The 56,946-nt window shown below is 48.7% G+C and overlaps 1 protein-coding gene and 1 long non-coding RNA gene across 2 annotated transcripts; both read left to right on the forward strand.

The window, feature by feature from the left end:
• The first annotated feature begins 16,592 nt into the window (after positions 1 to 16,592).
• On the forward strand, positions 16,593 to 19,872 carry LOC123489002. Its single transcript, XR_006660381.1, has 3 exons — positions 16,593 to 16,777; positions 16,908 to 16,980; positions 19,803 to 19,872. It is a non-coding gene; the product is annotated as an uncharacterized LOC123489002 (long non-coding RNA).
• A 2,398-nt stretch (positions 19,873 to 22,270) lies between these two features.
• Positions 22,271 to 49,676, forward strand: LOC123489001 (unconventional myosin-XV-like). Its single transcript, XM_045219720.1, has 6 exons — positions 22,271 to 22,327; positions 23,188 to 23,285; positions 23,422 to 23,534; positions 23,659 to 23,753; positions 27,718 to 27,837; positions 49,656 to 49,676. The coding sequence occupies exons 1-6, from the start codon at positions 22,271 to 22,273 to the stop codon at positions 49,674 to 49,676; spliced, it is 504 nt and encodes a 167-aa protein (XP_045075655.1).
• The last annotated feature ends 7,270 nt before the right edge of the window (positions 49,677 to 56,946 follow it).

The following is a 56,946-nucleotide window of genomic DNA, read 5'->3' on the forward strand; positions in this document are numbered from 1 at the left end:
CCATCTCCTCACATCTCTATGTCTAGCTCTGTTCCATCTCCTCACATCTCTATGTCTAGCTCTGTTCCATCTCCTCACATCTCTATGTCTAGCTCTGTTCCATCTCCTCACATCTCTATGTCTAGCTCTGTTCCATCTCCTCACATCTCTATGTCTAGCTCTGGTCCATCTCCTCACATCTCTATGTCTAGCTCTGTTCCATCTCCTCACATCTCTACATTTACATTTACATTTTAGTCATTTAGCAGACGCTCTTATCCAGAGCGACTTACAGGAGCAATTAGGGTTAAGTGCCTTGCTCAAGGGCACATTTACGTCATTTAGCAGACGCTCTTATCCAGAGCGACTCACAAATTGGTGCATTCACCCTATAGCCAGTGGGATAACCACTTTACAATTTTTTTTGGGGGGTAGAAGGATTACTTTATCCTATCCCAGGTATTCCTTAAAGAGGTGGGGTTTCAAATGTCTCCGGAAGGTGGTGAGTGACTCCGCTGTCCTGGCGTCGTGAGGGAGCTTGTTCCACCATTGGGGTGCCAGAGCAGCGAACAGTTTTGACTGGGCTGAGCGGGAACTATGCTTCCGCAGAGGAAGGGGAGCCAGCAGGCCAGAGGTGGATGAACGCAATGCCCTCGATTTGGGTGTAGGGACTGACTAGAGCCCGAAGGTACAGAGGTGCCGTTCCCCTCACTGCTCCATAGGCAAGCACCATGGTCTTGTAACGGATGCGGAGCTTCAACTGGAAGCCAGTGGAGTGTGCGGAGGAGGGGGGTGACGTGAGAGAACTTGGGAAGGTTGAACACCAGACGGGCTGCGGCATTCTGGATGAGTTGTAGGGGTTTAATGGCACAGGCAGGGAGGCCAGCCAACAGCGAGTTGCAGTAATCCAGACGGGAGATGACAAGTGCCTGGATTAGGACCTGTGCCGCTTCCTGTGTAAGGCAGGGTCGTACTCTCCGAATGTTGTAGAGCATGAACCTGCAGGATCGGGTCACCGCCTTGATGTTAGCGGAGAACGACAGGGTGTTGTCCAGGGTCACGCCAAGGCTCTTCGCACTCTGGGAGGAGGACACAACGGAGTTGTCAACCGTGATGGCGAGATCATGGAACGGGCAGTCCTTCCCCGGGAGGAAGAGCAGCTCCGTCTTGCCAGGGTTCAGCTTGAGGTGGTGATCCGTCATCCATACTGATATGTCTGCCAGACATGCAGAGATGCGATTCGCCACCTGGTTATCAGAAGGGGGAAAGGAGAAGATTAGTTGTGTATCGTCAGCGTAGCAATGATAGGAGAGGCCATGTGAGGATATGACAGAGCCAAGTGACTTGGTGTATAGGGAGAAAAGGAGAGGGCCTAGAACTGAGCCCTGGGGACACCAGTGGTGAGAGCACGTGGTGCGGAGACAGCTTCTCGCCACGCCACTTGGTAGGAGCGACCGGTCAGGTAGGACGCAACCAGGAGTGAGCCGCGCCGGAGATGCCCAGCTCGGAGAGGGTGGAGAGGAGGATCTGATGGTTCACAGTATCAAAGGCAGCAGACAGGTCTAGAAGGACAAGAGCAGAGGAGAGAGAGTTAGCTTTAGCAGTGCGGAGAGCCTCCGTGACACAGAGAAGAGCAGTCTCAGTTGAATGACCAGTCCTGAAACCTGACTGGTTTGGATCAAGAAGGTCATTCTGAGAGAGATAGCAAGAGAGTTGGCTAAAGACGGCACGCTCAATAGTTTTGGAAAGAAAAGAAAGAAGGGATACTGGTCTGTAGTTGTTGACATCAGTGGGATCGAGTGTTGGTTTTTTGAGAAGGGGAGCAACTCTCGCTCTCTTGAAGACGGAAGGGACATGGCCAGCGGTCAAGGATGAGTTGATCAGCGAGGTGAGGTAGGGGAGAAGGTCACCGGAGATGGTCTGGAGAAGAGAGGAGGGGATGGGGTCAAGCGGGCAGGTTGTTGGGCGGCCTGCAGTCACAAGTCGCAGGATTTTATCTGGAGAGAGAGGGGAGAAAGAAGTCAAAGCATAGTGTGAGTAGGACCAGCAGTGTCATTAGACTTAACAAACGAGGATCGGATGTCGTCAACCTTCTTTTCAAAGTGGTTGACGAAGTCATCCACAGAGAGAGAGGAGGGGGAGGGGGGGATTCAGCAGGGAGGAAAATGTGGCAAAGAGCTTCCTAGGGTTAGAGGCAGATGCTTGGAATTTAGAGTGGTAGAAAGTGGCCTTAGCAGCAGAAACAGATGAAGAAAATGTAGAGAGGAGGGAGTGAAAAGATGCCAGGTCGGCAGGGAGTTTAGTTTTCTTCCATTTCCGCTCCGCTGCCCGGAGCTCTGTTCTGTGAGCTCGCAATGAGTCATCAAGCCACGGAGCTGGAGGGGAGGACCGAGCCGGCCGGGAGGATAGGGGACACAGAGAGTCAAAGGATGCAGAAAGGGAGGAGAGGAGGGTTGAGGAGGCAGAATGAGGAGATTGGAGGGAGAAGGATTGAGCAGAGGGAAGAGATGATAGGATGGAAGAGGAGAGAGTAGGGGGAGAGAGAGCGAAGGTTGCGGCGGCACATTACCATCTGTGTAGGGGCAGAGTGAGTAGTGTTGGAGGAGAGCGAGAGAGAAAAGGAAACAAAGTAGTGGTCGGAGACATGGAGGGGAGTTGCAGTGAGATTAGTAGAAGAGCAGCATCTAGTAAAGATGAGGTCAAGCGTATTGCCTGCCTTGTGAGTAGGGGGGGACGGTGAGAGGGTGAGGTCAAAAGAGGAGAGGAGTGGAAAGAAGGAGGCAGAGAGAAATTAGTCAAATGTGGACATAGGGAGGTTGAAATCCCCCAAAACTGTGAGGGGTGAGCCATCCTCAGGAAAGGAACTTATCAAGGCGTCAAGCTCATTGATGAACTCTCCAAGGGAACCTGGAGGGCGATAGATGACAAGGATATTAAGCTTAAATGGGCTAGTGACTGTGACAGCATGGAATTCAAATGAGGAGATAGACAGATGGGTTAGGGAAAAATTGAGAATGTCCACTTGGGAGAGATGAGGATTCCTGTGCCACCACCCCTCTGACCAGATGCTCTCGGGGTATGCGAGAACACATGGTCAGACGAGGAGAGAGCAGTAGGAGTAGCAGTGTTTTCAGTGGTAATCCATGTTTCCGTCAGCGCCAGGAAGTCGAGGGACTGGAGGTTAGCATAGGCTGGGATGAAGTCAGCTTTGTTGGCAGCAGAACGGCAGTTCCAGAGGCTGCCTGAGACCTGGAACTCCAGGTGTGGGGGTGCGTGCAGGGACCACCAGGTTAGAGAGGCAGCAGCCACGCGGTGTGAGGCGTTTGTGTAGCCTGTGCAGAGAGGAGAGAACAGGGATAGGCAGAGGCATAGTTGACAGGCTGTAGCAAATGGCTACAATAATGCAGAGGAGATCGGAATGAAATGAACTAAACATCTGGGAGAGGAGAGAGCAGGGCCTCCCTCACCTCACCTCTATGTCTAGCTCTGTTCCATCTCCTCACATCTCTATGTCTAGCTCTGTTCCATCTCCTCACATCTCTATGTCTAGCTCTGTTCCATCTCCTCACATCTCTATGTCTAGCTCTGGTCCATCTCCCCACATCTCTATGTCTAGCTCTGTTCCATCTCCTCACATCTCTATGTCTAGCTCTGGTCCATCTCCTCACATCTCTATGTCTAGCTCTGGTCCATCTCCTCACATCTCTATGTCTAGCTCTGTTCCATCTCCTCACATCTCTCTGTGTGTCTAGGTGGCAGGGAGCTCCACTCTGACTGTCTAGCTCTGGTCCATCTCCTCACATCTCTCTGTGTGTCTAGGTGGCAGGGAGCTCCACTCTGACTGTCTAGCTCTGGTCCATCTCCTCACATCTCTCTGTGTGTCTAGGTGGCAGGGAGCTCCACTCTGACTGTCTAGCTCTGGTCCATCTCCTCACATCTCTCTGTGTGTCTAGGGTGGCAGGGAGCTCCACTCTGAGTGTCTAGCTCTGGTCCATCTCCTCACATCTCTCTGTGTGTCTAGGTGGCAGGGAGCTCCACTCTGAGTGTCTAGCTCTGGTCCATCTCCTCACATCTCTCTGTGTGTCTAGGTGGCAGGGAACTCCACTCTGAGTGTCTAGCTCTGGTCCATCTCCTCACATCTCTCTGTGTGTCTAGGTGGCAGGGAGCTCCACTCTGACTGTCTAGCTCTGGTCCATCTCCTCACATCTCTCTGTGTGTCTAGGTGGCAGGGAGCTCCACTCTGACTGTCTAGCTCTGGTCCAGGCACCACACATCCAGGAGGAGAAGCAGCTGACTCTGCCTCTGGACATCAACAACTTCCCCTTCAGCCGCTACGTCCGGCTCTACTTCAGGGTAACACGCCCGGTTGGGGTTCATTCCACTAATTCAGCCGCCACGTCCGGCTCTACTTCAGGGGTAACACGCCCCGGTTGGGGTTCATTCCACTAATTCAGCCGCTACGTCCGGCTCTACTTCAGGGTAACACGCCCGGTTGGGGTTCATTCCACTAATTCAGCCGCTACGTCCGGCTCTACTTAGGGTAACATGCCCCGGTTGGGGTTCATTCCACTAATTCCATTCTCATTCAATTCCTCTCTCCTGGAAATTCCATTTCATTCAATTAAAATTCCAGTTCAGTCTTTCAATTCAGAGTTAATTCTTCCTCTCAATTCCAATGTTAGGTAAATTCCAAGAATTCAATTCCCAATTCAGTATTATCCCCGACAATTCCACACATTCCAATTCCAATTCCCAATTCAGTATTATCCCCAACAATTCCACACATTCCAATTCCAATTCCCAATTCAGTATTATCCCCAACAATTCCACACATTCCAATTCCAATTCCCAATTCAGTATTATCCCCGACAATTCCACACATTCCAATTCCAATTCCCAATTCAGTATTATCCCCAACAATTCCACACATTCCAATTCCAATTCCCAATTCAGTATTATCCCCAACAATTCCACACATTCCAATTCCATTCTCTCAGGCTTTCAGACAGCCTAGCTATATTTGAAATATAGAAATACAAGTTGAACTGATTAAAACGAATCCTTCAGTCAACGTTTAATACTATCTGCATTAATTCCATTAACTGGGAAATGTTAAAATACTAAATTCCAATTCAATTCCAAAGATTAAATGTTTTGCCATTTCAATTAAATTCCAATTCAGAAAGTCCAAACAGTCTAATTCCAATTAAATTCAAATTCCATAACTTGAAGATGGTTGAAATTAAAATGTAATTCCACATACATTCTCCTCTTCATGAGTGATTTCAAGAATTTAATTGGAATTTCAAATGATATTGGAATTGGCACCAACCCTGACACACACATTTATAATCTGGAGGGTCTAACCCCTGACCTCTGAACCTCTCTCTGTAGGAGCCTAAGTTTGGGATGCTAACGGTTCCCTTGGAGATGACCCTGACGCGTACGGACGACGCCCTCCAACAGGAAGCTCTGGAGCTGTTCATTATGGTGACTCCTGCTTCAGTCTCCAGGGATACACCCCTCTGTGTGTTCTAGTGGGTTCTAGGATACACCTCTCTGTGTGTTCTAGTGGGTTCTAGGATACACCTCTCTGTGTGTTGTATTGGGTTCTAGGATACACCTCTCTGTGTGTTCTAGTGGGTTCTAGGATACACCTCTCTGTGTGTTCTAGTGGGTTCTAGGATACACCTCTCTGTGTGTTGTAGTGGGTTCTAGGATACACCTCTCTGTGTGTTCTAGTGGGTTCTAGGATACACCTCCCTGTGTGTTCTAGTGGGTTCTAGGATACACCTCCCTGTGGGTTTTAGGTCTCCAGGGATACACCTCCCTGTGTGTTGTATTGGGTTCTAGGATACACCTCTCTGTGTGTTCTAGTGGGTTCTAGGATACACCTCTCTGTGTGTTGTAGTGGGTTCTAGGATACACCTCTCTGTGTGTTCTATTGGGTTCTAGGTCTCCAGGGATACACCTCCCTGTGGGTTTTAGGTCTCCAGGGATACACCTCTCTGTGGGTTTTAGGTCTCCAGGGATACACCTCCCTGTGGGTTTTAGGTCTCCAGGGATACACCTCTCTGTGGGTTCTAGGTCTCCAGGGATACACCTCCCTGTGGGTTTTAGGTCTCCAGGGATACACCTCCCTGTGGGTTTTAGGTCTCCAGGGATACACCTCCCTGTGGGTTTTAGGTCTCCAGGGATACACCTCCCTGTGGGTTTTAGGTCTCCAGGGATACACCTCTCTGTGGGTTTTAGGTCTCCAGGGATACACCTCCCTGTGGGTTTTAGGTCTCCAGGGATACACCTCCCTGTGGGTTTTAGGTCTCCAGGGATACACCTCCCTGTGGGTTTTAGGTCTCCAGGGATACACCTCCTGTGGGTTTTAGGTCTCCAGGGATACACCTCTCTGTGGGTTTTAGGTCTCCAGGGATACACCTCTCTGTGGGTTTTAGGTCTCCAGGGATACACCTCTCTGTGGGTTTTAGGTCTCCAGGGATACACCTCTCTGTGCTCTAGTGGGTTTAAGGTGTTCTAGATGTTAGGGTTCTGAATATCTCTCTGTTCTTGGTGTTAGGGTTCTGAATATCTCGCTGTTCTAGGTGTTAGGGTTCTGAATATCTCTCTGTTCTAGGTGTTAGGGTTCTGTTCATCTTAGGGCTGGGCGATATGGCCTAAAAATCATATCTTGATATTTTTTCAAGACTTATGGGCAATTCATGATATATATCTACATTTGTTTTCTCTAAATAAGCTTTGTTGTACAATTTAAAGGTCAAATACTCTGCATTTCAAACAGTCAGCAATAAGCTAATGAATTCAAGACTTGTGAAGTTATACCCAGGCTAAATATAAGCTTTCCACAACCATAAGACACACTAATAATTGAAGTATTTTATCAAAATAGTTTAACCAGCTTTTTTTTTGTTGTTGCAAAAATCTCTGATTTGTCTTTCAAGTCTGTCTATGAAAAGGTCCTCTTTTGTTACAAATGTAACTAGAACCATGAATAAACACATTCAGTAATAATGACTAACGTCTTGTAGCAGGCATTAGGCTGTAGAACATTAACATAGGCCTCATCAACAATCTCTCCAGCCCACGTGCTAGTGATTAGCCAGCTAGTCCTCATATTTCAAGTTTAGCCAACGTGGATCTATTTGCTAGCTAACAAGGTAGAACAGTTAAATTGTTATGAACACACCCTCCTGTCTGTCTCCAGCTGTTTGAACAGCATGTTAGCCTGTCCTTCTGTCTGTCTCCAGCTGTTAGCCTGTCCTTCTGTCTGTCTCCAGCTGTTTGAACAGCGTGTTAGCCTGTCCTTCTGTCTGTCTCCAGCTGTTTGGACAGCGTGTTAGCCTGTCCTTCTGTCTGTCTCCAGCTGTTTGAACAGCATGTTAGCCTGTCCTTCTGTCTGTCTCCAGCTGTTTGGACAGCGTGTTAGCCTGTCCTTCTGTCTGTCTCCAGCTGTTTGGACAGCGTGTTAGCCTGTCCTTCTGTCTGTCTCCAGCTGTTTGAACAGCGTGTTAGCCTGTCCTTCTGTCTGTCTCCAGCTGTTTGAACAGCGTGTTAGCCTGTCCTTCTGTCCGTCTCCAGCTGTTTGAACAGCATGTTAGCCTGTCCTTCTGTCTGTCTCCAGCTGTTTGAACAGCGTGTTAGCCTGTCCTTCTGTCTGTCTCCAGCTGTTTGAACAGCGTGTTAGCCTGTCCTTCTGTCTGTCTCCAGCTGTTTGAACAGCATGTTAGCCTGTCCTTCTGTCCTTCTCCAGCTGTTTGAACAGCATGTTAGCCTGTCCTTCTGTCCTTCTCCAGCTGTTTGAACAGCGTGTTAGCCTGTCCTTCTGTCCGTCTCCAGCTGTTTGAAAGCATGTTAGCCTGTCCACTTTGTTCAGATGTTGAAATCAAGTGGCCTACCTTATTTCTCAGAATGAGAACGACTTGCCAATTCTTTATATAATTGTGTTTTATGCTAACTGCACCTTTATAAAACACAGTCTAGACAGCTAGTATAACCGTCTGTGGCTAAAATGCTGCTAGCGGTACCTGGTACCACAATGCCGCGCGCGACAAACTGAGCATTCAGTTTCCAGAATCAATGGTCATTGATGCTCTCGTTTTAGTAGTGTCTGCTCTGCGCGCAATTTGACAAGTTGAGACACAAAAAGTTAACTTCTCCTCTATTACGGAAAGATAATGTGTTTTGGTGTCATTACGACCGATTCTGTTGGACCAAACCTCAAATGCAAATAGCGAGTTCAAACCGCTTGTCAGAGAGGAAGATGTGATCTGTCAACTTTGTTGGCGTGAGAGGCAGGGGGAGGGGGCTTGTTGTGTGTGTAAACCATAGAGGAAGAGGCGAAGCAAGAGGTTTCACTCCCGCTAAAATCTGTCCAAAATAAGGCCGATGCGTTTCAATGGGCTTATTTTGGACCTAAGCTTGTGGCCTCCCTTCCGGCCTTTGGGACAACGACTCCCATTGTTAGGGCGGAGACATGCATCTTGTCATTATATAGAGATCTCCGGTGTAAATGGGAAGGAGACGAGACCAAAAATACAACAGGAAAATAAGAGGACGTAAACACTCATAAAACCCAGAAATAACAACACCTCCATTCAACAGGCATTTGGAATATCGCACAAAAACAGACATTTGAATTCATCAAATGAATTCGATATATCGCCCAGCCCTAGTTTATCTCTCTGTTCTAGGTGTTAGGGTTCTGAATATCTCTCTGTTCTAGGGGTTAGGGTTCTGAATATCTCTCTGTTCTAGGTGTTAGGGTTCTGAATATCTCTCTGTTCTAGGTGTTAGGGTTCTGAATATCTCTCTGTTCTAGGTGTTAGGGTTCTGTATGTATCTCTGTTCTAGGTGTTAGGGTTCTGTATGTATCTCTGTTCTAGGGGTTAGGGTTCTGTATGTATCTCTGTTCTAGGGGTTAGGGTTCTGAATATCTCTCTGTTCTAGGTGTTAGGGTTCTGAATATCTCTCTGTTCTAGGTGTTAGGGTTCTGAATATCTCTCTGTTCTAGGTGTTAGGGTTCTGAATATCTCTCTGTTCTAGGTGTTAGGGTTCTGTATGTATCTCTGTTCTAGGGGTTAGGGTTCTGAATATCTCTCTGTTCTAGGTGTTAGGGTTCTGAATATCTCTCTGTTCTAGGTGTTCGGGTTCTGAATATCTCTCTGTTCTAGGTGTTAGGGTTCTGAATATCTCTCTGTTCTAGGTTTTAGGGTTCTGTATGTATCTCTGTTCTAGGTGTTAGGGTTCTGAATATCTCTCTGTTCTAGGTGTTACGGTTCTGAATATCTCTCTGTTCTAGGGGTTAGGGTTCTGAATATCTCTCTGTTCTAGGGGTTAGGGTTCTGAATATCTCTCTGTTCTAGGTGTTAGGGTTCTGAATATCTCTCTGTTCTAGGTGTTAGGGTTCTGAATATCTCTCTGTTCTAGGTGTTAGGGTTCTGAATATCTCTCTGTTCTAGGTGTTAGGGTTCTGTATGTATCTCTGTTCTAGGGGTTAGGGTTCTGAATATCTCTCTGTTCTAGGTGTTAGGGTTCTGAATATCTCTCTGTTCTAGGTGTTCGGGTTCTGAATATCTCTCTGTTCTAGGTGTTAGGGTTCTGAATATCTCTCTGTTCTAGGTTTTAGGGTTCTGTATGTATCTCTGTTCTAGGTGTTAGGGTTCTGAATATCTCTCTGTTCTAGGTGTTACGGTTCTGAATATCTCTCTGTTCTAGGGGTTAGGGTTCTGAATATCTCTCTGTTCTAGGGGTTAGGGTTCTGAATATCTCTCTGTTCTAGGTGTTAGGGTTCTGAATATCTCTCTGTTCTAGGGGTTAGGGTTCTGAATATCTCTCTGTTCTAGGTGTTAGGGTTCTGAATATCTCTCTGTTCTAGGTGTTCGGGTTCTGAATATCTCTCTGTTCTAGGTGTTAGGGTTCTGAATATCTCTCTGTTCTAGGTTTTAGGGTTCTGTATGTATCTCTGTTCTAGGTGTTAGGGTTCTTTATGTATCTCTGTTCTAGGTGTTAGGGTTCTGAATATCTCTCTGTTCTAGGTGTTAGGGTTCTGAATATCTCTCTGTTCTAGGTGTTAGGGTTCTGAATATCTCTCTGTTCTAGGTTTTAGGGTTCTGAATATCTCTCTGTTCTAGGTGTTAGGGTTCTGAATATCTCTCTGTTCTAGGTGTTAGGGTTCTGAATATCTCTCTGTTCTAGGTGTTAGGGTTCTGAATATCTCTCTGTTCTAGGTGTTGAGGTTCTGGAATATCTCTCTGTTCTAGGTGTTAGGTTCTGTATGTATCTCTGTTCTAGGGTGTTAGGTTCTGAATATCTCTCTGTTCTAGGTGTTAGGGTTCTGAATATCTCTCTGTTCTAGGTGTTAGGGTTCTGAATATCTCTCTGTTCTAGGTGTTAGGGTTCTGAATATATCTCTGTTCTAGGTGTTAGGGTTCTGAATATCTCTCTGTTCTAGGTGTTAGGGTTCTGAATATCTCTCTGTTCTAGGTGTTAGGGTTCTGAATATCTCTCTGTTCTAGGTGTTAGGGTTCTGAATATCTCTCTGTTCTAGGTGTTAGGGTTCTGTATATCTCTCTGTTCTAGATCCAGAGGTTAATGGGCGACCCCCACCTGAACAGGGCTGATTGTGCTTTCTAGTGGGTTCTAGGTGTTTAAAGGATAGTTAGCATTTTTTCCGCGTTATGTCCAAATCATCTATAATTTGAGCTACCAAATCAATTTAAGATACATTTGGTTGCTAATAAGTACCATGACTTGCGTTGGATTTGTGGCACAAATTCTAAAACGGTAGCATTTGGAAACAGTGCCAGTGTTAGGGTTCTGTCTATCTGTGTGTTCTAGGTGTTTAAGTGTTAGGGTTCTGTCTATCTGTGTGTTCTAGGTGTTTAAGTGTTAGGGTTCTGTCTATCTGTGTGTTCTAGGTGTTTAAGTGTTAGGGTTCTGTCTATCTGTGTGTTCTAGGTGTTTAAGTGTTAGGGTTCTGTCTATCTCTGTGTTCTAGGTGTTTAAGTGTTAGGGTTCTGTCTATCTCTGTGTTCTAGGTGTTTAAGTGTTAGGGGTTCTGTCTGTGTTCTAAGTATTAAGGGATGTGGTTCTATGTTCTAGATCCTGGAGGTTCATGGCGACGCCCCCACCTGAACGGGCTCAGGAGAACCTGTTTGGGAACTACATCATCCAGAGAGGACTGGCCAATCAGGGCCTGCGAGACGGAGATCCTGGCTCAGCTGGCCAACCAGGTGTGGCGGAACCCTAACCATGACAACGCAGAGAGAGGCTGGCGTTGCTGCTGGGGTGTGTCTGCTGCTTCCCCTCCACCAGCCTGCACACACACCTACTGAAGGACACACACACACCTACTGAAGTAAGAACACACACACACCTACTGAAGGACACACACACACCTACTGAAGTAAGGACACACACACACACCTACTGAAGTAAGGACACACACACCTACTGAAGGACACACACACACCTACTGAAGTAAGAACACACACACACCTACTGAAGTAAGGACACACACACCTACTGAAGTAAGGACACACACACACCTACTGAAGTAAGAACACACACACACCTACTGAAGTAAGGACACACACACACCTACTGAAGGACACACACACCTACTGAAGGACACACACACACCTACTGAAGGACACACACACACCTACTGAAGGACACACACACCTACTGAAGTAAGGACACACACACACCTACTGAAGTAAGGACACACACACACCTACTGAAGGACACACACACCTACTGAAGGACACACACACACCTACTGAAGGACACACAAACCTACTGAAGGACACACACACCTCTGATTGAAGGACACACACACCTACTGGAAGTAAGGACACACACACCTACTGAAGGACACACACACCTACTGAAGTACACACACACACCTACTGAAGTAAGGACACACACACCTACTGAAGGACACACACACACCTACTGAAGGACACACACACCTACTGAAGTAAGGACACACACACCTACTGAAGAACACACACACACCTACTGAAGGACACACACACACCTACTGAAGTAAGGACACACACACCTACTGAAGGACACACACACACCTACTGAAGGACACACACACACCTACTGAAGTAAGGACACACACACCTACTGAAGGACACACACACACCTACTGAAGGACACACACACACCTACTGAAGGACACACACACCTACTGAAGTAAGAACACACACACACCTACTGAAGGACACACACACACCTACTGAAGGACACACACACACCTACTGAAGGACACACACACACCTACTGAAGGACACACACACCTACTGAAGGACACACACACACCTACTGAAGGACACACACACACCTACTGAAGTAAGGACACACACACACCTACTGAAGGACACACACACCTACTGAAGGACACACACACACCTACTGAAGGACACACACACACCTACTGAAGTACACACACACACCTACTGAAGTAAGGACACACACACACCTACTGAAGGACACACACACCTACTGAAGGGACACACACACCTACTGAAGGACACACACACCTACTGAAGGCACACACACACACCTAGCTGAAGGGACACACACACACCTACTGAAGTAAGGACACACACACCTACTGAAGGACACACACACACCTACTGAAGGACACACACACACCTACTGAAGGACACACACACCTACTGAAGTAAGAACACACACACCTACTGAAGGACACACACACACCCTACTGAAGTAAGGAACACACACCTACTGAAGTACACACACACCTACTGAAGGGACACACACCTACTGAAGGACACACACACACCTACTGAAGGACACACACACACCTACTGAAGGGACACACACACACCTATTGAAGGACACACACACCTACTGAAGTAAGAACACACACACACCTCCTACTGGAAGGACACACACACCTACTGAAGTAAGGACACACACACCTACTGAAGGACACACACACACCTACTGAAGGACACACACACACCTACTGGGAAGGACACACACACACCTATTGAAGGACACACACACCTACTGAAGGACACACACACACCTACTGAAGTAAGAACACACACACCTACTGAAGGACACACACACCTACTGAAGGACACACACACCTACTGAAGTACACACACACACCTACTGAAGGACACACACACACCTACTGAAGGACACACACACACCTACTGAAGGACACACACACACCTACTGAAGTAAGGACACACACACCTACTGAAGTACACACACACACCTACTGAAGGACACACACACCTACTGAAGTAAGGACACACACACACCTACTGAAGTAAGGACACACACACCTACTGAAGGACACACACACCTACTGAAGGACACACACACCTACTGAAGGACACACACACCTACTGAAGTAAGGACACACACACACCTACTGAAGGACACACACACCTACTGAAGGACACACACACACACCTACTGAAGGCACACACACCTACTGAAGTAAGGACACACACACCTACTGAAGGACACACACACCTACTGAAGGACACACACACATACTGAAGGACACACACACACCTACTGAAGGACACACACCTACTGGGAAGTAAGGACACACACACACCTACTGAAGGACACACACCTACTGAAGGACACACACACACCTACTGAAGGACACACACACACCTACTGAAGGACACACACACACCTACTGAAGGACACACACACCTACTGAAGTAAGGACACACACACCTACTGAAGGACACACACACCTACTGAAGGACACACACACCTACTGAAGGACACACACACCTACTGAAGGACACACACACACCTACTGAAGGACACACACACCTACTGGAAGGACACACACACACCTACTGAAGGACACACACACCTACTGGAGAAGGACACACACCTACTGAAGGACACACACACACCTACTGAAGGAACACACACACCTACTGGGACACACACACCTACTGAAGTAAACACACACACCTACTGAAGGACACACACACACCTACTGAAGGACACACACACACCTACTGAAGGACACACACACACCTACTGAAGGACACACACACACCTACTGAAGGACACACACACACCTACTGAAGGACACACACACACCTACTGAAGGACACACACACACCTACTGAAGTAAGGACACACACACCTACTGAAGGACACACACACCTACTGAAGGACACACACACACCTACTGAAGGACACACACACCTACTGAAGGACACACACACACCTACTGAAGTAAGGACACACACACCTACTGAAGGACACACACACCTACTGAAGGACACACACACCTACTGAAGGACACACACACACCTACTGAAGGACACACACACCTACTGAAGTAAGAACACACACACCTACTGAAGGACACACACACACCTACTGAAGGACACACACACACCTACTGAAGGACACACACACACCTACTAAGGACACAACACCTACTGAAGGGCACACACACACCTACTGAAGTAAGGACACACACACCTACTGAAGGGACACACACACCTACTGAGGAAGGACACACACACCTACTGAAGGCACACACACACCTACTGAAGGACACACACACACCTACTGAAGAAACACACACCTACTGAAGGACACACACACACCTACTGAAGGACACACACACACCTACTGAAGGGACACACACACCTACTGAAGGACACACACACCTACTGAAGGACACACACACACCTACTGAAGTAAGGACACACACACACCTACGAAGTAAGGACACACACACCTACTGAAGGACACACACACACCTACTGAAGTAAGGACACACACACCTACTGAAAGGACACACACACACCTACTGAAGGACACACACACACACCTACTGAAGAACACACACACACCTACTGAAGGACACACACACACCTACTGAGGACACACACACCTACTGAAGGCACACACACCTACTGAAGGGAACACACACACCTACTGAAGGACACACACACCTACTGAAGGACACACACACACCTACTGAAGGACACACACACACCTACTGAAGGACACACACACACCTACTGAAGGACACACACACACCTACTGAAGGACACACACACACCTACTGAAGTAAGGACACACACACCTACTGAAGGACACACACACACCTACTGAAGGACACACACACACCTACTGAAGAACACACACACCTACTGAAGGACACACACACACCTACTGAAGTAAGGACACACACACCTACTGAAGGACACACACACACCTACTGAAGGACACACACACACCTACTGAAGTAAGGACACACACACCTACTGAAGGACACACACACACCTACTGAAGGACACACACACACCTACTGAAGTAAGAAACACACACACCTACTGAAGGACACACACACACCTACTGAAGTAAGAACACACACACACCTACTGAAGGACACACACACCTACTGAAGGACACACACACACCTACTGAAGGACACACACACACACCTACTGAAGTAAGCGACACACACCTACTGAAGGACACACACCTACTGAAGGCACACACACCTACTGGGAAGTAAGGGCACACACACCTACTGAAGGACACACACACACCTACTGAAGGACACACACACCTACTGAAGGACACACACACCTACTGAAGGACACACACACCTACTGAAGGACACACACACACCTACTGAAGGACACACACACACCTACTGAAGGACACACACACACCTACTGAAGGGACACACACACCTACTGAAGGACACACACACACCTACTGAAGGACACACACACACCTACTGAAGGACACACACACACCTACTGAAGGAACACACACACACCTACTGAAGGACACACACCTACTGGAAGTAAGGACACACACACACCTACTGAAGGACACACACACCTACTGAAGTAAGGACACACACACCTACTGAAGGACACACACACCTACTGAAGGACACACACACACCTACTGAAGGACACACACACCTACTGAAGTAAGGACACACACACCTACTGAAGGACACACACACACCTACTGAAGGCACACACACACCTACTGGAAGGAACACACACCTACTGGAAGGACACACACACCTACTGAAGGCACACACACCTACTGAAGGACACACACACACCTACTGAAGGACACACACACCTACTGAAGTAGGACACACACACCTACTGAAGGACACACACACACCTACTGAAGGACACACACACACCTACTGAAGGACACACACACACCTACTGAAGGACACACACACCTACTGAAGGACACACACACCTACTGAAGTAAGGACACACACACCTACTGAAGGACACACACACCTACTGAAGGACACACACACCTACTGAAGGACACACACACACCTACTGAATTAAGGACACACAACATTTCTAAAAACCTGTTTTTGCTTTGTCATTATGGGTTATTGTGTGTAGGTTGATGAGGAAATACTTTTATTTAATCTATTTTAGAATAAGGCTGTAACGTAACAAAATGTGGAAAAAGTCAAGAGGTCTGAATACTTTCCGAAGGCGCTGTATACAGATACACACAGACCGGGGTTTTACCTGCTCACACCTGTCCCCTCCTAGGTTTGTGTCTGACCACGCCCCTGCTGGTTGCCAGGCGCTGCTCCAGCACCGGCTGATCCAGGCCAATCAGAAGTCCCGGCTGGGATCAGGCTCCGCCCCTGAGGCAGCACGCACCTATCCACTGACTCTGCTGGAGTGGACAGCCAATAGGAAGAGGGCTAACATGGTGCTGCAGGTGACCTGCTTCGACGGTGAGCTGCGCTGCCTGATGACATCAGAGGGCTGTCTGCTAACTGACTACCAACTAACAGACTCAGAAACAAAGAGGAAACAGCTGCTTGACTCCATAACACTCCTCCCCTCCTCTCTCTCTCTCTCTAGGAGGATCCTTCCTGTGTCCCGTCAACTCCTGGACCAGTGGAGAAGACCTGGCGGGAGACATCCTGCTACACAGGTATCCTATCCTACCATCCTGCTACACAGGTATCCTATCCTACCATCCTGCTACACAGGTATCCTATCCTACCACCCTACTACACAGGTATCCTATCCTACCATCCTACTACACAGGGTATCCTATCCTACCATCCTGCACACAGGCATCCTATCCTACCATCCTGCTACACAGGTATCCTATCCTACCATCCTGCTACACAGGTATCCTATCCTACCACCCTACTACACAGGTATCCTATCCTACCACCCTGCTACACAGGTATCCTATCCTACCACCCTGCTACACAGGTATCCTATCCTACTACACAGGTATCCTATCCTACCATCCTGCTACACAGGTATCCTATCCTACCATCCTACTACACAGGTATCCTATCCTACCATCCTGCTACACAGGTATCCTATCCTACCACCCTGCTACACAGGTATCCTATCCTACCACCCTGCTACACAGGTATCCTATCCTACTACACAGGTATCCTATCCTACCATCCTGCTACACAGGTATCCTATCCTACCACCCTGCTACACAGGTATCCTATCCTACCACCCTGCTACACAGGTATCCTATCCTACTACACAGGTATCCTATCCTACCATCCCTACTACACAGGTATCCTATCCTACCATCCTGCTACACAGGGTATCCCTATCCTACCATCCTGCCACAGGTTAGGTATCCTATCCTACCATCCTGCTACACAGGTATCCTATCCTACCACCCTACACACAGGGTATCATCCTACCATCCTACTACACAGGTATCCTACTCTCTACCACCGTACTACACAGGTATCCTATCCTACCATCCTGCTACACAGGTATCCTATCCTACCATCCTGCTACACAGGTATCCTATCCTACCATCCTACTACACAGATATCCTATCCTACCATCCTGCTACACAGGTATCCTATCCTACCACCCTACTACACAGATATCCTATCCTACCATCCTGCTACACAGGTATCCTATCCTACCATCCTGCTACACAGGTATCCTATCCTACCACCCTACTACACAGGTATCCTATCCTACCATCCTACTACACAGGTATCCTATCCTACCACCCTACTACACAGGTATCCTATCCTACCACCCTACTACACAGATATCCTATCCTACCATCCTGCTACACAGGTATCCTATCCTACCATCCTGCTACACAGGTATCCTATCCTACCACCCTACTACACAGGTATCCTATCCTACCACCCTACTACACAGGTATCCTATCCTACCACCCTACTACACAGGTATCCTATCCTACCATCCTGCTACACAGGTATCCTATCCTACCACCCTACTACACAGGTATCCTATCCTACCACCCTGCTACACAGGTATCCTATCCTACCATCTGCTACACAGGTATCCCTATCCTACCATCCTACTACACAGGTATCTCTATCCTACTATCCTGCTACACAGGTATCCTATCCTACCACCCTACTACACAGGTATCCTATCCTACCACCCTACTACACAGGTATCCTATCCTACCACCCTGCTACACAGGTATCCTATCCTACCATCCTGCTACACAGGTATCCTATCCTACCATCCTGCTACACAGGTATCCTATCCTACCATCCTACTACACAGGTATCCTATCCTACCATCCTGCTACACAGGTATCCTATCCTACCACCCTACTACACAGGTATCCTATCCTACCATCCTGCTACACAGGTATCCTATCCTACCACCCTACTACACAGGTATCCTATCCTACCATCCTGCTACACAGGTATCCTATCCTACCACCCTACTACACAGGTATCCTATTCTACCATCCTGCTACACAGGTATCCCATCCTACCACCCTACTACACAGGTATCCTATCCCACCATCCTGCTACACAGGTGTCCCATCCTACCATCCTGCTACACAGGTATCCCTATCTCACCATCCTGCTACACAGGTATCCTATCCTACCACCCTACTACACAGGTATCCTATCCTACCACCCTACTACACATGTACCTATCCTACCATCCTACTACACAGGTATCCTATCCTACCATCCTACTACACAGGTATCCTATCCTACCATCCTACTACACAGGTATCCTATCCTACCATCCTACTACACAGGTATCCTATCCTACCATCCTACTACACAGGTATCCTATCCTACCATCCTACTACACAGGTATCCTATCCTACCATCCTGCTACACAGGTATCCTATCCTACCATCCTACTACACAGGTATCCTCTCCTACCATCCTACTACACAGGTATCCTATCCTACCATCCTACTACACATGTATCCTATCCTACCATCCTACTACACAGGTATCCTATCCTACCATCCTACTACACAGGTATCCTATCCTACCACCCTACTACACATGTATCCTATCCTACCACCCTGCTACACAGGTATCCTATCCTACCACCCTACTACACAGGTATCCTATCCTACCATCCTACTACACAGGTATCCTATCCTACCATCCTGCTACACAGGTATCCTATCCTACCATCCTACTACACAGGTATCCTATCCTACCACCCTACTACACAGGTATCCTATCCTACCACCCTACTACACAGGTATCCTATCCTACCATCCTACTACACAGGTGATATCCTACCATCCTACTACACAGGTATCCTATCCTACTACACAGGTATCCTATCCTACCATCCTGCTACACAGGTATCCTATCCTACCATCCTGCTACACAGGTATCCTATTCTCTGGAAATGCAAATGTTGAAAGCGTGTTGGAAGTACAATAATTACACAATAACACATTTCATTGTTGCACGTTTAAACTTCACTCCATCGTGTCTGTGTGTGTTCCTGTAGGGGGGTGTGTGAGGCGTGGAGGGGCTGGTCTATATTGATGAAGGAGCATGGGCAGTGGGCGGAGCTAGCCTGATTACCGAGGATCTGGTGCGTATAACACACACACACACCACATTGAGCAGCATTGAGCTAACTGGGTTATCAGGCTAACTGAGATCAGCTAACAAGATTGTAAGACCAAGATTAGGCTAACTAAGAGGAAAGATAGGCTAACTAGTTATCAGGCTAAGAGAGCAGGCTAACTGGGTTATTGTAACAGTATCAGGCTAACTGCAGAGTATCTGTAGCTAACTGGAGTTATCAGGCTAACTGAGTTATTAGGGTAATTGTTTATGCAACTGGGTTATCAGGCTAATTAAGCATTAAGAATAGGCTAACTAGGCAACTGAGAGTTATCAGGCTAACTGAGTTATCACTTCAACGGAGAGTTATCAAGGGTGAAGGAAGCGAAAACAGTTTTTTGAAATGTTTGAAAAATGTATTAAAACAAAAAAACAGAAAGACCTTATTTACATAAGTATACTTTGCTATGAGACTCGTAATTGAGTTCAGGTGCATCCTGTTTCCATTGATCATCCTTGAGGTGTTTCTACAACTTGATTGGCCATTATTTGGAAAGGCACACACCTGTCTATATAAGGTCCCACAGTCGGCTGGTCCTCTGTAGCTCAATTGGTAGAGCATGGTGCTTGTAACGCCAGGGTAGTGGGTTCGATCCCCAGGACCACCCATATGTAAAAATGTATGCACACATGACTGTAAGTCGCTTTGGATAAAAGCGTCTGCTAAATGGCATATTATATTATTATTATAATGTCAGAGCAAAAACCAAGTCAGTGTCGAAAGGAATTGTCCGTAGCTCCAAGACAGGATTGTGTCGAGGCACCGATCTGGGGAAGGGTACCAAAAATGTCTGCGCATTGAAGGTCCCCAAGAATACAGTGGCCTCCATCATTCTTAAATGGAAGAAGTTTGGAACCACCAAGGCTCTTCCTAAGAGCTGGCCGCCCGCCAAACTGAGCAATCGGGGAGAAGGGGCCTTGGTCAGGGAGGTGACCAAGAACCCAATGGTCACTCCGAATGAGCTCCAGAGTTCCTCTGTGGAGATGGGAGAACCTTCCAGAAGGACAACCATCTCTGCAGCACTCCACCAATCAGGCCTTTATGGTAGAGTGGCCATTTATGGTAGAGTGGCCAGACGGAAGCCACTCCTCAGTAAAAGGCACATGACAGCCTGCTTGGAGTTTGCCAAAAGGCACCTAAAGGACTCTCAGTGTCACGATCGTCTGACGAATGAACAGACCAAAGCGCAGCGCGTTGAGTGAACATGACTTTATTAACTCAAAGTCTGGAACAAAACAACAAAACAAGAACGATTCGTGAAGTCCTCTGCTAAACTGACAGAACATGGAACAAAAACCCACAACACCCACAGGAAAACATACAGATAAATATGATACCCAATCAGAGATAACGAGCCGACAGCTGACACTCGTTACCTCCGATTGGGAGTCATTGAACCCAACAAAGAAATACAACACATAGAACCACCCAACCAAACAAAACACCACGAAACGAACACACCCTGGCTCAACACACAAAGTCCCGGAGCCAGAGCGTGACACTCAGATCATGAGACACAAGATTCTCTGGTCTGATGAAACCAAGATTGAACTCTTTGGCCTGAATGCCAAGCGTCACGTCTGGAGGAAACCTTGCACCATCCCTACGGTGAAGCATGGTGGTGGCAGCATCATGCTGTGGGGATATTTTTCAGCGGCAGGGACTGGGAGACTAGTCAGGATCGAGGAAAAGGTGAACGGAGCAAAGTAGAGAGAGATGCTTGATGAAAACCTGCTCCAGAGCGCTCAGGACCTCAGACTGGGGCGAAAGTTCACCTTCCAACAGAACAATGACCCTAAGCACACAGCCAAGACAATGCAGGAGTGGCTTCGGGACAAGTCTCTGAATGTCCTTGAGTGGCCCAGCCAGAGGCCGGACTTGAAGCCGATCGAACATCTCTGGAGAGACCTGAAAATAGCTGTGCAGCAACGCTCCCCATCCAACCTGACAGAGCTTGAGAGGATCTGCAGAGAAGCATCTGAGAAACTCCCCAAATACAGGTGTGCCAAACTTGTAGCGTCACCTGTTTTTGCGTTGTCATTATGGGGTATTGTGTGTAGAATGATGAGGGGGAAAAAAACAATTGAATCCGTTTTAGAATAAGGCTGTAATGTAACAAAATGTGGAAAAAGTAAGAGGGTTTGAATACTTTCCAGAATGCACTGTATATGCAAAAGGATGTGGAAACCCCTTCAAATTAGTGGATTTGGCTATTTCAGCCACACCTGTTGCTGACAGGTGTATAAAATCGAGCACACAGCCATGCAATCTCCATAGACAAACACTGGCAGTAGAATGGCCTTACTGAAGAGCTCCAGTGACTTTCAACGTGGCACCGCCATACGATGCCACCTTCAACAAGTCAGTCCAGCCAAATGTCTGCCCTGCCAGAGCTGCCCCCGGTCAACTGTGGGCTGTATTGTGAAGTGGAAACGTCTAGAGCAACAACGGCTCAGTCCCAACTGAGTTCTGTTTTAGATGTCAGACTGTGAAAACGGCTGGCGCTAACTGAGTCCTGTTTTAGATGTCAGACTGTGAAAACGGCGGCGCTAACTGAGTCCTGTTTAGATGTCAGACTTTGAAAACGCGCTAACTGAGTCCTGTTTTAGATGTCAGACTTTGGAAAAGCGTGGCGCTAATTGAGTCCTGTTTTAGATGTAAGACTTTGAAACGACTAGCGCTAACTGAATCCTGTTTTAGATGTCAGACTTTGGAAAAACGGCTACCAGCTAACTGAGTCCTGTTTTAGATGTCAGACTTTGAAAAACGCTGGCGCAACTGAATCCTGGTTTAGATGTCAGACTTTGAAAAGCTGGCGCTAACTGAGTCCTGTTTTTAGATGTCAGACTTTTGAAAACGGTTTGACGCTAATTGAGTCCTGTTTTAGATGTCAGACTTTTGAAAAACGGCTGACGCTAACTGAATCTGTTTTACATGTCAGACTTTTGAAAACGGTTTGACGCTAATTGAGTTCTGTTTTTTAGATGTCAGACTTTGAAAACGCTCTGGCGCTAACTGAATCCTGGTTTAGATGTCAGACTTTGAAATACGGCTGGCGTGACGAGTCCTGTTTTAGATGTCAGACTTTGAAAACGTCTGGCGCTAACTGAATCCTGGTTTAGATGTCAGACTTTGAAAACGGCTGGCGCTAACTGAGTCCTGTTTTAGATGTCAGACTTTGAAAACGGTTTGGCGCTAACTGAATCCTGTTTTAGATGTCAGACTTTGAAAACGGTTTGGCGCTAACTGAGTCCTGTTTTAGATCTCAGACTTGGAGCTGCCGTCTGACTTCCCCAAACAGAAGAGTTACTTCATCATCTCAGCTGAGGATCCTAACACAGTCAGAACCAACACCAGCCTGTGAGTGCACACACACTAACACAGTCCAGGCATTGGCTGGGGAGCTAACACAAGTCTTCAGGTCTGGGGAGCTAACACAAGTCTTCAGGTCTCAGGGAATGGTACTAATCACGCAGGTGTGTGTGTGTGAGACCAGGACTCTGTTTGGCAGTGGTTTTGACAGTGATGAGGAGATGTCCCCGCCCCCCCCACTCAGCACCCCCCAACCTGCATACAGCCTACCAGACTCTGAGGGATACTCCAGCCACGGTACACACACACACACACACACACACACACACACACACACACACACACACACACACACACCACACACACACACACACACACACCACACCCCAGTATAATGATAATGACTGTGTCTCCTCTCCAGTGGAGGCTGATGGGTTCAGCGACGGTCAGACTCAGAGAGGGATGGAGCAATACCTGGACAGCCTCTTCAACCCTGTGTTATCAGACGGCAGCACGGTGAGACTCACACAGCTGGCTACACCTCCTCTTCAACCTGGGCCTGTTTATTCACAATACGTTGTAGGCCATCTGATCCTCTGTGTGTGTGTGTGTGTGTGTGTGTGTACAGGATGAATGGAGCAGACTACAGCGGGGTGATTAAGTTACTAAGCTACCGTATTTCATACAACTGGAGGGCTGCTGGATTCAGACGCCGGGTTCCCTCTCATGCCATTGGGCACAACACATCACAACACAACACATCATAACACATCATAACACAACACAACACATCATAACACAATTCACGGATTCAAAAATTAGAATCTTTCAATTTAAATTACTATATAAAATCCTTGCTACCAATAGAATGTTATTTATATGGGGGATACAATCTTCCCAGCTCTGCAGATTTTGCTGTGAAGAGACGGGAATCATTGGACCATTTGTTTTGGTTCTGTCCATTTGTAGCTTGTTTTTGGACACTGGTCCAGGAATGGCTAAAGGATTGCAATATTTACCTGGAACTAACCTTGCAGATAGCATTACTGGGTGATCTGAAAAGTCATAGTCAATCAATCAATAATATAATAATACTTTTAGCAAAGCTGTTTATTTTTAACTCTCAATCTGTAGAAGCAATGAGAATAGAAAGGTTCAGAATTATTGTAAAACATCACAGCACGGTTGAAATATATATGGCAAATAGAAACCGATATGGATGGTGTTAAGAGATAGATGGGAGAGTGTTGAATAGGAGTTGAAGGATGGGACTAATAACAAATAACAACAAATAATAACAAAGATAGCTAATAATGTAAAGCATACTGTGTCCATAATAAGTATATAGGCTGTATGTTGGGAGCTTTTTGGGGAAAGAGCACAGTTAGAAAGATATGGCATATAGAAGCAAACCGGATGGACATCATGAAAACGATCGAGAGGTTGAGAGAGAAGTAGTTCAGGAGCAAAAATTAATAAATAATAATAATAATAATAATGATATATATATGTATGTATATGTATATATATATGTATATATATAATAGAATTATTGTAAAATTAACTGTGTCCATAAGGTGTAGATAGTAAGTATAGACCGGAAGTAGAGACCTGGGCATTGTTGTTCACTAATTTACTCCAAGTAGGGAAAGGATGGTGGGGTTGAAAAGTAATAAAGGGGAGTATATATATAAAAAAAAAAAAAAAAAAAAATGGGGGGATTGGAAGTGATGCAGACAATTACATTTGATAGAAGATACAATCTATCTGCAATATTAAGCTGATCCATTTCCCCCAAAAAAAAAAAAAAATACAAATAAATAAATAAATAAATAACACAACACATCATAACACATCATAACACAACACATCATAACACAACACATCATAACACAACACATCATAACACATCACATCATAACACAACACATCATAACATAACACATCATAACACAACACATCATAACATAACACATCATAACACATCATAACACAACACAACACATCATAACACATCACATCATAACATAACACATCATAACACATCATAACACAACACAACACATCATAACACATCACATCATAACACATCACATCATAACACAACACATCATAACACATCATAACACAACACAACACATCATAACACAACACATCATAACACATCACATCATAACACAACACATCATAACACATCATAACATAACACAACACATCATAACACAACACATCATAACACATCATAACACAACATAACACATCATAACACAACACAACACATCATAACACATCACATCATAACACAACACATCATAACATAACACATCATAACACATCATAACACAACACATCATAACACATCATAACACAACACATCATAACATAACACATGATAACATAACACATCATAACACATCATAACACAACACATCATAACATAACACATCATAACACAACACATCATAACACATCATAACATAACACATCATAACACATCACATCATAACACAACACATCATAACACATCATAACACAACACATCATAACACAACACATCATAACATAACACATCATAACACAACACATCATAACACATCATAACACAACACATCATAACACAACACATCATAACATAACACATCATAACACAACACATCATAACACAACACATCATAACACATCATAACACAACACATCATAACACAACACATCATAACACAACACATCATAACACAACACATCATAACACAACACATCACAACACAACACATCATAACACATCATAACACAACACATCATAACACAACACATCATAACATAACACATCATAACACATCATAACACAACACATCATAACACAACACATCATAACATAACATAACACATCATAACATAACACATCATAACACATCATAACACATCATAACACACCCCACCTCTTTAAGGAATACCTGGGGATAGGGATAAAGTGTTCCTTCTAACCCCCAAATTGTAAAGTGGTTATCCCACTGGCTATAGGGTGAACGCACCCAATTTGTGAGTCGCTTCTGGCTAAGAGCGTCTACTAAATGACGTTAATGTGCCCTTGAGCAAGGCACTTAACCCTAATTGCTCCTGTAAGTCGCTCTGGATAAGAGCGTCTGCTAAATGACTAAAATGTAAATGTAAATAACACAACACATCATAACACAACACATCATAACACAACACATCATAACACATCATAACACATCATAACACAACACATCATAACACAACACATCATAACACAACACATCATAACACAACACATCATAACACAACACATCATAACACACATCATAACACATCATAACACAACACATCATAACATAACACATCATAACATACCACATCATAACACATCATAACACAACACATCATAACACATCATAACACAACACATCATAACACATCATAACACATCATAACACATCATAACACATCATAACATAACACATCATAACACATTATAACATAACACATCATAACATACCACATCATAACACATCATACCACATTATAACATAACACATCATAACACATCATAACACATCATACCACATCATAACATAACACATCATAACACATTATAACACATTATAACACATTATAACATAACATAACACATGAACACATGAACTCTCCCGATGTGTGCTTGTGTTTGTCTGGGGGATTTCTGGGAGCAGAGCAGAAGGCTGTGTGTGTGTTTGTCTGGGGGATCTCTGGGAGCAGAGCAGAAGGCTGTCTGTCTGGGGGATCTCTGGGAGCAGAGCAGAAGGCTGTGTGTGTGTTTGTCTGGGGGATCTCTGGGAGCAGAGCAGAAGGCTGTGTGTCTGGGGGATCTCTGGGAGCAGAGCAGAAGGCTGTGTGTCTGGGGGATCTCTGGGAGCAGAGCAGAAGGCTGTGTGTGTGTTTGTCTGGGGGATCTCTGGGAGCAGAGCAGAAGGTTGTGTGTGTTTGTCTGGGGGATCTCTGGGAGCAGAGCAGAAGGCTGTGTGTGTGTTTGTCTGGGGGATCTCTGGGAGCAGAGCAGAAGGCTGTGTGTGTGTTTGTCTGGGGGATCTCTGGGAGCAGAGCAGAAGGCTGTGTGTGTGTTTGTCTGGGGATCTCTGGGAGCAGAGCAGAAGGCTGTGTGTGTGTTTGTCTGGGGGATCTCTGGGAGCAGAGCATAAGGCTGTGTGTGTGTTTGTCTGGGGGATCTCTGGGAGCAGAGCAGAAGGCTGTGTGTGTGTCTGTCTGGGGGATCTCTGGGAGCAGAGCAGAAGGCTGTGTGTGCAGCTCTTAGTGTGTGTATGGTACTCCCCATGGAGGATAGAGTTCCCATGACTGGGCCAATTCGGAGACCTCCTCCCTCTCTGTTCCCCTCTGTCCTTCCCTCTGTTCTCTCACTCCGTCCATCTCTCTCCGTCCATCAGGCTGTTTTAGTCTCACCACTGTTCTCTCTCTCCGTCTCTCTCAGGACCTGGACAAGCCAGCCAGTATGACAGGCCGGATGAAGGGAGGAGGAGGGATTGGAGGAGAGGAGGAGAGGGGTCAGGCCCCCGCCAGCAGACCATACCCCCAGGACTACAGCCCGGAGGTCAGTCTGTCTGTCTGCTCCCAATTCATCTCTCTCTCTCTGTCCTCTCTCTCTCTCTCTCTCTCTGTCTCTCTCTCTCTCTGTCTCTCTCTCTCTCTCTCTCTCTCTCTCTCTTCTCTCTCTCTGTCTCTCTCTCTCTCTCTATCTCTCTCTCTCTCTCTCTCAACTCTCTCTCTCTCTCTGTCTCTCTCTCTCTGTCTCGTCTCTCTCTCTCTCTATCTCTCTCTCTCTCTGTCTCTGTCTCTCTCTCTCTGTCTCTCTCTCTCTCTCTCTCTCTCTCTCTCTCTCTCTCTCTCTGTCTCTCTCTCTCCACCTCTCCCTCTCCAACTCTCTCTCTCTCTCTCTCTCTGTCTCTCTCTCTCTCTATCTCTCTCTCTCTCTGTCTCTCTCTCTCTCTATCTCTCTCTCTCTCTCTCTCCACCTCTCTCTCTCTCACCTCTCTCTCTCTCTCTCTCTCTCTCTCTCTCTCGCTCTCTCTCAATTCAATTTCAATTTAAGGGCTTTATTGTCATGGGAAACTTATGTTAACGTTGCCAAAGCAAGTGAAGTAGATAATAAACTAAAGTGAAATAAACAATAAATATTAACAGTAAACATTACACTCAGAAGTTCCAAAATAATAAAGACATTTCAAATGTCATATTATGTCTATATACAGTGTTGTAACAATGTGCAAATAGTTAAAGTACAAATGGGAAAATAAATAAACATAAATATGGGTTATATTTACAATGGTGTTTGTTCTTCACTGGTTGCCCTTTTCTTGTGGCAACAGGTCACAAGTCTTGCAGCTGTGATGGCACACTGTGGTATTTCACCCAGTAGATATGGGAGATAATCAAAATTTGATTGGTTTTCGAATTATTTTTGGGTCGCTGTAATCTGAGGGAAGTATATGTCTCTAATATGGTCATACATTTGGCAGGAGGTTAGAAAGTGCAGCTCAGTTTCCACCTCATTTTGTGGCAGTGGGCACATAGCCTGTGTGATGGGGGATTAGAAGGAGTCAGGCGCAGGAGGGTTAATCACAGAATACAGAATTTATTCCAGAATAAAGAGTTACGTAGAAATGCGTCAAACAGTCCAGTGGCAAAACAGGCACAGTGGAACCAAACAGGCACACTGGAACCAAACAGGCACACGGGGAAAGAATACCCGGTCAATACAAAACACACGGAGATCAACCGAGCTACACTACCGGTCAAACGTTTTAGAACACCTACTCATTCAAGGGTTTTATTTATTTTTTACTATTTTCTACATTGTAGAATAATAGTGAAGACATCAAAACTATGAAATAACACATATGGAATCATGTAGTAACCAAAAAAGTGTTAAACAAGTCTAAATATATTTTATATTTGAGATTCTTCAAAGTAGCCACCCTTTGCCTTGATGACAGCTTTACACACTCTTGGCATTCTCTCAACCAGCTTCACCTGGAATGCTTTTCCAACAGTCTTGGAGTTCCCACATATGCTGAGCACTTGTTGGCTGCTTTTCCTTCACTCTGCGGTCCGACTCATCCCAAACCATCTCAATTTGGTTGAGGTCGGGGGATTGTGGAGGCCATGTCATCTGATGCAGCACTCCATCACTCTCCTTCTTGGTAAAATAGCCCTTACACAGCCTGGAGGTGTGTTGGGTCATTGTCCTGTTGAAAAACAAATGATAGTCCCACTAAGCCCAAACCAGATGGGATGGCGTATCGCTGCAGAATGCTGTGGTAGCCATGCTGGTTAAGTGTGCCTTGAATTCTAAATAAATCACAGACACTGTCACCGGCAAAGCACCCCCACACCCTCACACCTCCTCCTCCATGCTTTACGGTGGGAACCACACATGCGGAGATCATCCGTTCACCTACTCTATGTCTCACAAAGACACGGCGGTTGGAACCAAAAATCTCCAATTTGGACTCCAGACCAAAGGACCGATTTCCACCGGTTAATGTTCATTGCTCGTGTTTCTTGGCCCAAGCAAGTCTCTTCTTCTTATTGGTGTCCTTTAGTAGTGGTTTCTTTGCAGCAATTCGACCATGAAGGCCTGATTCACACCGTCTCAGTTGATGTTGAGATGTGTCTGTTACTTGAACTCTGTGAAGCATTTATTTGGGCTGCAATTTCTGAGGCTGGTAACTCTGATGAACTTATCCTCTGCAGCAGAGGTAACTCTGGGTCTTCCATTCCTGTGACGGTCCTCATGAGAGCCAGTTTCATCATAGCGCTTGATGTTTTTTGCGACTGCACTTAAAGAAACGTTCAAAGTTCTTGAAATGTTCCGCATTGACTGACCTTCATGTCTTAAAGTAATGATGGACTGTCGTTTCTCTTTGCTTATTTGAGCTGTTCTTGCCATAATATGGACTTGGTCTTTTACCAAATAGGGCTATCTTCTGTATACCACCCCTACTGTCACGCCCTGGCTCTGGGGACACTGTTATGTTGAGCCAGGGTGTGTAGATCTATGTGTTTTGTTTCTATGGGTGCTATTTCTATGTTGGCCAGAGTGACTCCCAATCAGAGGCAACAAGTGTCAGCTGTGGCTGGTTGTCTCTGATTGGGAGCCATATTTAAACTGTCTGTTTGCCCTTTGTGTTTTGTGGGATCTTGTTCGAGTTGGTTTGTGTTTGACCGTTGACTGTCACGTCATCGTTTTCTTGTTTTGTTCGTGCTTTCACGTAATAAAGAAGTATGTTCGCAACTAACGCTGCGCATTGGTCTACTCCATACGACGATCGTGACACCTACCTTGTCACAACACAACTGATTGGCTCAAACGCATAAGAAGGAAAGAAATTCCACAAATTAACTTTTAAGAAGGCACACCTGTTAATTGAAGTGCATTCCAGGTGACTACCTCATGAAGCTGGTTGAGAGAACGCCAAGAGTGTGCAAAACTGTCATCAAGGCAAAGGGTGGCTACTATGAAGAATCTCAAATATAAGATATATTTAGACTTGTTTAACACTTTTTTGGTTACTACATGATTCCATATGTGTTATTTCATAGTGTTGATGTCTTCACTATTATTCTACAGTGTAGAAAATAGTAAAAATAAAGAAAAACCCTTGAATGAGTAGGTGTTCTAAAACGTTTGACCATTAGTGTACACTCTCCTCACAATAAACAATCACACACAAGAACAAGGGGGCAGAGGGAACACTTACAGTGCTATGAAAAAGTATTTGCCCCCTTTCTAATTTTCTCTACTTTTGCATATGATATAATGGGACCCATCTCGTCCAAAAAGTTGACTCAAGTTTGCCAAAAATCACCTGGATGATCATCAAGACTCTTGGAAGAACGTTCTATGGACAGATGATTCAAAAGTATAACTTTTTGGACGACATGGTTTCAGTAATGCCTGGCGAAAACCAAACTCTTCATTCCACAGTAAGAACATCATACCAAAGGTCAAGCATGGTGGTGGTGGTGTGATGGTTTGGAGATGCTTTGCTGCCTCAGGACCTGGACGACTTGCCTTAATAGAAGGAACCATGAATTCTGCTCTGTATCAGAGAATTCTACAGGAGAATGTCAGACCATCCGTCTGTGAGCTGAAGCTGAAGCGCAACTGGGTCATGCAGCAAGACAATGATCCAAAACACACAATCAAGTCTACATGAAAATTCTAAAAGCAACGATTTTGAAGTTTTTGGAATGACTAGTCAAAGTCCAGACCTAATCCCAATTGAGATGTTGTGGCAGGACTTGAAACGAGCAGTTCATGCTTGAAAACCCACACGTCACTGAGTTAAAGCAGTTCTGCTTGGGAAGTGGGCCAAAATTCCTCCACAGCGACGTGAGAGACTGATCAACAACTACAGGAAGCATTTGGTTGGAGTCATTGCAGCTAAAGGTGGCACAACCAGTTATTGAGTGTAAGGGGGCAATTACTTTTTCACACAGGGGAATTGGGTGTTGAAATAAATATGTAATTGTTGTGTTATTTGTTCACTTATGTTCCCTTTATCTAATATTAGGTTTTGGTTGAAGATCTGATAACATTCAGTATCACAAATATGCAAAAGTGGAGAAAATTAGAATGGGTGCAAATACTTTTTCATAGCACTGTATACAGGTACTGATGAGGGGATATGAACCAGGTGTGTGTAATAAACAAGACAAAACCAATGGAATGATGAGATGAGGAGCGGCAGTGGCTAGAAGGCCGGTGACGACGAACGCCGAAGCCCGAACCAGGAGAGGAGGCAGCTTCGTGACAGCCTGTCTTCTCTTGAGAGCCAGGTCTGCCTTCGGCGGACTTTCACAATAGCAAGGCTATGCTCACTGAGTCTGTACATAGTCAAAGCTTTCCTTAAGTTTGGGTCAGTCACAGTGGTCAGGTATTCTACCACTATGTACTCTCTGTTTAGGGCCAAATAGCATTGTCACGATCGTTCATTAACGAGAAGGACCAAGGCGCAGCGTGATATGCATTCATCTTTATTTCCGTACTGAACACACGACAAAACAACAAACGAAACGTGACGTCCAAGGTAGACTAATAACATACCTCTACGGAACAAGATCCCACACAGACTGGTGCCAACAGGCTGCCTAAGTATGGTCCCCAATCAGAGACAACGAGCTACAGCTGCCTCTGATTGGGAATCACCCTGGCCAACATTATTAGGCTTGGGTGGGGGACTCAGGTGCAGAGACGGACACACGGACAAAGAGGGTGAATTATGATGTAGTTTATTCAGCGTGTTCTGGTAGAGAGAAGCAGTACAGGGTGGAGTAGCTTCAGGCCGGGGTAGGAGCTGAGTAGGGTGGAGAGCCAGTAGTCCTGAGAGCTGGATGACGAGGATATCAGACAACAGAGCAGGTTGCGGCGTGGGAATGGCAGGCAGGCAGGCAGCAGGAACAGACGAGATCTAATCGAAGGAGAGACAGGTTACAAACGTGGCAGAAACAACTATAATACTGAGAGAGTACAACTAAACTGAGATTTCTGTACGGGGGCAAGTTACCACAGGTAGTGTAGGAACGTAACTGGCGCTGGAGAGGTGTCCAGCCGGGTAGATAACTGCTGGTTGATTGTAGACAATAAGCTGCAGCTGGATGTAACTGATCTTGTGAGAGATGGCCACGCCCCTGACCTAGATCCTCTGACTGGACTGCACAGCAGGGGGAGACAGACACAAACAACACACACAGGGAAAAAGGGAAAGGAAAACCAGCAGGAACAGGACCAACAGTGCCGGACCGTACAGTGCCCCCTCAACGGGGCGCCACCCGGCGACCCACCCGGCTTGTCAGGGTGGTCCCTATGAAGTCGGCCACCAGCTGCGGATCCAGTATAAATCGTCGGGAATCCAGGACCTCTCCTCGGGACCGTATCCTCCCAGTCCACCAGGTACTGAAACCCTCTACCACGCTCCGGACGTCCAGCAGTCTCCGCACCGTGTAGGCTGGATGGTCGTGCCAATCTGCGGTGGCGGAGGGGGATCCACAGGCGGACACAAGGGCTGGAGGAGACCAGCTTCAGCTGGGACACGTGAAATGTGGATGGACTCTCATGGCCTGGGGAAGCTTCAACCGAACAGCCGAAGGGTTGATGATGGAGTCGATCTCGAAAGGACCCAAATACCGGGGCGACAGCTTACGGGAGTCAGTGCGCAGGGGGATGTTGCTGGAGGAGAGCCAGACTCGCTGACCAGGCTGGAACTGGGGAGCGACTACCCTGTGCCTGTCCGCCACCCTCTTGTTACGCTCTGCTGTCCGTAGAAGAGCCTCACGGGTGTCCACCCACACCTTGCGGCAGCGGCAGAAGGTTATCCTGAACTGACCGGGACGGCTAACTCCCTTTCCTGAGACGGGAACAATGGCGGTTGGTACCCCAAAGCCGCCTCAAATGGTGAGGCGGTGGCAGATGAGGTGAGGGAATTGTGGGCATATTCGACCCACGGGAGATGTTTGGCCCAGGTGGACGGGTTCTGGGATGTCACACAGCGTAGAGCAGCCTCCAGGTCCTGATTGGTCCTCTCAGTCCTGGCCATTGGACTGGGGATGGAAACCTGATGAGAGACTGACAGTGGCACCCCAGAGCCGAACAAAACTCCTTCCATACCCGAGAAATGAACTGTGGACCTCTATCGGACACTATGTCCACAGGTATTCCATGGGGACGGAATACATGTAGGACAAAGAGGTCGGCTGTCTCACTGGCAGATGGTAATTTTGGTAATGCAACAAAATGGGCAGATTTAGAGAATCTGTCCCACGATGGTGAGTATGGTGTCATTACCCTCAGACATAGGAAGTCCAGTGACGAAGTCCAAGCCCACGTGAGACCAAGGACGACTCGGGACTGGGAGAGGCCGCAGCAGGCCCGAAGGAGCCCTGTGGGAAGCCTTATTTTGGGCACAGATGGAACAGGCCGCCACGTACTCCCGGACGTCAGCCTCGGCGGATGGCCACCAAAAGTGCCTCTTCAGTAGCGACAGTGTACGGTTCATACCAGGGTGGCAGGAGAAGCGTGAGGTGTGGATCCAGTTGAGCACTTGCGGCCGCACGGCTCGCGGGAACATAGAGAAGGTCGGGGGCCATCGGCCGGTCCAGGTTCCAACTCTTGTGCCGATCGGACGAGGGACTCGATTTCCCAGTGAACCGCCGCCACCAAACAGGAAGCGGGCAGAACAGATTCAGGATTGCTGGAGTCTTCATTGTCTGTAAACTGGCGAGAGAGAAGCATCAGGCTTGACATTCGTGTGCCAGGACGATATGTTAAGATAAACTTGAACCTGCTGAAGAACAGAGCCCATCTGGCCTGACGGGAGTTCAGCCTCTTGGACGACTGGATGTAAGCCAGGTTCTTGTGGTCTGTCCAGACTATGAAGGGTTGCTCTGCTCCGTCTAGCCAGTGCCTCCACTCCTCCAACGCCAACTTGACAGCAAGCAACTCCCGGTTACCCACGTCGTAGTTCTTCTCAGCAGGGGTCAATCTCCTGGAGAAAAAGGCCACAGGATGGAGCTTCTGGTCCGTGGGGAACGTTGTGACAGGACAGCCCCCACCCCGAATCAGAGGCGTCCACTTCCACAATAAACTGCAAACTAGTGTCTGGATGAATAAGAACAGGTGAGGTGGTGAACAGTTCCTTCAATGTACTCACGGCTGACTCGGCCTCAGGCGTCCACAGGAATGGCACCTTAGGGGAGGTGAGCTTGGTCAGGGGGGCAACCACTGGGCTGAAACCCCTGATGAAGCGGCGGTAGAAGTGGCGAAGCCCAGGAAGCGTTGCTAGCTGCTTCCGAGACGTGGGTGTGGGCCACTCCACAACCGCTCTGATCTTGTCAGGGTCTGGTGACACTTGTCCCGCTCGATAATAAAGCCCAAAAGGGGGACGGACTGCCGGTGGAACTCACATTTTTCTGCTTTCACATACAGTTTGTTTTCCATGAGGCGTTGGAGAACCAGACGGACGTGGGAGACGTGTTCATCCTGTGACTTAGAGAATATTAGAATGTCATCCAAATAGACAAACACAAAAGCGGTGTAGAAAATCCCTCAACACATCGTTAACCATGGCCTGAAACACTGCTGGGGCGTTAGTGAGACCGAATGGCATGACTAGGTATTCAAAGTGTCCGAGAGGGGGTATTGAACCCAGTTTTCCATTCATCTCCCCGCCTGATCCTAACGAGGTGGTAAAGCGTTACGTAGGTCGAGTTTGGTAAACACAGTGGCACCATGAAGGGGTTCAAATGCTGAGTTGATGAGAGGCAGGGGTATGTATTTCTGACTGTGATGTTATTTAGTCCTCTGTAGTCAATGCAGGGGCGTAATGTTTTGTCCTTCTTCTCTACAAAAAAGAACCCAGCTCCAACAGCGGAAGATGAGGGGACGAATGATGCCAGAGGTTAGGGAGTCGCCTATGTAGGTTTCCATAGCTTCTCTCTCAGGGACGGGACAGATTGAAAAGCCGACTGGACGGCAAAGGGGCTCAGGCAGTAACTCAATAGCGCATCGTATGGCCTGTGAGGTGGTAAATGAAAGTGCCTTGGACTTACTGAATACCTCGGCCAGGTCCAGGTACTCCTCAGGGACTGAAGAGAGGTCTGGGGGTTTTGACAGGGGAAGCAGGGGAGCCGAGCCGGGCGGAATAGCCGACCCAAGGCAAACAGAATGGCAGTGGGTGCTCCAACTGTGTATCTTGTGGTTTTGCCAGTCAATATGGGGGGTTGTGAAGGCTAAGCCAAGGGGGAAACCGAGGATAAGGGGGGAGGCCGAGGAGGAGACTACTTTAAACTGGATGGTTTCTTTGTGATTGCCGGACAGCATGAGAGAAAACGGGACAGTTTGGTGGGTGATGTTGGCAAACTGATGGCCGTCAATAGCGGTTACTGTTATAGGCTTAGGCAGGGGCTTAACAGGGATCTCAGCCTGAGTGACCAGGTTGACGTCAAGGAAACTATCCTCAGCACCAGAGTCGATGAGAGCAGCTAGTGGGAGAGATAGATTCCTGAACTGGACTGTAGCTGGGATAACTAGACGGGGTGCTGTGGGCATTGAGTCAGGTGTAGCACTCGTCAAGTCGCCCACTTTTACCTGCGAGCTTGGTCTTTTGGGCGAACCCGGACAGTTAACCAGGAAATGAGTGCGGTCCCACAGTACATGCACTCACCAGCCCGCATGCGCCGTTCCTTTTCGGCAGGGGACAGACGAGCACGGCCCAGCTGCATGGGCTCGTCTAGTTCCGTGGAGGGATCCGCTGAGGTGTGTGGGCGGTGTCCGAGTGGTGGTGTAGCTCCGGGCTGCAGAAAGCGAGGGGGCCCGCCTGTGGTGTGGACCCGACCGCCCCTCTCCTGTCTCCTCTCTCCCGTAGCCTGTTGTCTATTCGGTAGCAAGGGAAACGAGAACATGAAGGTTAGCAGGCTCATCACCGAACAGCTAGTTCATTCTTAATCGGTGTCACTTAGACCGTTAACAAACGCTCCTGAAGAGCCGTCATTCCACTTGGAATCGGCTGCCAAGGTCCAAAAATCAATGGCGTATTCTGCCACGCTACCGTGCCCTGTCGTAGCTTCAATAGTCTCTTTGTGGCGGTCCCGGCATGGTCCGGGTGATCAAACACAACTTTCAATTGAGAGGAAAAATCGTCAAACGACAGGCTGGCAATCTGCTGAGTAGAACTAAGCCGCTTCTGCCCAAATCAAAGCTTTGCCCCTCATTAACCCCAGTGCGTAATGTACCTTTGAGGATTCCGTGGAGAAAGACAGGGGCTTCTGTTGGAACACCAAGCGGCACTGAAGCAGGAAACCACGGCATTTGTTCAGGTCCCCGGTGAAAGGTTCGGGTGAGGTTGTAGGGGGTTCCCGAAGGGCAGGAGCGGAAGCTCGAACCTGGAGCCACTGTAGGAGGAACAGGCGGAGGAGAAGCAGAGGGAGGAAGGGTAGTGAGTGTTACCAGGTTAGCTACCTGAGAGGAGAGATGAGATACTTGATCCAACAACTGCTGGTTGTTATCCAATAGAGTCCGGATGAGTTGGTCGTGTTGTCCCAATAGCATTCCCTGTGAATGGAGGCGCGTTGTACGCCATCACCCGTTGTTTCATGTGGCATCTCTGCTGAGTCCATGTTTGGCCAGTTCGTTCTATTAGGCTTGGGTGGGGGACTCAGGTGCAGAGACGGACACACGGACAAAGAGGGTGAATTATGATGTAGTTTATTCAGCGTGTTCTGGTAGAGAGAAGCAGTACAGGGTGGAGTAGCCTCAGGCCGGGGTAGGAGCTGAGTAGGGTGGAGAGCCAGTAGTCCTGAGAGCTGGATGACGAGGATATCAGACAACAGAGCAGGTTGCGGCGTGGGAATGGCAGGCAGGCAGGCAGCAGGAACAGATCGAGATCTATCGAAGGAGAGACAGGTTACAAACGTGGCAGAAACAACTATAATACTGAGAGAGTACAACTAAACTGAGATTTCTGTACGGGGCCAAGTTGACCACAGGTAGTGTAGGAACGAACTGGCGCTGGAGAGGTGTCCAGCCCGGGTAGATAACTGCTGGTTGATTGTAGACAAAAGCTGCAGCTGGATGTAACTGATCTTGTGAGAGACTGGCCACGCCCCCTGACCTAGATCCTCTGACTGGACTGCATAGCAGGGGAGACAGACACAAACAACACACACAGGGAAAAAGGGAAAGGAAAACCAGCAGGAACAGGACCAACAGTGCCGGACCGTAACAAACATAGATCTAAACGATCTAGAAACTAAACATAGAAATAAACACAACACGAAATGTACACACCCTGACTCAACAAATAACCGTCCCCTGAGTCAGGGCGTGACAAGCATTCTAGTTTGCTCTGTTTTTTTGTTAATTCTTTCCAATGTGTCAAGTAATTCTCTTTTTGTTTTCTCATGATTTGGTTGCGTCTAATTGTGTTGCTGTCCTGGGGCTCTGTGGGTCTGTTTGTGTGTGTGAACAGAGCCCCAGGACCAGTTTGCTTAGGGGACACTTCTCCAGGTTCATCTCTCTGTAGGTGATGGCTTTGTTATGGAAGGTTGGGAGTTTTCTCTGTCTCTCTCTCTCTCTCTCTCTCTCTTCTCTCTCTCTCTCTGCCCTCCTCTCTGTCTCTCTCTGTCTCTCTCTCTCTCTCTCTCTCTCTCTGTCTCTCTCTCTCTGTCTCTCTCTGTCTCTCTCTGTCTCTCTCTCTCTCTCTCTCTCTCTCTCTCTCTCTCTCTCTCTCTCTCTCTCTCTCTTCTCTCTTCTTTTTCTCTCCTTTTCTCTCTCTCTCTCTGTCTCTCTGCCTCTCTCTCTCTGTTTTCCCTCTCTCTCTCTCTGTCTCTTCTCTCTCTGTCTCTCTCTCTCTCTCTCTGTCTCTCTCTCTCTGTCTCTCTCTCTCTCTCCTCTCTGTCTCTCTCTCTCTCTCTCCCCTCTCTCTCTCTCTCTCTCTCTCTCTCTCTCTCTCTCTCTCTCTCTCTCTCGTCTCTCTCAGTTAGCCCAGAGACTGTGACCTTTCCCTGTTTAAACCAGGCCTCTCTCTCTCTGTTCCTGTTTAAACCAGGCCTCTCTCTGTTCCTGTTTAAACCAGGCCTCTCTCTCTCTCTCTGTTCCTGTTTAAACCAGGCCTCTCTCTCTCTCTGTGTTCCTGTTTAAACCAGGCCTCTCTCTGTTCCTGTTTAAACCAGGCCTCTCTGTTCATGTTTAAACAAGGCCTCTCTCTCTCTCTGTTCCTGTTTAAACCAGGCCTCTATCTGTTCCTGTTTAAACCAGGCCTCTTTCTCTCGGTTCCTGTTTAAACCAGGCCTCTCTCTCTCTGTGCCTGTTTAAACCAGGCCTCTCTCTCTCTCTGTTCCTGTTTAAACCAGGCCTCTCTCTCTCTGTTCCTGTTTAAACCAGGCCTCTCTCTCTCTCTGTTCCTGTTTAAACCAGGCCTCTCTCTCTCTGTGTTCCTGTTTAAACCAGGCCTCTTTCTGTTCCTGTTTAAACCAGGCCTCTCTCTCTCTCTGTTCCTGTTTAAACCAGGCCTCTCTCTGTTCCTGTTTAAACCAGGCCTCTCTCTGTTCCTGTTTAAACCAGGCCTATCTCTCTCTCTGTGCCTGTTTAAACCAGGCCTCTATCTGTTCCTGTTTAAACCAGGCCTATCTCTCTCTCTGTGCCTGTTTAAACCAGGCCTCTCTCTCTTTCTGTTCCTGTTTAAACCTGGCCTCTCTCTGTTCCTGTTTAAACCAGGCCTCTCTCTGTGCCTGTTTAAACCAGGCCTCTCTCTGTTCCTGTTTAAACCAGGCCTCTCTCTCTCTGTGCCTGTTTAAACCAGGCCTCTCTCTCTTTCTGTTCCTGTTTAAACCTGGCCTCTCTCTGTTCCTGTTTAAACCAGGCCTCTCTCTGTTCCTGTTTAAACCTGGCCTCTCTCTGTGCCTGTTTAAACCAGGCCTCTCTCTGTTCCTGTTTAAACCAGGCCTCTCTCTGTTCCTGTTTAAACCAGGCCTCTCTCGCCCTCTCTCTCTGTCCTTATGTAGACCAGGCCTCGTTCTCTATCTGACCCTCATACATAATAAACCACTACTGGAAATGTTTTCAGTGATATCTTATTGTCCAGGGGTCGGTTTTATGTTCAGCTGTTATGATTTATTTTGTGAGATGAAGTTTCCATTCAGAAAGTCATGGTGATCTTGATGCTTTTCCCTGTACCCTAAACCCTGTTTTCTGCTCAAAGCTGTGCCCTAACCCTGTACCCTAAATATGTCCCCTGTACCCTAACGCTACATCCTAAACCCTAAGCCTGCTCCCTGTGTGTTCTGCTGCCGAGCTGTGCCCTAATCCTGTACCCTAACCCTGTACCCTAACCCAGTCCCCTGTACCCTAACCCTGTCTCCTGTACCCCAACCCTGTACCCTAACCCTGTCTCCTGTACCCTAACCCTGTACCCTAACCCTGTCTCCTGTACCCTAACCCTGTACCCTAACCCTGTCTCCTGTACCCTAACCCTGTACCCTAACCCAGTCCCCCGTACCCTAACCCAGTCCCCTGTACCCTAACCCTGTACCCTAACCCTGTCTCCTGTACCCTAACCCTGTACCCTAACCCAGTCCCCTGTACCCTAACCCTAACCCAGTCCCCTGTACCCTAACCCTAACCCAGTCCCCTGTACCCTAACCCAGTCTCCTGTACCCTAACCCTGTCCCCTGTACCCTAACCCTGTACCCTAACCCTGTACCCTAACCCAGTCCCCTGTACCCTAACCCTAACCCAGTCCCCTGTACCCTAACCCAGTCCCCTGTACCCTAACCCAGTTCCCTGTACCCTACCCTGTACCCTACCATGTACCCCTGTATCCCACCCTGTACCCTACCCTGTACCCTACCCTGAATCCTACCCTGTACCCTAACCCAGTCCCCTGTACCCTAACCCAGTCCCCTGTACCCTAACCCTGTACCCTAACCCTGTCTCCTGTACCCTAACCCTGTACCCTAACCCAGTCCCCTGTACCCTAACCCTGTACCCTAACCCTGTACCCTAACCCAGTCCCCTGTACCCTAACCCTAACCCAGTCCCCTGTACCCTAACCCTGTACCCTAACCCAGTCCCCTGTACCCTAACCCTGTACCCTAACCCTGTACCCTAACCCAGTCCCCTGTACCCTAACCCTAACCCAGTCCCCTGTACCCTAACCCTAACCCAGTCCCCTGTACCCTAACCCAGTCTCCTGTACCCTAACCCTGTACCCTAACCCTGTCCCCTGTACCCTAACCCTGTACCCTAACCCAGTCCCCTGTACCCTAACCCTAACCCAGTCCCCTGTACCCTAACCCAGTCCCCTGTACCCTAACCCAGTTCCCTGTACCCTACCCTGTACCCTACCCTGTACCCCTGTATCCCACCCTGTACCCTACCCTGTACCCTACCCTGAATCCTACCCTGTACCCTAACCCAGTCCCCTGTACCCTAACCCAGTCCCCTGTACCCTAACCCTGTACCCTAACCCTGTCTCCTGTACCCTAACCTGTATCCCTAACTCCAGTCCCTGTACCCTAACCCTGTACCCTAACCCTGTCTCCTGTACCCTAACCCTGTACCCTAACCCAGTCCCCTGTACCCTAACCCTGTACCCTAACCCTGTCTCCTGTACCCTAACCCTGTACCCTAACCCAGTCCCCTGTACCCTAACCCTGTACCCTAACCCAGTCCCCTGTACCCTAACCCTGTACCCTAACCCAGTCCCCTGTACCCTAACCCTGTACCCTGTACCCTAACCCAGTCCCCTGTACCCTAACCCTGTACCCTAACCCAGTCCCCTGTACCCTAACCCTGTACCCTAACCCTGTCTCCTGTACCCTAACCCTGTACCCTAACCCAGTCCCCTGTACCCTAACCCTGTACCCTAACCCTGTCTCCTGTACCCTAACCCTGTACCCTAACCCAGTCCCCTGTACCCTAACCCTGTACCTAACCCTGTCTCCTGTACCTAACCCTGTACCCTAACCCAGTCCCCTGTACCTAACCCTGTACCCTAACCCAGTCCCCTGTACCCTAACCCTGTACCCTAACCCAGTCCCCTGTACCCTAACCCTGTACCCTGTACCCTAACCCAGTCCCTGTACCCTAACCCAGTCCCCTGTACCCTAACCCAGTCCCCTGTACCCTAACCCTGTCTCCTGTACCCTAACCCTGTACCCTAACCCAGTCCCCTAACCCTGTCTCCTGTACCCTAACCCTGTCTCCTGTACCCTAACCCTGTCTCCTGTACCCTAACCCTGTACCCTAACCCAGTCCCCTGTACCCTAACCCAGTCTCCTGTACCCTAACCCAGTCCCCTGTACCCTAACCCAGTCCCCTGTACCCTAACCCAGTCCCCTGTACCCTAACCCTGTCTCCTGTACCCTAACCCAGTCCCCTGTACCCTAACCCTGTCCCCTGTACTTCTAACCCTGTCTCCTGTACCCCTAACCCTGTACCCAGTCCCCTGTACTCTAACCCTGTCCCTGTACCCTAACCCTGTCCCCTGTACCTAACCCTGTCTCCTGTACCCTAACCCTGTACCCAGTCCCTGTACCCTAACCCTGTCCCCTGTACCCCTAACCCAGTCCCTGTACCCTAACCCTGTCTCCTGTACCCCTAACCCAGTCCCTGTACCCTAACCCTGTCCCCTGTACCCTAACCCTGTCTCCTGTACCTAACCCTGTGTCCTAACCCTGTCTCCTGTCTGTCTGCTGCCCAGCTGTACCCTAACCCTGTCTCCTGTCTGTCTGCTGCCCAGCTCTACCCTAACCCAGTCCCCTGTACCCTAACCCAGTCCCCTGTACTCCTAACCCTGTCTCCTGTACCCTAACCCTGTGTCCTAACCCTGTCTCCTGTCTGTCTGCTGCCCAGCTGTACCCTAACCCTGTCTCCTGTCTGTCTGCTGCCCAGCTCTACCCTAACCCAGTCCCCTGTACCCTAACCCAGTCCCCTGTACCCTAACCCTGTCTCCTGTACCCTAACCCTGTACCCTAACCCAGTCCCCTGTACCCTAACCCAGTCTCCTGTACCCTAACCCAGTCCCCTGTACCCTAACCTAGTCCCCTGTACCCTAACCCAGTCCCCTGTACCCTAACCCTGTCCCCTGTACCCTAACCCTGTCTCCTGTACCCTAACCCAGTCCCCTGTACCCTAACCCTGTCTCCTGTACCCTAACCCTGTCCCCTGTACCCTAACCCTGTCTCCTGTACCCTAACCTTGTACCCTAACCCAGTCCCCTAACCCTGTCTCCTGTACCCTAACCCTGTCTCCTGTACCCTAACCCTGTACCCTGTACCCTAACCCAGTCCCCTGTACCCTAACCCAGTCCCCTGTACCCTAACACTGTCTCCTGTACCCTAACCCAGTCCCCTGTATCCTAACCGTGTCCCCTGTACCCTAACCCTGTCTCCTGTACCCTAACCCTGTACCCAGTCCCCTGTACCCTAACCCTGTCCCCTGTACCCTAACCCTGTCCCCTGTACCCTAACCCTGTCTCCTGTACCCTAACCCTGTACCCAGTCCCCTGTACCCTAACCCTGTCCCCTGTACCCTAACCCAGTCCCCTGTACCCTAACCCTGTCTCCTGTACCCTAACCCAGTCCCCTGTACCCTAACCCTGTCCCCTGTACCCTAACCCTGTCTCCTGTACCCTAACCCTGTGTCCTAACCCTGTCTCCTGTCTGTCTGCTGCCCAGCTGTACCCTAACCCTGTCTCCTGTCTGTCTGCTGCCCAGCTCTACCCTAACCCAGTCCCCTGTACCCTAACCCAGTCCCCTGTACCCTAACCCTGTCTCCTGTACCCTAACCCTGTGTCCTAACCCTGTCTCCTGTCTGTCTGCTGCCCAGCTGTACCCTAACCCTGTCTCCTGTCTGTCTGCTGCCCAGCTCTACCCTAACCCAGTCCCCTGTACCCTAACCCAGTCCCCTGTACCCTAACCCTGTCTCCTGTACCCTAACCCTGTACCCTAACCCAGTCCCCTGTACCCTAACCCAGTCTCCTGTACCCTAACTCAGTCCCCTGTACCCTAACCCAGTCCCCTGTACCCTAACCCAGTCCCCTGTACCCTAACCCTTTCCCCTGTACCCTAACCCTGTCTCCTGTACCCTAACCCTGTACCCAGTCCCCTGTACCCTAACCCTGTCCCCTGTACCCTAACCCTGTCCCCTGTACCCTAACCCTGTCTCCTGTACCCTAACCCTGTACCCAGTCCCCTGTACCCTAACCCTGTCCCCTGTACCCTAACCCAGTCCCCTGTACCCTAACCCAGTCCCCTGTACCCTAACCCTGTCCCCTGTACCCTAACCCTGTCTCCTGTACCCTAACCCTGTGTCCTAACCCTGTCTCCTGTCTGTCTGCTGCCCAGCTCTACCCTAACCCAGTCCCCTGTACCCTAACCCAGTCCCCTGTACCCTAACCCTGTCTCCTGTACCCTAACCCAGTCCCCTGTACCCTAACCCTGTCCCCTGTACCCTAACCCTGTCTCCTGTACCCTAACCCTGTACCCAGTCCCCTGTACCCTAACCCTGTCCCCTGTACCCTAACCCTGTCCCCTGTACCCTAACCCTGTCTCCTGTACCCTAACCCTGTACCCAGTCCCCTGTACCCTAACCCTGTCCCCTGTACCCTAACCCAGTCCCCTGTACCCTAACCCTAACCCAGTCCCCTGTACCCTAACCCTGTCTCCTGTACCTTAACCCAGTCCCCTGTACCCTAACCCTGTCCCCTGTACCCTAACCCTGTGTCCTAACCCTGTCTCCTGTCTGTCTGCTGCCCAGCTGTACCCTAACCCTGTCTCCTGTCTGTCTGCTGCCCAGCTCTACCCTAACCCAGTCCCCTGTACCCTAACCCAGTCCCCTGTACCCTAACCCTGTCTCCTGTACCCTAACCCAGTCCCCTGTACCCTAACCCTGTCCCATGTACCCTAACCCTGTCTCCTGTACCCTAACCCAGTCCCCTGTACCCTAACCCTGTCTCCTGTACCCTAACCCAGTCCCCTAACCCTGTCTCCTGTACCCTAACCCTGTCTCCTGTACCCTAACCCTGTACCCTAACCCAGTCCCCTGTACCCTAACCCAGTCTCCTGTACCCTAACCCAGTCCCCTGTACCCTAACCCAGTCCGCCGTACCCTAACCCTGTCTCCTGTACCCTAACCCAGTCCCCTGTACCCTAACCCTGTCCCCTGTACCCTAACCCTGTCTCCTGTACCCTAACCCTGTACCCAGTCCCCTGTACCCTAACCCTGTCCCCTGTACCCTAACCCTGTCCCCTGTACCCTAACCCTGTCTCCTGTACCCCTAACCCTGTACCCAGTCCCTGTACCCCTAACCTGTCCCCTGTACCCTAACCCAGTCCTGTACCCTAACCCTGTCTCTGTACCTAACCCAGTCCCTGTACCCCTAACTCCTGTCCCCTGTACCCTAACCCTGTGTCCTAACCCTGTCTCCTGTCTGTCTGCTGCCCAGCTGTACCCTAACCCTGTCTCCTGTCTGTCTGCTGCCCAGCTCTACCCTAACCCAGTCCCCTGTACCCTAACCCAGTCCCCTGTACCCTAACCCTGTCTCCTGTACCCTAACCCTGTACCCTAACCCTGTCTCCTGTCTGTCTGCTGCCCAGCTCTACCCTAACCCAGTCCCCTGTACCCTAACCCTGTCCCCTGTACCCTAACCCTGTCTCCTGTACCCTAACCCTGTGTCCTAACCCTGTCTCCTGTCTGTCTGCTGCCCAGCTGTATCCTAACCCTGTCTCTGTCTGTCTGCTGCCCAGCTCTACCCTAACCCAGTCCCTGTACCCCTAACCCAGTCCCCTGTACCCTAACCCTGTCTCCTGTACCCTAACCCTGTGTCCTAACCCTGTCTCCTGTCTGTCTGCTGCCCAGCTGTACCCTAACCCTGTCTCCTGTCTGTCTGCTGCCCAGCTCTACCCTAACCCAGTCCCCTGTACCCTAACCCAGTCCCTGTACCCTAACCCTGTCTCCTGTACCCTAACCCTGTACCCTAACCCTGTCCCTGTACCCTAACCCCTGTCTCCTGTACCCTAACCTTGTACCCTAACCCAGTCCCCTAACCCTGTCTCCTGTACCCTAACCCAGTCCCCTGTACCCCTAACCCAGTCCCCTGTACCCTAACCCAGTCCCTGTACCCTAACCCTGTCTCCTGTACCCTAACCCAGTCCCCTGTACCCTAACCCTGTCCCCTGTACCCTAACCCTGTCTCCTGTACCCTAACCCTGTACCCAGTCCCCTGTACCCTAACCCTGTCCCCTGTACCCTAACCCTGTCCCCTGTACCCTAACCCTGTCTCCTGTACCCTAACCCTGTACCCAGTCCCTGTACCCTAACCCTGTCCCTGTACTCTCGCTAACCCAGTCCCCTGTACCCTAACCCTGTTCTCCTGTACCCTAACCCAGTTCCCTGTACCCTAACCCTGTCCCTTACCTAACCCTGTCCTGTACCCTAACCCTGTGTCCTAACCCTGTCTCCTGTCTGTCTGCTGCCCAGCTGTACCTAACCCTGTCTCCTGTCTGTCTGCTGCCCAGCTCTACCTAACCCAGTCCCTGTACCTAACCCAGTCCCTGTACTCCAACCCCCTGTACTCTCCTAACCCTGTGTCCTAACCCTGTCTCTCTGTCTGTCTGCTGCCCAGCTGTACCCTAACCCTGTCTCCTGTCTGTCTGCTGCCCAGCTCTACCCTAACCCAGTCCCCTGTACCCTAACCCAGTCCCCTGTACCCTAACCCTGTCTCCTGTACCCTAACCTGTACCCTAACCCAGTCTCCTGTACCTAACCAGTCTCCTGTACCCTAACCCAGTCCCCTGTACCCTAACCCAGTCCCCTGTACCCTAACCCAGTCCCCCTGTACCCTAACCCTGTCCCCTGTACCCTAACCCTGTCTCCTGTACCCTAACCCGTCCCTGTATCCTAACCTGTCTCCTGTACCCTAACCCTGTCTCCGTAACCTGTCTAACCCTGTTCCTGTACCCTAACCTTGTACTCCTAACCCAGTCCCTGTAACCCTGTCTCCTGTACCCTAACCCTGTCTCCTGTACCCTAACCCTGTACCCTGTACCCCTAACCCTGTCCCCTGTACCCTAACCCAGTCTCCTGTACCCTAACACTGTCTCCTGACTCCTACTAACCCAGTCTCCTGTACCCTAACTGTCCCTGTACCCTAACCTGTCTCCTGTACCCCTAACCGTACCCAGTCCCCTGTACCCTAACCCATGTCCCTGTACCCTAACCCTGTCTCCTGTACCCTAACCCTGTACCCAGTCCCTGTACCCTAACCCTGTCCCCTGTACCCTAACCCTGTCCCCTGTACCCTAACCCTGTCTCCTGTACCCTAACCCTGTACCCAGTCCCCTGTACCCTAACCCTGTCCCTGTACCCTAACCCAGTCCCTGTACCTAACCCAGTCCCCTGTACCCTAACCCTGTCCCCTGTACCTCAACCCTGTCTCCTGTACCCTAACCCTCTGTCCTAACCCTGTCCCCTGTCTGTCTGTGCCCAGCTACTAACTAGTTGTACCCTAACCCAGTCCCCTGTACCCTAACCCAGTCTCCTGTACCTAACTGTCTCTGTACCCTAACCCAGTCCCCTGTACCCTAACCCTGTCCCCTGTACCCTAACCCTGTCTCCTGTACCCTAACCCAGTCCCCTGTACCCTAACCCTGTCCCTGTACCCTAACCCTGTCCCCTGTACCCTAACCCTGTCTCCTGTACCCTAACCCTAGTCCCCTATCCTACTGTCCCTGTACTCCAACCCAGTCCCCTGTACCCTAACCCCAACCCAGTCCCTGTACTCCCTAACCCTGTCCCCTGTACCCTAACCAGTCCCCTGTACCCTAACCCCCTGTCCCTGTACCTACTGCTGTACCCTAACCCTGTCTACTCCTGTCTGTCTGCTGCCCAGCTGTACCCTAACCCTGTCTCCTGTCTGTCTGCTGCCCAGCTCTACCCTAACCCAGTCCCCTGTACCCTAACCCAGTCCCTGTCTAACCCTGTCTCCTGTACCCTAACCCAGTCCCCTGTACCCTAACCCTGTCCCATGTACCCTAACCCTGTCTCCTGTACCCCCTAACCCAGTCCCTGTACCCTAACCCTGTCTCCTGTACCCCTAACCCAGTCCCCTAACCCTGTCTCCTGTACCCTAACCCTGTCTCCTGTACCTAACCCAACCCTGTCTCGTGTCTAACTCTCCTGTACCTAACCCAGTCCCTGTACCCTAACTTCTCAGTCCCTCCTGTACTCCTAACCCAGTCCCCTGTACCCTAACCCTGTCCCTGTCACCTAACCTGTCTCCTGTACCTAACCCTGTACAGCCCCTGCACCTAACCCTGTCCCTGTCCCTAACCCTGTCCTGTACCCTAACCCTGTCTCCTGTACCCTAACCCTGTACCCAGTCCCCTGTACCTAACCCTGTCCCCTGTCTAACACCAGTCCCCTGTACCCTAACCTGTCTCCTGTACCCTAACCCAGTCCCTGTACCCTAACCCTGTCCCCTGTACCCTAACCTGTCTCCTAACCCTGTCTCCTGTTGTCTGCTGCCCACTGTACCCTAACCCTGTCTCCTGTCTGTCTGCTGCCCAGCTCTACCTAACCCAGTTCCTGTACCTAACTCAGTCTGTACCCTAACCCTGTCTCCTGTACCCTAACCCTGTACTCCTAACCTGTCTCCTGTCTGTCTGCTGCCCAGCTCTACCCTAACCCAGTCCCTGTACCCTAACCCTGTCCCCTGTACCCTAACCTGTCTCCTGTACCCTAACCTCTGTCCTAACCCTGTCTCGTCTGTCTGCTGCCCAGCTGTCCCTAACCCTGTCTCCTGTCTGTCTGCTGCCCAGCTCTACCTAACCCAGTTCCTGTTACCCTAACCCAGTCCCTGTTTACTAACCTGTCTCCTGTCCTAACCTTGTCCTAACCCTGTCTCCTGTCTGTCTGCTGCCCAGCTGTACCCTAACCCTGTCTCCTGTCTGTCTGCTGCCCAGCTCTGCACCCTAACCCAGTCCCCTGTACCCTAACCCTGCCCTGTACCTAACCCAGTCTCCTGTACCCCTAACCGTCTCCTGTACCCTAACCCAGTCCTCTGTACCCTAACCCAGTCCCCTGTACCCTAACCCAGTCTCCTGTACCCTAACCCAGTCCCTGACCTAACCCTGTCCCCTGTACCTCAACCCTGTCCCTGTACTAATCCTAACTCGTACCCTAATCCTGTCTCCTGTACCCTAACCCTGTACCCAGTCCCCTGTACCCTAACCCTGTCCCCTGTACCCTAACCCTGTCCCCTGTACCCTAACCCTGTACCCAGTCCCCTGTACCCTGTACCCTAACCCAGTCCCCTGTACCCTAACCCTGTCTCCTGTACCCTAACCCAGTCCCCTGTACCCTAACCCTGTCCCCTGTACCCTAACTGTCTCCTGTACCCTAACCCTGTGTCCTAACCCTGTCTCCTGTCTGTCTGCTGCCCAGCTCTACCTAACCCAGTCCCCTGTACCCCTAACCCAGTCCCCTGTCCTAACCCTGTCTCCTGTACCTAATACCCTGTCCCTTACCCTAACCCTGTGACCCTAACCTGTCTCCTGTACCCTAACCTGTGTCCTAACCCTGTCTCCTGTCTGTCTGCTGCCCAGCTGTATCCTAACCCTGTCTCCTGTCTGTCTGCTGCCCAGCTCTACCCTAACCCAGTCGACCCTAACCCAGTCTCCTGTACCCTAAACCCTGTACCCTAACCCTGTCTCCTGTCTGTCTGCTTGCCCAGCTCTACCCTAACCCAGTCCCTGTACCCCTAACCCAGTCCCTGTACCCTAACCCAGTCTCCTGTACCCTAACCCTGTCTCCTGTACCCTAACCCTGTCTCCTGTCTGTCTGCTGCCCAGCTGTGCCAGTGCTTCCAGTGATGGGAGGGATGATACCCCCCTATACCCACAATGCCAACCCCTCCCACCACCACCACCACCATCAGTTCCACCAGCAGGACCAGCTTCCCTGCCTCGCCTCACCACACCCGCCTCTGCTGGCCTCCCACTGCCGCCATCCCTACACACCCAGCTTCCTGCCTCGCCTCCCACTGCCCGCCATCCCTACCACACCCAGCCCCTGCCTCGCCTCCCACTGCCCGCCACCCTACACACCCAGTCTCCTGCCTCGCCTCTCCACTGCCCGCCATCCCTACCCACACCCAGCCTCCTGCCTCGCCTCCCACTGCCCGCCACCCTACCACACCCAGCCTCCTACTCTTGCTCCTTCAGCTCCACTGGTTAACACAGTCAGCTCTGCTCCGCCCCCTGCTGCTCCTCCCCTTGCTATGCCCACCCTCCCTGGGATGCCCCTCATGCCTTCCATGCCAGGCCTACCTCTGATGCCAGGTGGGATGCCAGGTATGGGTGTGGCACACATGCTTGGCTACGGTGTGTTAGTGTGTTAATCATCTTACCATGCAGTGTTACTGTACCCTAACCTGTACCCTACCCTGTATCCTACCCTGTACCCCTGTATCCTACCCTGTACCCTACCCTGTACCCCTGTATCCTACCCTGTACCCTACCCTGTACCCTACCCTGTACCCTACCCTGTACCCCTGTATCCTACCCTGTACCCTACCCTGTACCCCTGTATCCCACCCTGTACCCTACCCTGTACCCTACCCTGTACCCTACTGAGTGAGACATTAACCCTGTACCCTACTGAGTCAGACACTAACCCTGTACCCTACCCTGTACCCTACTGAGTCAGACATTCACCCTGTACCCTACTGAGTCAGACATTAACCCTGTACCCTACTGAGTCAGACATTAACCCTGTACCCTACTGAGTCAGACATTAACCCTGGTACCCTACCCTGTACCCTACTGAGTCAGACACTAACCCTGTACCCTACTGAGTCAGACACTAACCCTGTACCCTACTGAGTCAGACATAACCCTGTACCCTACTGAGTCAGACATTAACCCTGTACCCTACTGAGTCAGACACGAACCCTGTACCTACCCTGTACCCTACTGAGTCAGACATTAACCCTGTACCCTACTGAGTCAGACATTAACCCTGTACCCTACTGAGTCAGACATTAACCCTGTACCCTACTGAGTCAGACACTAACCCTGTACCCTACTGAGTCAGACACTAACCCTGTACCCTACTGAGTCAGACATTAACCCTGTACCCTACTGAGTCAGACACTAACCCTGTACCCTACCCTGTACCCTACTGAGTCAGACACTAACCCTGTACCCTACTGAGTCAGACACTAACCCTGTACCCTACTGAGTCAGACACTAACCCTGTACACTACTGAGTCAGACATTAACCCTGTACCCTACTGAGTCAGACATTAACCCCTGTACCCTACTGAGTCAGACACTAACCCTGTACCCTACTGAGTCAGACAGTAACCCTGTACCCTACTGAGTCAGACATTAACCCTGTACCCTACTGAGTCAGACACTAACCCTGTACCCTACTGAGTCAGACAGTAACCCTGTACCCTACTGAGTCAGACACTAACCCTGTACCCTACTGAGTCAGACATTAACCCTGTACCCTACTGAGTCAGACATTAACCCTGTACCCTACTGAGTCAGACATGAACCCTGTACCCTACTGAGTCAGACACTAACCCTGTACTCTACTGAGTCAGACACTAACCTGTACCCTACTGAGTCAGACATTAACCCTGTACCTACTGAGTCAGACACTAACCCTGTACCCTACTGAGTCAGACATTAACCCTGTACCCTACTGAGTCAGACATTAACCCTGTACCCTACTGAGTCAGACATTAACCCTGTACCCCTGAGTCAGACAGTAACCCTGTACCCTACCCTGTACCCCTGTATCCCACCCTGTACCCTACTGAGTCAGACATTAACCCTGTACCCTACTGAGTCAGACATTAACCCTTTACCCTACTGAGTCAGACACTAACCCTGTACCCTACTGAGTCAGACACTAACCCTGTACCCTACTGAGTCAGACATTAACCCTGTACCCTACTGAGTCAGACATTAACCCTGTACCCCTGAGTCAGACAGTAACCCTGTACCCTACCCTGTACCCCTGTATCCCACCCTGTACCCTACTGAGTCAGACATTAACCCTGTACCCTACTGAGTCAGACATTAACCCTGTACCCTACTGAGTCAGACACTAACCCTGTACCCTACTGAGTCAGACACTAACCCTGTACCCTACTGAGTCAGACAGTAACCCTGTACCCTACTGAGTCAGACACAACCCTGTACCCTACTGAGTCAGACATTAACCCTGTACCCTACTGAGTCAGACACTAACCCTGTACCCTACTGAGTCAGACATTAACCCTGTACCCTACTGAGTCAGACACTAACCCTGACCCATACCCTGTACCCTACCCTGTACCCTACTGAGTCAGACATTAACCCTGTACCTACTGAGTCAGACACTAACCCTGTACCCTACTGAGTCAGACACTAACCCTGTACCCTACTGAGTCAGACACTAACCCTGTACCCTACCCTGTACCCTACTGAGTCAGACATTAACCCTGTACCCTACTGAGTCAGACATTAACCCTGTACCCTACTGAGTCAGACATTAACCCTGTACCCTACCCTGTACCCTACTGAGTCAGACATTAACCCTGTACCCTACTGAGTCAGACACTAACCCTGTACCCTACTGAGTCAGACATTAACCCTGTACCCTACTGAGTCAGACATTAACCCTGTACCCTACTGAGTCAGACAGTAACCCTGTACCCCTGAGTCAGACATTAACCCTGTACCCCTGAGTCAGACATTAACCCTGTACCCTACTGAGTCAGACATTAACCCTGTACCCCTGAGTCAGACATTAACCCTGTACCCTACTGAGTCAGACATTAACCCTGTACCCCTGAGTCAGACAGTAACCCTGTACCCTACTGAGTCAGACACTAACCCTGTACCCTACTGAGTCAGACACTAACCCTGTACCCTACTGAGTCAGACACTAACCCTGTACCCTACCCTGTACCCTACTGAGTCAGACATTAACCCTGTACCTACTGAGTCAGACATTAACCCTGTACCCTACTGAGTCAGACAGTAACCCTGTACCCTACTGAGTCAGACACTAACCCTGTACCCTACTGAGTCAGACACTAACCCTGTACCCTACTGAGTCAGACATTAACCCTGTATCCTACTGAGTCAGACACTAACCCTGTACCCTACCCTGTACCCTACTGAGTCAGACACTAACCCTGTACCCTACTGAGTCAGACATTAACCCTGTACCCTACCCTGTACCCTACTGAGTCAGACACTAACCCTGTACCCTACTGAGTCAGACGATTAACCCTGTACCTACTGAGTCAGACACTAACCCTGTACCTACCCTGTACCCTACTGAGTCAGACACTAACCCTGTACCCTACTGAGTCAGACATTAACCTCTGTACCCTACCCTGTACCCTACTGAGTCAGACACTTAACCCTGTACCCTACTGAGTCAGACACTAACCCTGTACCCTACTGAGTCAGACATTAACCCTGTACCCTACTGAGTCAGACATTAACCCTGTACCCTACTGAGTCAGACAGTAACCCTGTACCCTACTGAGTCAGACACTAACCCTGTACCCTACTGAGTCAGACATTAACCCTGTACCCTACTGAGTCAGACATCAACCCTGTACCCTACTGAGTCAGACACTAACCCTGTACCCTACTGAGTCAGACATTAACCCTGTACCCTACTGAGTCAGACACTAACCCTGTACCCTACTGAGTCAGACACTAACCCCGTACCCTACTGAGTCAGACATTAACCCTGTACCCTACTGAGTCAGACATTAACCCTGTACCCTACTGAGTCAGACACTAACCTGTACCCTACTGAGTCAGACATTAACCCTGTACCCTACTGAGTCAGACACTAACCCTGTACCCTACTGAGTCGGACATTAACCCTGTATCCTACTGAGTCAGACACTAACCCTGTACCCTACTGGAGTCAGACATTAACCCTGTGCCCTACTGAGTCAGACACTAACTCCTGTACCCTACTGAGTCAGACATAACCCCTGTACCCTACTGAGTCAGACACCTAACCCTGTACCCCTACCCTGTACCCTACTGAGTCAGACATTAACCCTGTATCCTACGAGTCAGACACTAACCCTGTAGCCTACCCTGTACTCTAGAGTCAGACATTAACCCTGTACCCTACTGAGTCAGACATTAACCCTGTACCCTACTGAGTCAGACACTAACCCTGTACCCTACCCTGTACCCTACTGAGTCAGACATTAACCCTGTATCCTACTGAGTCAGACACTAACCCTGTACCCTACCCTGTACCCTACTGAGTCAGACACTAACCCTGTACCCTACTGAGTCAGACATTAACCCTGTACCCTACTGAGTCAGACATTAACCCTGTACCCCTGAGTCAGACACTAACCCTGTACCCTACCCTGTACCCTACCCTGTACCCTACTGAGTCAGACAGTAACCCTGTACCCTACTGAGTCAGACATTAACCCTGTACCCTACCCTGTACCCTACCCTGTACCCTACCGTTTGTGTGTTTAACTTTTTGTATCTCAAGAGGAGGACGGTTGTTTCTAGTTGTGTTGAAACTGTCTGTCTGTGTCTCTGCCTCTCTGTCTGTCTGTCTGTGTCTCTGCCTCTTGTGTGTCTGTCTGTGTCTCTGCCTCTCTGTGTGTCTGTCTGTGTCTCCCTCTCTGTGTGTCTGTCTGTGTCTCTGCCTCTCTGTGTGTCTGTCTGTGTTTCTGCCTCTGTGTGTCTGTCTGTGTCTCTGCCTCTCTGTGTGTCTGTCTGTGTCTCTGCCTCTGTGTGTCTGTCTGTGTCTCTGCCTCTCTCTGGTGTGTCTGTCTGTGTCTCTGCCTCTCTGTGTGTCTGTCTGTGTCTCTGCCTCTCTGTGTGTCTGTCTGTCTGTGTCTCTGCCTCTCTGTGTGTCTGTCTGTGTCTCTGCCTCTCTGTGTGTATGTCTGTGTCTCTGCCTCTCTGTGTGTCTGTCTGTGTTTCTGCCTCTCTATGTGTCTGTCTGTGTCTCTGCCTCTCTGTGTGTCTGTCTGTGTCTCTGCCTCTCTGTGTGTCTGTCTGCTGTCTCTGCCTCTCTGTGTGTCTGTCTGTGTCTCTGCCTCTCTGTGTGTCTGTCTGTGTCTCTGCCTCTCTGTCTGTCTGTCTGTGTCTCTGCCTCTCTCTTGTGTGTCTGTCTGTGTCTCTGCCTCTCTGTGTGTCTGTTCTGTGTCCTGCCTCTCTGTGTGTCTGTCTGTGTCTCTGCCTCTCTGTGTGTCTGTCTGTGTCTCTGCCTCTCTGTGTGTCTGTCTGTCTTCTCCAGGTTCTCCAGAACAGACAGTGATGGCTCAGCAGCAACAGGCCATCATCAACCAGCAAGCCATCATACTGGTTTGTCTCATTATACTATACTGAACCAAAATATAAACGCAACATAAAGTGTTGGTCCCATGTTTCTGAGCTGAAATAAAAGATCCCAGAAATGTTCCATACACACAAAAAGCATATTTCTCTCAAATTGTGTGCACAAATTTGTTTCAATCCTGGTAGTGAGCATTTCTCCTTTGCCGAGATAATCCATCCACTTGACAGGTGTGGCATATCAAGAGGTTGATTAAACAGCATGATCATTACACAGGTGCACCTTGTGCTGGGGACAATAAAAAGCCACTCTAAAATGTGTGGTTTTTGTTTCAACACAATGCCACAGATGTCTCAAGTTTTGAGGGAGTGTGCAGTTGGCATGCTGATTGCAGGAATGTCCACCAGAGCTGTTGCCAGATAATGTAATGCGTAATTTCTCTACCATAAGCCGCCTCCAACGACATTTTTAGAGAATTTGGCAGTACGTCCAACCAGCCTCACAACCACAGACCACGTGAATTTATTTCAATTGACAGATTTCCTTCTATGAACTGTAACTCAGTAAAATCTTTGAAATTGTTGCATGTTGTGTTTTTATTTTTGTTGCAGTATAAATACTATATATACTATAAGATGCTATAATACTACTATAATACTGCTATAGTCATATGTAATACCACTATAATACTGCTATAATACTACTATAATCATACTGTAATACTCTATAATACTACTATAATACTACTGTAATACTTCTATAATACTACTATAATCCTGCTATAATACACTATAATACATGTTAGTACTACTATATTGCTACTGTAATACCTCTATAATACTACTGTAATCCTACTATAATACTAATATAATAGCTACTGTAATACTACTATAATCCTACTGTAATACTACTATATTACTACTATAATACTACTATAATCCTACTGTAATACTACTATAATCCTACTGTAATACTACTATATTACTACTGTAATACTACTATAATACTACTATAATCCTACTGTAATACTACTATAATACTACTATAATACTACTGTAATACTTCTATATTACTACTGTAATCCTACTATAATACTACTGTAATACTACTATAATACTACTGTAATATTACTATATTACTACTGTAATCTTACTATAATACTACTATAATACTACTGTAATACTACTATAATACTACTGTAATACTACTATATTACTACTGTAATCCTACTATAATACTACTATAATACTACTGTAATACTACTATAATACTACTGTAATACTACTATAATACTACTGTAATACTACTATAATACTACTATAATCCTACTGTAATACTACTATAATCCTACTGTAATACTACTATAATACTACTGTAATACTGCTATAATCCTACTGTAATACTACTATGTTACTGTTTTTCAGGTTCAGCAGATGACCATGCAGGCCATACTTTCAGCGCAGCAGATGTTGTCTTCCTTCCCCTCCCCCCAGGCCCCTCCCACACAACCACCCCTCCGCACCCCCAGCCCTGTGAGTACACACACTGACAAACAAACACACATTTTAAATACTTAATTTCAATCCACAAATCAAATTACATTCAAGAAGGATTCAAACATTTCAAAGGTCTTTGTATGCTCAGGGTTAAGGACAGGGTTAGGGTGCATGGACTCTCATGGATACAGAAAGCATATTCTCTATACAGCTAGACTGACCATGAACAGCTGTAAACATTGAGCAGTACCTTCTCCATACAGCTAGACTGACCATAACAGCTGAAACAGAGCAGTACCTTCTCCTC

Source organism: Coregonus clupeaformis, unplaced genomic scaffold (genome assembly GCF_020615455.1).
Source record: "Coregonus clupeaformis isolate EN_2021a unplaced genomic scaffold, ASM2061545v1 scaf2668, whole genome shotgun sequence".
Taxonomy (NCBI): domain Eukaryota; kingdom Metazoa; phylum Chordata; class Actinopteri; order Salmoniformes; family Salmonidae; genus Coregonus; species Coregonus clupeaformis.

What these genes read in the sequence shown, in the direction of transcription:
- LOC123489001 (XM_045219720.1), top strand. Translation starts at nt 22,271, where the DNA reads ATGCCACCTTCAACAAGTCAGTCCAGCCAAATGTCTGCCCTGCCAGAG. An exon ending in GTCAGAACCAACACCAGCCT is followed by an intron (nt 23,286 to 23,421) that starts GTGAGTGCACAC and finishes GTGTGAGACCAG; the next exon opens with GACTCTGTTTGGCAGTGGTT. An exon ending in TGAGGGATACTCCAGCCACG is followed by an intron (nt 23,535 to 23,658) that starts GTACACACACAC and finishes TCTCCTCTCCAG; the next exon opens with TGGAGGCTGATGGGTTCAGC.